This window comes from Boleophthalmus pectinirostris, unplaced genomic scaffold (assembly GCF_026225935.1).
Source record: "Boleophthalmus pectinirostris isolate CB_2022bp ecotype Guang Dong unplaced genomic scaffold, ASM2622593v1 HiC_scaffold_20, whole genome shotgun sequence".
In the NCBI taxonomy this organism is placed as follows: domain Eukaryota; kingdom Metazoa; phylum Chordata; class Actinopteri; order Gobiiformes; family Gobiidae; genus Boleophthalmus; species Boleophthalmus pectinirostris.
Genome location: NW_026571153.1, coordinates 24,479,068 through 24,551,156, shown reverse-complemented (window position 1 = coordinate 24,551,156; position 72,089 = coordinate 24,479,068). Strand labels below are relative to the sequence as shown.

Sequence of the window (72,089 nt, the reverse complement as noted above, 5' to 3'; positions counted from 1 at the left end):
ATAGGGAGCGTGTGTGTTTGTGATGCGCCGCAGAGTCTCCGCGGGTTTCAAATGAGCGCACAGACTGCAGAGAGACGCCCCACACGCTCTCGCTCACCTGTACAATTTTATTGCCAACAGCAGCGGCCGTAATGAAATATGATCGCACTTGTTGAGTGTCAGACCTTGAGTGAGAGACAAGACCGAGTCCAAATGCGATCGAGTCAGAGACGAGTACTAAGACACGGCGATCTACCCACACGACCTTGGCGATCGATTGGTAGATCGGGATCGACGTATTGGGCACCCCTGGTCTAAACAAAAGGTTCTTCCCATAAAATATTGTCGTTTTTACCCTCAGGCGTTCTCGTGTAAACAGGCCCTATATCGTTTGCTCTCGTATGTAGGCGACTGAAGGCAAGGGTGCGATTTGTCCACGTTTTGTAATGCTTCTGTTTACTAGTCATAGCTGTGGAGAGGTGTGTTTCAGCACTACAAACACCCATGATAAAAGGAATGCATGTTAGATAAGTTTAATATCACCATGGAAACACTAAGGACAACGTAAAAACATCTTCATTGTAGCAGACCCCCCACCAGAAAAGTTACACAGTGAACTTTTACTTTTGCACTTTGTTACTTCCATCGCTGATTTTGACTACAGAAAACCTCAGTTGAAATTACAGCAAAAGTTTGTAAGATCATGACTTGTTTCTCTCTCTAGTCTTCAGTGACTGACAGGTGCTGCAGGTGATTTTGGCCTCTTATGCGGCAGGTTCAGCCTTGGTCCATTTCAACAATAAGACTCTGATTTTCTGATGAAATCTTCAGAAACTCCCATCACACGGACAATATCTGAGACATCTTAGTTTGAATGAGGAGAAAAAAGGCGTGATTTGAGTCTGATCAGCCTCTAACTGCTCTCACCAGAAATCTGATCATGATCTGGTTTCTGGAGTTATCTGATTATGTAAATGTCATGTAACAATTCATCTGATTTCTTTCTTACTTCAAGCTTTTTGTCACTTCTTATACCAGTGTTTAAAACTTTGATCTGGTAGTGCGTATGACAAGTTTTGACGATTCTCTAATATCTAATAGCTGTTGTAAATATAAATTATAGTTTTACACAAATCAAGAAGCAATTTGTGAAGAAAAGCTGAAAAATATGTTGAAAATTACAGGAAGTAAATGATGACATCACACTGGGAGAATTCTTTGCAAACGTTCGGCACAATTTACACAAGAAACACATTTTTTCTGATACTTTAAACATGATTTCAACACAGTGAAGGTCTTTTCTTATATTTTATTTGTCAAATTATAATTTCTGTGTAGATTAGAGAAGTTTGGGTCCATTGTACTACATGGTTGCTATTTAACAGTTATGGAATTCCCTTGTGTAATATCATGATTTCCAAACAGGAAGTACAATATTAAACCTGCTTTCTGATTGGATAATTGTCTTTTTTAACATAAACAACTTGACCATCATGTACAGTGTTTTTGTAATTAAGAATAAATCAGAATTGAAGTTGTTATCAGTGAAATCTGTATTTAATTTGATGTTTACCTTGTACTGTCACAGTTAAGTGATGTTTCTGAAATTGAAAATGAAACTCTTCGATAGAGAGTCTTTTAAATCTACCCCACAATCCATATTTTCTCCTCTCCTCGAAATCTCATTAAAATTCCCAGAGAGTTTTGCGAGTGACTCCCAGGCTCCCTCAAACTTTAGGATCAAACTTTTCTGATGTAACTTTGAACCGTTGACGATTCTTTGATGAGTCTGAAATCTGCAGATCAGAGAACGCTTCAGTCACGTTTATTTCAACAAAAACATCTTAAAACTGCTTTTTTCTTTCATACCTCAGATTAAAGAATGGCTCTCCTGCCGTACCTTTCTCCATATGAAAGGAGGTGATTTGACTTTCAAAAAGGTGGACTATGTAACTTTTTGAGGAGGTACCTGCTTGTCACCATGGAGATGTTTCTTTGTAGAGAACTTAAAGGTTTGCAACATTTCATATTGTCCACAGGAGGGCTGCTCGATTATGGAAAAAAATCTTTATCACGATTATTTTGGTCAATATTGAAATCACAATTGTTCAAATGATTATTTTTTAGTTATACGATGCATTTATTCAGCATTTCTCTCTCACAAAAAAGCTACATTTTGTTATTGATAATTTACACACAACTTTCAAACTGAAAATAAATATAGGCTACAAATATGAACCTTAGAGCAGTTTTGTGATGTTTAAAACATAAAATGAATAAAATATTTAAAAAAAAAACAACACATAAATGTATCCAAAATAAACTATATATCCAGCTGTGCTGCAATCTCTATATTTAAAAAATAAAATAAATATTAATATTTATATCAAAAATATCCAAAATAAACTTTGTTAAGCTTTAGGACACACTCACACTAGGACTTCAGAACCGTGCTGTGCTCAAGCACGATTACTGTCTGCACTCACACCTGCACAACTGAACCTGGCCACGGCCGATGACATCATCACATGAAGCTGTTTGTTTACATGTCGTGCAGCAGAGCTAACGCTTTAGCGGAGAAAATAAGTGCTGCGATACACGCTCCTCCATGAGTTTATAGATATTAAAATGCGGAGGTGTCTCTACAGTCCTTACTGAAGATGAGCATGGATTCACTGTGTGTTTTCGAGCAGAGTTTATTCACTGTTTTTATTGTGTGAGTAACAGAAGTGCACCTGACAGGGATCGTATAGTACAGTCTTGTGTGTGTGTACATGAGCCACCTCCTCTAATCAGGCCAAAGTCCCAACCAGGCCGTTCCTGGACACTGTTCGATTGTGCTCACACTGGACAAACGTAGCGCACTTTAGGGGTGATCCGTGCTTGGGCACAGTTCTAAAGTCCTAGTGTGAGTGCACCCTAATAAATAGTTTCAACTTGATTATATGAGTTTAGAGATCGTTTGACACACAACTCAAAATGATGATTAAAATCTGATTAATTGCACAACCTTAGTCCACATAAATATGTGTCACTTGTAGACTTATTCACAGCGGGAAAAAGAAGACATTTTTACTCAAGTAAGAGAAGCTCATGTCATCAATATTCCCTGGGCTGTGATGCTAACTGTGGGCACTGCTCTGTCAGAACACCAACATGAACACTTGTATTGATCACAGGCTGCTGCAAATGTGCTGTTTAAATCCATTTTATATTTTTCTTGAGTTTTCAGATGATCTTCAAACTATTTGGCAGCGTTTGCTAACGTGTGCATTGTATCTCTGTGGTAACCAGTGAACATTCTGTCAATACATATACATGTAGGACACCCCCAGGGCGATGTCACCGCAAAGTATCAGTAAAATGAGACATTTGAAACCCAGCTGAGCCTTGAATACTTGCACTCCATAATTACTGAGAAGTCCTTGTTCAACTTTTGGAGCCAAGTTTGTGACATGAACACAAAATCAACAAATCCTAAAATCAAAGAGTCAGTCGAACAGGAACAAGGTCACACGCCGCCATTTTGAGTACCGCCTCAGCAGGAGGTGCTTGGTTTCCCTCGCAGCTGTTCTCACATTTTTATTATTTTTATATTCCTGTGAATTTTCAGAGACGCCCCGCCGCGAAGCTCCGGGCCCGTCAGCTCTCGTCACATCAGAGGAAACTCAAATAAACCAGAGACTCTGCGCGGTACAGGCAGGTGCAAAAGAGTCTGCACAAAATCCACAAGTTACACAAGGAGATTCACCTGTACAAAGTAGAGAGCCTGACAGGGGCTGACAGGGGCTGACAGGGCGGTTTCCATGACGCACAACAGGCTGCTTTTACTTTCTGGTATTTGATGATGTCATATTTTCAAGAGCCTATATAACTCTGCGGGAGATTCTCAGTTTTTGAAGGAAATAACGAAACTTATGACCCGCAAACGTTGACCCTCATCATTATTTGTTTGGAACTGGCTCCACGAACTTGTCATTTTAATCTTATGTCATAAAGAGGGAGTATTACACTTCTCTGGGGCATTCATTATTATTGTTTTGGAAATTCGCCAAAGATTAAAACAGTTCGGTTTGACTTCCTTCTGAACTTTATCCCAACACAATCGCAAAATAAGCGCCGATCATCCAAATTATTCACCACGATGAGTTTATAAGCTCTTTTCACAACTCTCAGACACCAGAGCGGAGTTTCGCCGTCATGATAAACCTTACAACTAGCATGCTAACACACAATTCCTGATTACCGGACATTAAAAGGCTGTGTAATTAGACGCAGACGGTACAAAATGGGCTTGTTTTGACCTGAAAAGCGCAGTGTGAAACTTCTAAGGTGAAGGTTCCGCTACTTGCTTGTCCATATTTATTTGTCTGGAATGTTCCACAGTAGGGCATTAAACCTATCTCCCTTGCATGTGTTCAATTACAGCTCAAAAATAGCTCTAAAAACGTGATTTCTTACCATGAGCATCTGACTGTTAACCTGTCTCCGTTGTGATTACCAGGTTTATTTTCATGATATCTCCATGGAGACGAGCAGAAAAGTTACACAGTGCACCTTTAAGAGCTGCTTACTAGAGCAAAGGCACATTTTGTTCACACACGAGGGAGAACGGTGTAGAGGGCCTTGAATGTGTCGTGTTGCGGTGCTGGTCAATGGTATCGACAGCTCTGCTCATTCACAACATCTGACTCCTCACACTCTCCTCCTTTTCTCTTTTCTCTTCCCTTTCTCACTGTCTCTCGCTTCGCTGTCTCTTTCTCTCAGAGGAGGGGTGTTCTCTCACTCCCTCCTCACCTCGTTTTCTCTTCCACCCTCCCCCCTCTCTCTCAGTCCCTCTCTCCTTCTCGATCCTCTGAGTCTCTCTTTCCCACACACACACCTTCCCTCTCTGTTCCCTTTCTCTCTGTCTCTCATCTCTCTGTCTCTCTCCTTCTGTCTCCTCTGTCTCTCTCTCACGCCCTCTCTTGTTTCCTCTTTCTGAACCCTCTCCCTTCCGCTTCTCTTTCTCTCTCCTCTCTCTCTCTCTCCTTCTCTCTCCTCTCTGTCTCGCGCCCTCTCTCCTTTCACTGTCTCTCTTTCAACCCGCCCTCACTCCCTCTCTCTCTGTCTCTCTCTGTCACTTCCTCTCTGTCTCCCCCTCCCTCTCCCTCTCTCTACTCCCCCTCTCTCTTTCTCACTGTCTCTCCCATTTTTGTCTCTTTCTTCCCGTTCTCTCTCTCCCTCTCTCTCTCTCATCTTTGTCTCTTTTCCACCCCCCACCCCCCTCCGTTCCTCTCTCTTCTCTCTTTGTCTCTCTCTCTCGCTCCCTCTCTCTGCCTTTCTCTATCCTCTAGGTCTCTCTTTCGCGCCCATTCCTCTCTCCTCCCTCTCCTTTCCCTTTCTGTCTCTCTCGCTCTCGTTTTATCTCCTCTGTCTCTTGCACACACACCCCTTTATCTCTCTCTCATGCCGTCTCTTTTTCCTCTCTCCCTCTCTCCGTCCTCCCCACTTCTCTTTCTCTCTCCTCCCTCTCTGTCTCTCTCTGTCTCTCCCTCCTTCCTCTCTCTCTCTCCTTCTCTCTCCTCTCTCTGTCTCACCCTCTATCTCCTCTATCTCTCTTTTTCACCCCTGTCCTCACTCCCTCTCTGTCTCTCCCTCTCTCTCCCTTTCCTTTGCTCTCTTTTCTCATTCTCTCTCTCTCTCACTCCCTCTCTGTCTCTCCCTCCTACTCGTCTCTCTCTCCTTCCCTCTGCTATCTCTGTCTCTCTTTCACCCCCCTTAACTCCCTCTTTCTCTTCTCTGTCTCTCCCTGTCTCTCCTCTCTCTCACTCCCTCTCTCTCTCTCCTCTCTCTCTCTTTCACCCACTTTAACTCCCTCTCTTTGTCTCCCTCCCTCTCCTCTGTCTCTCCCTCTCTCTCCTCTCTCTCTCCTCCCTCCCCCGCTCTCTCTCTCTCCTCTCTCGATCTCTCTTTGTCTCTCTCTCCTCTCTCTTTCTCTCAGAGATTAATGAACAAAAGGAACAAATGCATCGAACAGAAGATGAGAGGGACTGGATTTTTACAAACATCTTCTGCTTTTAACTCTGTTGTAACTGCGGCTACATTCACACCAAAGAAAAAAAAAAAGAAAAGAATTATGTTAAAATTCACTGTACTTCCTTCATTCACCTAAAAACACAATGATTAAAGGTGCACTGTGTAACTTTTCTGGTGGAGGCTCTGTCACGTGCATGGAGATATTGCCTGGAATGTTTCACAGTATGGCATTACGCTTATGTATCTCAACAGATGACATCACAGGGCTAGGTTAGGTGTCAGATCTGTGAAGAGGCGAGCCCCACTCACAATAAGAATGCAATTTTTAGGTCAATAAAAACCCATGTTATTGAGCATGGATACGTGTAATGCCATACTGGGAACATTCCAAACAAACCCATAACATCTCCATGGAGACAAACAGGTGGCAGACCCTCCACCAGAAAAGTTACACAGTGCACCTTTAAATGACATGTCACAGGATATTATTTAAAAAGTTCGGAACTCAGTTTTTCCCCACGTATTTGAGCAAAATGCAGCAGCTCTTGACGTCAAAATAAGTCCGCTGTGCGCCGTCTGCATCTCAGGAAGTGCGTGTTAGCATGCTAGTCGTCCATTCTGATTTCCGGGAGTTGTGTAAAGCTCTTAGAAACTCATTGCACTGAATAATTAGGATGCCCTGAATGCAGAAGGTAAGTGAGGAATAACTTTGGACCACCGCAAACTGTTGAAAATGATCGAGTTTTTGTTTTTTTCACGTTTTTAAGACAATAAAAATCAGGTACAGCGCCTTTAAGCCTGTGATGTGATACTTAAAAATATCAGCTTTTCATCATAGACCTATTATATTCAAATCCCGGGTTATTGTACAGATGGCAGTGACATGGTGACAGCTCCTTCACACTGTTCTTCTTCACTGTCAAACAAATGTTCTTTTACTTTTCCCAAACTCACGTTATATAATCCTCCAGAGGCAGAAATAGACCTGTCTGCTCCCAACCTCCCAATCTCCTCTCAACTGTTAGAGAAGATTTAAAGATGCACCGTGTAACTTTTTGGTTGGGTCCATCACCTTTGTGTTTCTATGGAGATGTCATTGCTCTGCTTGGAATGTTCCACAGTATGACATTAAACAGCTCCAACCTTACATTTATTCAGTTACAGTTGGTTTTATAGCTGAAATATACCTAAAAAAAACATCAATCTGACTGTGAGCGGGGTCGCCTCTCCACAGATCTGACCTGTAACTTGGTCTGGTTTGGTCTGCATGAAGATAAGTTTTAATGCCATACTGTGAAACTTTCCAGATAAACCAATAACATCTCCACAGATAAAGTATTTGATGGACCTTTCCACCGGAAAAGTTACAAAAGAATGTTTTCAATTTCATCAACTCACCAGTGTCCCCAGATATGAGGTAAACATGTTCAAATCTATTATCATTTTTGCTGATAATAATGCTGGTTTATTTTTAATTACAAAAACATGAGGGACAAGCTGTTTATGTTGTAATTTGGTGTTTTGGTTCAGAGCAGAATGAGCCTCACATGAGTCTTTCATTTTGGTTGCCAGTTCCAAAGCTGAAATCCAGTAAAATGTCTCTCTACACAGCACAAAATGGAGTGTTGAAATTGACTCTCACAAAATAAATTTTAACAGTTTCTCATGGTTTATATGAGACCAATCTGTTCTAGAGTTAATTTAACATTTTTTGGAAATGTTAATTCAGTAACACTGGACCAAAGTTCCTGTTTAACCCTGAAATCAAGAGTTATATTAATGTTTTAAGAATAAACGGATAACACTTTGTAACGTTATCCTGATTTATCTAAACAACACTCAGATGTGTTTTAATTTTACGCTTTATTTTAGTTAATTTAAGATGAAATTTTGTGCAAAACTGATCTTCTCTGGTGGGAGTTTGAAGTTTTGGGTGGGAGGTGCCAAATTAACACTAAAGAAAGTTGAATTAACACTAGCACTAACATAAACTTCAACCATATCAACTCATATAACCCCAACTCGAACCCCCATTTAACCTTCAAATAGTTAAAATAACACTTTTTTAAACCCTGAAATTGTAACCCTTCAGTTTTTGCTGTGGATCTAAATCACAGCATCTGCAGCCATCATGAATCGGTGCTAGTGCAGCGTCTGCAGCTCAGGGAGGGAATTTTGGAGATTCTGAGCTTTCACACACCTGGTCTGTCCATATACTGACAATGAGACAAACTTGGCTGTATAATCTATGTGCAGGTTAAAACTCCGGCAACACAGGCTCAGTTGTGTATCTTTTTTGAACATGTAAAATCGCAGACTACATATACTTCCTTTAGTGTCATTCAAAAATCTAAATAAAAGTTTAAAATGAAATCAGTTACAGTTGCTCACTTCATGTCACTCTTCTGGTTGGTCCATCACATTTTTTTTTCTCCATGGAGATATTTGCCTTGTATGGATTATGGATGAAAACATTCTTACTGAGAGGGGAGGGGGGGTCGCCTCTCCACAGATCTGACCTGTAACGTGCCTTAATGACAGGTGGCAGACACTCAACCAGCAAAGTTACACAGTGCTCCTTTAACACAACACTGCTGATAAGGATCACATTTTCTCATATAATTTCATGATAACTGGATTTAAAATTAGAATAACAAAATAAGTTCTGTAAATGTCAGTGCAGCAATTACAAAAACTTACTAAACAGAACTTGATATTTCCGTGTCACTGAACTTCATTTGTATCTGGTCAAAGTTGAATCTGCAAATCATTTCTTGCGTAACAAAGTGAATTGGATTTTTCAAAATCTGTGTTCATATTTGAATAGTCTCTGTCTCTCTCAACCCTCTGTTAAGCATTATTCTCTCTTTCTCTGTTTGCCTCTCACTCTCTCCTTCTCTTCCTCCCTCTCTCTCTCGGTCTGTCTCTCTTCTCTCTCCTGTTATCCCTACTTGTCTATCTAAATCTGTTTAATATTCCACATGTGTCTGTGCTCCCTCCTCTCCGGTGCGTCGCTCAGATGACTGTCCTGCTCTAATCAGATTAGAGATGGACACGTGCGCTGGGCACAAACCTGACAGGGGGAGGAGCCCGGCCGGTCTGGGGAGCTAATCGCTTTACTACACCCAAGTTCAAGAGCAGAGAGTCCCCCTCTCAAAGTCACTCAGAACAAAGCACAAACTCAGCCGTGAAAATGCTCCATCACAGAAGAGGCTCGGCCATGTTGGAAAGGACAAGAGGTCGAGAGCGTCCTCCATGTTGGAAATGGCCCAGAGTTTCCTTTTCCACACACACTTCCTCCAGCTCTTCTGAGGGAATCCTGAGATGTTCCCAGGCCAGTCCAGACATATGAGAGACACTGGGACTAGACCCCAAAGCTGTTTGTTTTGAGAATAATGGCTGGCTGAGGAAGTTATTGGCTGGTTAGCCAACTCAGCCAAAACCTAAATAACTGCTGCAGCTGCCAAAATATCCATGGCTACAAATGACTGGAGCTGTCATTTCATGCCTATAGACTATGTTCTACTGATTTACAAGATCTCAGTATGCAGTGTGGTCAGACATGCTGTTTCCACAAAATGTGATGCAATGTAGGTTAATGGAAAAAAAACAACAAACAAACATATTTTACTTTAACAAATTATGTATTTATTTTTGTCTGTACTAAACTTTTTGAAATACAGACAATTATGTGTCAACGTGACTTGACTCATGATTGAAGGTGATATTACACCTTGAAGAGCCAGAGATGATTGTTTGAACAGAAGGCAAAGTAGCCTTTTCGAGCACAATGTGACAACTGTGATCAAATATATTTACAGTATTCTCTTATTCACTGGCTCTTATTTTGATTCACACACTGGCTAATGGTGGCTAGCTACGCTACTTTCGCCTAAACCTCCACCTGAGAGAGTGAGGAGAAACTCAGAACAGTGGACAGACCCGCCGCAGGGACCTGCTGCTGCTTCCGGAGCCGAGGTATTCAGACCTCGTGTCATGGACCTGATTGAACAGGGACTTGGACCAGTTTGATCTCATCATATTGGAGTCTGAGGACAGAGCCTCACAGCTGTGTAAATGTGTAAATGAGCTCGTGGGTGTGACAGAGCTGCTCCAGTGTTCTGCCTTGTGCTGTAGGAGCGGCGCTGATGTCATGTGTTTGTGTTGTGACTGTAGCCTCTTATTGTAGTTTTGCTGGTGTTGTTGGGGCTGGTTGTGAGAGGTGTGTTACGTTGTGTTGTTGGGGCTCAGATTGTGCTGCTGCATAAACTTTGCACTTGGCTGTGTGTTGTGGTCTAATAGATATACTTCTGCCAATAGTGACCCAAATGATAAATGATTTTATTGAAAGGCGGCTCAGTTTGGTGTACAAAATTGCTGGCTGGCTTTGGCCGAAGCTCAAATGGTGGAGCTTCGGGGTCTGACTGGGACCCAGAACACTTCTCCAAGGAGGCGTCCAGATACCTGAGCCTCAGCTGCTCCTCTCCTCATGGGGGATGTTCGACACTGGACTTTTGGAAATATGTTTGTAGTGTGTTGCCTCATTTACACAGATCATTCTTTTTTATGAGGGAACAGGACTGTGCCAAATGTTTCTATGGATAACCATTTGCAAAAGCTTTAACCTTTTAAATACTTAATGCCCCCTTGTGGTCACAGTGTCACATGACACCTCCTGGTGAATACATTACCTTTGACCTTCGACCTTTGACCTTCCCCTTGGCTTAAACACATCTCCATTTATACATTCAGGTTTAACACCATCCTGGTTAGCATCACAAATGAGCCTCAAGCTAATGTGAGCGGCAAGTTAACAAGACTAACAGCAGAGGTAAAAAGCAGAGACGTTCTGGCTGCAATCAGAGACCAGTTCTGTGTCTGAATGACCCCGTCAGCTCCTAACCCTTCATCCACAGAGCCGTGCAGTCTTTAGTGGACTTTAGTGTGCTCATTCACAGAGCGGTTCGGGCACTGACTACTTTCGGGTCACACACATCTGGGGAAAAAAAATCTGCTGAACTTCGGTAAAAAATTGTCCTATATTTAAGATTTTACTGAAATTCTTGCCTATTTTTTTCCATTTTTATTTTCATTTTTAAAATTTTGGTGATGTTTAAATTTGTACTTCTTGATTGGACTCGAGGAGAAGACGTGACATACTTTGAGGTAATTCCTGCTTAATTGCTGCTGAAAGTTTTAAATTAGTCCCTAAACTTTGGATAGAATGTTCCCTATTGATGTCAGCCCTACTTTTGTACTTTTTTTCTACAAACTCTGAACTGATGTAAAACCTTATTGCTTATTGTTTAAATATTTACCGCTAATATTATCACAGCAAACCAAGTCATAAGTAAAAAAACATACATTTTAAGGCTAATACAAATCAATCACCTGATCTTCTGTCTTTCTTCTGTCTGATCTCTCCCTCTCGTCTCCTCCGTCTGCTCCTAAAATCATAAAATGATCCTAAAATGATCCAGGATATTGAAGAGAGTATTTTTAGCCCAAACCTGCAGTTTTACAAAGACCTGTACCAAAATGGCGGCTGCAGAGATGGCCTTTCAGAGGCTCATTTGCACGTCCATAATGAGAGTGAGTCACTGCTCTGAAAACCAGATGTTTCAAATGAATCAAACAGACAAGGTTTGGCTTTAAAGATGCACTGTGGAACTTTCCTGCCACCTTTTTATCTCCATAGCGATGTCATTCCATTGCCTAGCATTCTCTAGCATGTGTTCAATTAAAAAAAACATGCACTCTTACTGTGAGCAACGTCACCTGTCCACAGATCTGACCTGTAACGTGGCCTTGTAGCATCACCACTTCAGTCAATACAGTGGGAGATTACAGAAAAAATAATGACATTTCCACGGTTATGTGGTTAAAATTGACGGTAAAAACTATAAATGTTAAAATTATTGCATTAAACTTATCCAACTCCATGGAGACAAGCAGCTGGCAGCACCAGGCCAAGTTACAGCTCAGATCTGTGGAAAGGGGGCCCTGTGATTTGAGCTATAAAATTCCACCTATAATTGGATAAATGCAAATGCACATACAAGTTTAATGCAACACTGAGGAACATTCTGCTCAATGCAATAACATCTCCGTGGAGACAAACATGAAAGGTTACAGAGTGCAGCTTTAAGTGTGCAGTAACAGCTGTTATACTGAACCGGCCTTGGTTCAAATGTTCCATAACATTATTCAAATCACTGGTTCCTGTGTTGTTTTTGTCAGTCCCACGAACATCCAAATCCCCTGTCATTCATCCACCATTTATTACAGAGTATTCAGAACTACTGTGTCAGTATCATTTTGCACTGTAACGGAATACAAGGTTAATGCTGTACTGTGGAACATTCCAGCCAAACAATAAACATCTCCATGAGGCAGGCAGGAGGCAGACACCCCTTAAAAAGTTACAGTACTTTTTAACTTGATTTTCTAACTTTTTGTTGGGTCAACAGTTTTGTGAAGCCACTGCTGCTGTGATTTTGGGCACTACAACATATTTCATTGAATCTGTCTTTAAACACATTTTAATATTTGCTTTATTTCACCAGGATCCACGATCGTTTATGACTTTATCAAAGTTTACATTTTGTCATTTCTCCACTAAACGAGCCCACGTTTTGCATCTCCGCTGTGTTGTGAGCGCTCCATGTGATCTGTCTTCATTAGGCGTGCACCTGTGGGACTGGACATGTCAGAGTGATGTTTGGACCATGCAAAACCTCCCAGTTAAAGCCTCATTCTCAGACTCAGCTCCAGAACAGCCAAACAAGCCAAGACTCTCAACGCTCCCAGTCTTCTGCAAATCCTTAAAGGTAATTCAAAAACAGTCTGTTACTTTTATCTAATGTTCACTGATGGAATTTTAAAGATCTGTATGTAAATTTCATAAGTTTGACCTATTTGAATCTCCCCAGATATGAGATAAATATGTTCAAATCAAATATAGCTTTAACCAATAAGAATAATAATACTGATTTATTCTTAATTACAAAAACATTGGACATAATGCTTCATTTGTTTATGTTCTAGTTTGCTGTTTTCGTTCAAGTCGATTATTTTCAATCAGAAAGCAGAATGAGCCTCACTTGAGTCTCTCATTTGGGTTGCCAGTTTCAAAGATGAAATCCAGTGTGTTTAAACTTAAAATGTCTCTCTCTGATCTGAATGGTCTCTACCTAAACCCCAGAACCTGCACCAATCATGAATCCATGCTAGTGCAGCCTTTGCAGTTCAGGGAGGGAATTGAAGTGTGACCTTAACTTGGTTCACACCAGATTGATATCTGTCGCCTTCTGAATTGAGTTCTGTCTTTTAGTCTGGAATGGCTCTCACTGAAAGAGATCAGGAAAAGACAAGGACCAAGAGGACAAATATCTGAATTGGTTGATCAATCAAACTATAGTTAAATCCAGTTAAGAGAAATACACAGACACTTTTCCCTCCAGAAACACACACAATTGTTGCCATGTTTGTTTTGGTTCTCCTGGGTGATTCAACTTTGGCTCTGCCCAAACCTCAGTGCTGCTCTGTGATTGGTCCACTAACCAGCTGCCCAGTTTAAAGTACAGACCTTCTAGAATGTTGTGAACCTACGTGAACTCAGCCCACTTGAAAAAATGCAAGCTTGATAAATTTAAGGTCATCGTACCATGGAACATTCAAGGAAAAGTAGTAACATCATCTCCATGGAAACTTTCCAAAAGCATCTTTGTAGTGTTTAGTGATCATATTCTTTTCTTTCAGACTTGGCAGCATGAACAGCTCCACAAACTCCTCTGACTCCAACCAGCTGTATCTGTGTCAGTACGTTTACATTTCCTGGAGCATCGTCTGTGTCTTAATTCTTCCCTTATTTGTGTCTGTGATCGTCCTGGTGATTCTGACCTGCAGAGCGCCCAGGTCCTCCTCCCTCAGCCACGCCGACATCTTCACTTTCAATATGGCCACTCTGGAGATCATCGGGGTCATAGGCGCGTGCTTTACACTTCTTCTTTTGGTCCCTTCCACTCTTTCTCTGTATATCGCAGGGGAAAACCTGCTTTACATGGCCACAATTGGACAAACTCTCTTCCATCTTTTGGTTTGTATGGAACGCTACTTCGCTGTGGTTCACCCCGTCACGTATCTGCGTTTGAAGAAGAACGCAAACGTTATCCGTGATTCTTGCGTCGCTGCGGTTTGGCTCTACAGTTTTGGAATGGCATGTATGTATAATTTTAAAGATCAAGTTTTTATTGCACATTCTGTACTGTTTGTGGGACTGGCCACGCTAGTGCTAATCACGTTTTTCTGTGCGAGCGTCCTTCGCGTTCTGATTCGTCCAGGGCCGGGGGAAAGGGGCGGTCACAGGAGGCGCATGGACCAATCAAAGCGCAGGGCTTTCTACACTATGGTGGTGATCACGGTGACGCTGTTGTTGAAGTTCATCACAATTTTTGCTTCGTTCAGAGGCATGAAGAACAACATGACGGAGGAGAACTTATGTCTCCTCATTGTGTCTGCGCAGTGGTTCAATATTCCCAGTAGTCTCGTTCTGCCTGTTCTACTTCTGCATCGTCACATGAAGGAGCGCAAAACAAAAAAATAATACAATTCAACGTTTAAAGGATTTTAAAGCATAGAGAAAAATCCTGCACACTGTCTTACTTGCAAATTGTGAGATTTATTAGGAGAAACCGTGCAGCGTTTCGGCACTAGGCCTTCATCAGGCAAACAGAATGAGTGGCATTGAGCACGTCTCCCCTCCACCCAGAGAAGGGGAACATGACCGTATACTTAAACAAAGGGCTTAGACGCTAAGCATCTTTTTGTAGGCATTTGTTATAGTATTATGTGTCTTGCTTCTGGTGGGCTGTACATGGGTTAGAGTTTAAGATCCATTGTGTATATATAGATGTGTATATGGCACCACAGCCTTATTTCATAGTTGTGTGAATATATACTATGTCTATATGTATCCAGATACTCTCTTATTTTTCTATTATTATTCAATGATTTTTCTACTATGATTAATATTTCATTATTATTATTAGTGCTGTCGTGCGATTAAAAAAATTGAGAGATTAATTAATTATGATCTGTAATTAATTAATCTAATTAATCTCATTTTAATCTCACCTAAAAATTGCTGAGAAAAGCTTCAATTTGAGGTATTTTCATTTAAATTCATTATTACATTATTGTGGCAGATCAAAAGACTGATATAGAACAAAAAAAAGTGACTTTATAAAGTCATTTATTGTTTAACAAATCTCCCCAAATTGAGCCCCCAAGTCTCCATGAATAAGAAACTGTTTGTTGTAAAGTAGCAAAGACGAGGAAATCTGAACATAATAACTTTTGTCTACTTAAAGACAATAAAAAGTCCAGTCTTTCCTTAACCATATTAAAAATATTATTGATAGAGAAATGCTTTATATATGAGATCACTGGTTTTAGTCCTTGTTTTAGTCCTGGTTTAGACCTGCTTTAGTCCTACTTTAGTCCTAGTTTAGTCCTGGAAAGGGTTAGTCCTGGTTTTAGTCTTGGTGTTAGTTCTGGTTTTAGTTCTGGTTTAGTCCTGGTTTAGTCCTGGTTTAGTCCTGGTGTTAGTTCTGGTTTTAGTTCTGGTTTAATCCTGGTTTAGTCCTGGTTTAGACCTGGTTTTAGTTCTGGTTTTAGTTCTGGTTTGTTAGTCTGGTTTAGTCTGGTTTAGTCCTGGTTTAGTTCTGGTTTTAGTTCTGGTTTAATCCTGGTTTAGACCTGGTTTTAGTTCTGGTTTTAGTTTCTGGTTTAGTTCTGGTTTTAGTCCTGGTTTAGTCCTGGTTTAGACCTGGTTTTAGTTCTGTTTTAGTTCTGGTTAGTCCTGGTTTAGTCCTGGTTTAGACCTGGTTTAGTTCTGGTTTTAGTTCTGGTTTAGTCTGGTTTAGACCTGGTTTTAGTTCTGGTTTTAGTTCCTGGTTTTTAGTTCTGGTTTAGTTCTGGTTTAGTCTGGTTTAGTCTGGACTGGATTAGTCCTGGTTTTAGTCTTGGTGTTAGTTCTGGTTTAGAGGCGCACAGGAGGAAGCGCGGGTTTACGCCGCGTACGCGAGAAAACACGGTTCACACGAGGCTCACGGCAGCACGTCGGTGTCCGCGCAGTGTCTACGGAAGGAAACGTGGTCCGCGCGTTCTCAGGTTAATGACGATGATGAAGGTGTGTGTTTGTGTTTGTGTGTGTTTGTGTTTGTGTGTGTTAGTGTTTGTGTGTGTTTGTGTGTGTTTGTGTGTTTGTGTTTTGTTTGTGTGTGTGTTGTGTTGTGTGTGTTGTGTGTGTTGTGTTGTGTTGTGTGTGTGTGTTGTGTGTTTGTGTGTTTGTGTTTGTGTGTGTTTGTGTTTGTGTTGTGTGTGTTGTGTTTGTGTTTGTGTTTGTGTTGTGTTGTTTGTGTTGTGTTTGTGTGCGTGTCCCCTCATGTGGCAGGTCACTATAGGACAGTAGTGCAGACATCATGAGTCCTATGCAGGTTGTTTTCACCAGTGACATTTAAGTTGTAGGCGATTTTATATTTGTTATTTTCTTTTATATTTCACGTCAGGAGAATAATTTCCAAGACACGAATGTGTTTTTACCTGTGCACTGCTGCCTCTGTTCTACTGGCTCTACGACCTCGTCCATTGTGCGACTGACGCCGCCAACGTGACGTTTGCATCGCTCTTACTGCGCGCGTTTTGTGTGGGTTTCCGACAATGAGTGGAATTACCGAAATAAAAAATTTATAAATGTGTTTTTTTGTGTGTGTGTGTGTGTGTGTGTGTTGTCCCAACAACACATAAAAACTGGTTTAATAATAAAGCAACTCACATACAGAAACAGTAAATTTAGAGATTAAAATGAGATTAACGCGATTAAAAAACATAACGCGCTAAATATGACTGTAATTAATTAATCGCAATTAACGCGATAATTTGACACCCCTAATTATTATTACTATTACACTGTATGTTGATTGTCTTTGTTTTTTGAATTATGGTGTTTTGGTACACTGTTCCTTTACCACCTGTCACCCTTGGGTGCTTGCCACACCCTATTTAAGATGGCCACCTGAGCTCTCTCTCATTTTGTTTGCCTGATGAAGGTCTAGTGCTGAAATGTTGCACGGTTTGTCTTACTAAATCTCACAATTTGCAAGTAAGACGGTGTGTGGGGTTTTTCTCTATGTTCTTGGGCTGCTCCCTCTCCTCCAACGCACCCGTCTCAAGATACTGATGTGCGAAGTTCTCATTCTTTTATAAAGGATTTTAAAGCCCCATTAGGCAACCTTTTAGGTATAAACTAGACTACAATAAAAGCATGTTTTTGTGAGTGTTAACTGAACTTAAAAACAAGCTTCCTTACGGTGAGTGGGCTTGCATCTCTACAAACCCTCTTACATGGCCTGGAGGAGAGCTCCTCCTGCTTGTTTGCATGGAAATGTTGTATCATTGACAATAATATTCCACAGTAAGGCATAAAATTTAAAACTTTTTCACTTTTTATTTTCATGGAATCATGCAGATGATATGCCCCCTCCAGAAAACTACATACTGTACCTTTAAGTTAAATGATAGGTGGTTATTAATTAGCATAAAGATTCAAACTGTTTTATTTTATTTTACTTCTGAAAAGTCTATGGGAGAAGTGAAGTGAAACGTTTTCATGCAATAGCCCCAGAAAACCACACGAGGGCGCCACAGAAACACATGTGGATCTTCAAAAATGCAGGCTTATGCAGAGATTTCACAACCTACAACTTCACCTATTGACATTTCTTATATGAATGTCTGTAATTTGTAATCAATAGTTGTGATTAGACTAATAAAAATAAATGACAACACCTTTTTTTGGTTAAATATGTGTATAAACTGCCAGTGTTTAAATTGTCTCTGCGTGTTCTGGATTGAGTTTTCTGTGTTGGGGACATAGGTAGAAAGATTCTGTATAAGAACTCAGCTCTACTTCCTGTATTTTTGTGCTTTTCTTCTCAACTTTTTCCCCACAAACTGCCACTTAAGTGATGTAAAATGATAAATATTGACCAAGTCAGAATTAGAAAAACATGAAAAGCTGTCATATGCACTTTGTATACTTCTCTATCTATAAAAGGCACAACTGCTGCTGTGCTTTGTGTTTTGCATAGTTCGTTAATGATATTTTGGCGCCCTCTTTTGGTGATGTGGTGTTATGGCTGCACACAAACTGAATATGAATTATGCAATCACAAACAATGAAATCCTCCAGAGACGTTAAACAGAGGATGTCACAATGTTCCCTAAGGCAATAATGTTTAATACAGATGGGGGAAGGTAAAGTAAAGTGAATATTGCGAAACAGCAGATTGGTGTTGTAAATGATACTTTGCAGCTGATGTGAAGATAACTGTAAGCACTGTTCTGTCCGAAGCTGTTACTCAATTTGACTAGAAAGAACTGACTTGACTGGAAGTACAAAAGGTGAGCTGATTTGTGCTGTTAAACAAGGCTCTCACACAAAAAATTACAGTCACAAGATAGTTTAGTTTAGTTTAGTTTTTTATTTATTTAATGAGACAGGGACAGTGCAGAATCTACATCAGGGACGTCAAACTCAAATTCACAGAGGGCCAAAATTCAAAACTGGGCTAAGTCGTGGGCCAAACTAAATACTTATTGCAAAATTTCAACAACAGCTGCATGTTTTCTCTTCTTTCAGGATATGTAATGTTAAACCCTTTCTTATTCTAATAAATGTTTAACAATAGTTGTGCTTAAACATTGAATCCAGAACAATCATACAGTTTTTCTCCTTTGGTTTGGCTCATTCCTTGAAACAGAAATGGCATTCTTAAAACTATATTATCATTTGGCCAAACAGTCTGATAGTTCTGCACATCATTGTAGCTCATAAGCAAAAGCTCATATCTCTCCCGAAATTGTTCACACATGCTTTAAAGCTAGATTGCTTTCCTATATAAACAGTCAGTGCCATCAAAATTGCAAAGATCCTTCTCAATTGCTTTAGTTCATTTGCATTCACTTAGTGCTTTTGTCAAAATAATCTGGATGTTTCAGCACAACACCATGAATCACCTGCAAAAGCTCAGATCTCTCCCCAAATAGTTTACCCATGTGTCCAAACTGAACTCCTTTCTCACAGAAATAGTCATTGCCCCCAAAATGCATCACCCCATCGTCACAATACAATTATGGATAAAACTGAAAAAAGGGATTTTACAGTAAGAAACAGCCTCCAAAGTTTGACATCACACACACTGCACTTACACTGCCATTTTATTCACACGCATAAAGTCACTTCCATACATTAGAGTACATACAAAGAAAATGTATACAGTATTCTGTACATGTACGAAATGTAAACACAAACAAACAAACAAAAGAAAAAAATATCTAGCCTACAATGTTGTAAATAAAGCAAATAAAGTTTCTACAGTAACACTTTCACTGGTCGCAGTCGGGAGAAGGTGACGACTGCAAAGAAGTTGTCAGAGGGAGGGAAGAAACGGTGCGAATGTCTCAACCATCCCTCCCCTGTGATGTCCTTGCACACAGCATCCATTCCATTGGAGCAGGGACCTCTGTTCTGGAGCCCGATGTTCATACACTCTCCACCTCCAAGCGGAATAAACTCAATTGGACTGAGGAAAGGAGAGTACGGTGGTAGTAGCTCCATGAGCATCTTTAGATGGAAGTGAACCAGGCCCTGATGAGCCACAATGGAAATTCACTGTCCCACATGATCACATAGTGTGACAGGAAGTTCTAATTTCACGTGACTGTCAATTACTGTCATGAATTTATCAAATGTTCCCAAAAAAATCATATATGGTGTTCATGGTATCATGTTCTTAACTAATTTTGATAATTGAACAGACTATTGTGCATATGATGACTAAAAGAGTTGCTAGCCAAGATCAAATAAATACAATCAATCAAGGAACCTGCTCAGGGACGACAGCTGGAAATGAGCACTAGTGCTACAACCTGGTACAATGCACCTCTCCTGTTAAGGTTCATGTAAAAAATGTGTGCTGTCCCTGTCTAAGTAAATAAATAAATAAATAAATGAAACATTGAAATCATGCTGACATGTTTTGGAGAGAACAACCATCAGACTAAGAATCAACTCATCAGTTCATCACTTTAGATTAGCAGGATCTAGTTATTTGGAAAATGTGCTCATTGTGCTAATTGAAGGCGACTTGTACAGAACCATGTGCAAAGATGCACTGAGACACTTGAGACATGCACTAAGACATTTGCAATTTGATGAAATCAATGAGAAATGCCATTCTATTGTGAACCACTGTAAAATAAATAAATAAATAAATTAATTAATTAATTAATAATGTCCCTATAGTCTATCTGTAGCTGGCGGGCCAGCTCTAATACATATTTGATATGATCTTGCAAGCCAAATATAATTATATCGTGGGCCAAATTTGGGCCCCGGGCCTGAGTCTGACATGTCTGATCTACATTAACCTTAACAGGCTGATGGGCAGGTTGATGTAATAGTCCATAAAATCAAACATACAAAGAAAAGTCATCACTCAGTTCATTCACTCCAGAGCATCAGACTCTCTCCAGACACTCATCAGTCAACATCATGGGCACAGGTTTGGTTTGAAAGGGGCCACTGTTTCACCAGGCGTGAGAATGTGCCACAGTTTGGTCACATGTTCCACTGATGGATGGTCACGCATGAAAAGGCTGAGTTAGTCCTACGTTTGTGGATCCTGCACTCGCCACACACAGTGGATTGAGTGGCTCAGGAAGTGGTTTCAGAGTTCAGAGAAACAAACTGTTTTTGCGGAGGAGCTGCAGTGTCATGAATGATTTTATACAGTATTAGCCAACAGTTTTTCAGTTAGTCACTCTCCCCTGGCTAAATCAACCTTGGCTCCAATTTAATTTCTACTACAAAACTGCCACCCCCTCTCTCTGTAACGGCTGCTTCAGTGAACTGGTGCCAGTGGCTATGGATGACATTACTTCTGTTATAGTGTAGTTATAACGGAAGTGAAGCTTTAGTGGAGCTTTAGTTTTTGTTTCATGTGGTTTGGTCCAGTAAATACAGATATGAACCGTAAACTATAAACTATAAAGCAACAGCAATCTGTGGTTAGTCACACTTGACTCATGACTCATGTCCATTGAATCAGAGTAAAACACACATGCCTGCCAGAAGATAATCATCAAAACAAAACACATCGCCATGACGACCCCCTACAACCGATGTGTCACTCAAATCTACATCCTCATCAAAACATCAACAATGTGCTTCGGACATGAGGCTGAGTTTGAACTAAGATTCTGTGACCATAAAGGGTCTAGAGGGTGGGGGCAGTCCTGATGTAGACCTGGTTTAGTCCCGGTTTAGTCCTGGTACAGTCCTGGTTTAGTCAGTCGGAAACTAAACCAGAACTAAACCAGTACTGAACCTGAATTGAACCCGGACTGAACCAGGACTGAACCAGGACTGTCCCCACTCTCTATTTTAGTTCAAACACATCATTTTAGTTCAAACTCATGTCTGAAGCCTCATGTCTGAAGCACGTTGTTGTTTTGATGATGATGTAGATTTGAGTGACACATCGGTTGTAGGGGGTCGTCATGGCGATGTGTTTTGTTTTGATGATTATTTTCTGGCAGGCATGTGTGTTTTACTCTGATTCAATGGACATGAGTCATGAGTCAAGTGTGACATAACCACAGATTGCTGTTGCTTTATAGTTTATAGTTTATGGTTCATATCTGTATTTACTGGACACTATAACAGAAGACACATCGGTTGTAGTGGGTCGTCATGGTGATGCGTGTTGTTTTGTTAGATCTGCACGTGTATGTGTGTTTTGCTCTCATTCTATAGACAAATACAGTGTGAACCAAAACATACAGGACATTTTATAGGAAACGTCACATAGGTCTGTATTCCCAGATGAAATGGACCTGGTTTATGATTCGTATTTCTGTCATTTCTGGGTCTATCCACATGAAACTAAAACTTCTTTGTCAGAATAAAGAAACAAAAAAACGAGGACTAAACCAGGAGTGAACCAAGACTGAACCATGTCTAAAGCACACTGTTGTTGTTGTTGTCAGTTGTACCAGGTTGTCATGGCGACGTCTATAGTGATTAGTCATACATAAGTGTGAGTCAAACATATTTTACAGGAAATGTAATGAAAGTTTGCATTTCCAAAAGTTTGAAAGGGAACTGGTTTATGGTCAGTATCTCTGTAATCACCTTGTCTATCCATATAAAAAAAAAAAAACTGACACAAAGTTCAACGTCTTCTCTATAGGAAATAACTAAAGAACAAACTCAAGGACTGAACCAGGACTGAACCAGGACTGAACCAGGACTGAACCAGGACGAAACCATGAGTAAATCAGGACTTAACAAGGACTAAACAACAATTGAACCAGGGCTTAAGTTGCATTAAAAGAAATAATTAGAAGTTATAAAAACAAAAAAAGAATCCGTCCTAATAAGATAAGATAAAATAAGATAATCCTTTATTGTCTCCCATGGGAGAAATTTGTCTTGGGACAGGGGGGAACACGCTTTATCAAAAAAACAGGACGACACAACACAAGCACCACATAAACAAACATCATAAAACAAAGTAAATATGAGACCAAGTCTGACCACGAGTGATGCACCAACATGACCTTTACATTATTCTTAACAGGCCAGTCCTGCATTCTTGTATTCTGTTAATAATTGCACATTCCCTAAGCCTATGTGCAGTTGTGATTGCACATTCCCTAAGCCTTTTATAATTATTTTTTAACTGCACTATCTGAGTTTAGCAGATTAACAGCTAGTGGCACAAAAGAATGTTTGAATCTGTTCAGTTTACAGTTTGGGACCCTGTACCTTCTGCCTGATGGCATCAACTCAAACTGACTGTGAAGAACATGGGTTGGGTCATTGATCACCTTCCTGCCGAGCTTCCTCACAGTCTCCTCAAAAATTTGCTGAAGTGAGCTAGGAGCCACACCCATTATTTTACCCGCTCTTTTAGTCAAGGTAAAAATCTGTGATTTAAGTTTGACTGACAGGTTACCAAACCATGTTGACATGCCATAGTGTAAAATAGATTCCATGCTTTCTGTGTAAAACATCAGCATTACATTGGTGTCCACCCCATGTGGTAATGTGCTTTATCAATGCTTCAAAAGCATTTGACTGTGTCTGTCATTGGAAATCATTTCATAAAATGAGTCAGAGAGGGGTGCTTCAGTATATAGTGAGAATCTTAGTCTACAGGTATAGACACCAGGTAATGCAGGTGAAATGGGGCAATGGTGCGTCAGACTTGTTCACTGTCAGTAATGGAGTCAAGCAAGGAGGAATTTTGTTTTATTAATTGATTTGAATTGATTTGAAGAACTAAATGCATGTAGAACAGGCTGTATGATTGGGGCTCCCTGATGTATGCAGACAATCTTGTTGTGTTAAGATAAGATAAGATAAGATAATCCTTTATTGTCTCCCATGGGAGAAATTTGTCTTGGGACAGGGGGTAACATGTTTGATCAAAAAACAGGACGACACAACACAAAGCAGCACATAAACAAACACCATAAAACAAAGTAAATATGAGACCAGTATGACCACGAGTGATGCACCAACACGACCCTTAAATTATCCTTAACAGGCCCTTGCATTCTTCTGTTCTATTAATTATTGCACATTCCCTAAGCCTATGTGCAGTTTTAGTATAATTATTGCACATTCCCTAAGCCTATGTGCAGTATTGCATTCCCTAAGTATGTGCAGTTTTGATTGCACATTCCCTAAGCCTATGTGCAGTTTTAGTTATAATTATTGCACATTCCCAAATATAAGGCCAATAAGAGCGTAATAATTGTGTGGTAATGATCTGACTGTATGTAACAAATACAAATATTTGGGACGTTTTTTTTGGGTTTTTTTAATCACAGATGATCTGTCAAATAATAGTTTGGTGCCTGTAAACTCTACAGTATAGAGTGGAAGTGAAAAAGACACTTTTGAAGGCTTACTGTACTGCATCATACACTGTCGCCTTAATGTCTTTGAGAACAGTGTTATCATGAGCAGGACTAATGGCAAACTCAGAGCCAAGAGGTTCCAGTCTGAACTGTGGAGACTGTGAATGTTGTGAAGTGTGGGTTGTTTTTTTGTTTGTTTGTTTTTTGGACCAAGAGTCTGTAATAAAAGTTTGATGATGATGATGATGATGATGATGATGATGAACTAAAGCAGGACTGAACAAGGTCTGAACTAGGGCTAAATCGCGACTAAACCAGAACCAAACCAGGACTAAATCAGGACTGAACCACATCCAAAACACATTGTTGTTGGTTTAATGAGGAACTGTATTTGAGTGACACAGCAGACCGATGTCTATGGACATGACTCATACATAAGTGTGAGACAAACTTATTTTACAGGAAATGTAATGAAGGTTTGTATTTCCAAATGTTTGAAATGGACCTGGATTACAGTTAATATCTCTGTAAATACTGGGTCTATCCACATGAAACAAAAACTGGCACAAAGTTCAATGTCTTATCTGTCAGAATGAATAAAGAGCAAAAACAGAACTAAACCAGAACTAAACCAATACAAACCAGTACTAAACCAGCACTGAACCAGGACTAAACCAGTACTAAATTAGGACTAAACCAGAACTAAACCAGGACTGATCCTAGATTGAACTAGGACTAAACCAGAACTGACCCAGGAATGACCGAGGACTGAACCATGACTAAACTTGGTCTAACCATACTAATCTAGGACTAAACCAGATCTAAACCAGGTCTAAACCTGGACTAAACACAGACTGAACCAGGATTTAAAAAGGATTTAACCAGGACTAAATGAGGACTGAACCAGGACTGATCCAGGACTTGCACATAGACTACATCAAAAGCAGTGTTAATGTGCACTCTCTTCATTGACTTTTTAAAGAAACAGTAGGCTACTTTCTAGCAGCATACATGTACTCCTACTTGAGTACTATTTTATTGAAGTAGCAATACTCTTACTTGAGTAAAACTTTTGGTTCCTCTTCCCACTGTGAGTAAGTCTGAAGTGACAAAAGCTTTGTGACGATATGATTGGTGTTTCTTGCACTGCTCCTTCAGATACTGTACCTGTAATATTATTATTTTGAAGTAACATTACTGTAATAATGACACAACATTATTGTGACTTGTGAGGCTGATCTCTAATGAGCCTGAATATCTTCTAACTGACTCTATGTTTGTTTATCTTCTCTGTCGTCAAGGGATAGACCAGAAAAACTGGATCATGCACTGCTCCTGATGCAGTGCTGGGTCTTATAAAAACATAATGCTACAACTATCTGCAAACTATCATTGTCATTTTCTAATTTAAATTAAGAGATCAGTTGTTGCAATTACTTTTATTTTTGTGTTTATTTGTAAAACCTTGTTTAAGCCTTTGAGTGTGTGGTGCTGCGTGGAGCGTCTCCTCCTCCTTCTCTGTCCCGCGTGTCTCAGTCAAACCTACTGTTTATCGGCTCACGGGGAAATCTCATTCACAAGTCACTTTGCATGTCCTTTTATGGTAAAGTGGAGTGGTGCAGCTGCAGGTGGATTTATAAAGCACACATTGCACACGAAGGGCTTTATCAGTTTGGAGTGAGCGTGGTGCATGCCTTTGGTGGCCACCAGGAGTATGCACTAGCTCAAGAAAATCCCTATGTCGTCCTTTATAAATAAGGTCCCTGGAGTTGGGTTTGACAAATGTTTGAGGAGGCTTTTATTATTAGTCTGTCTACATCTCCAAAGCTCAAAATGCTCTGTTCCAATTTGTAATGTCATGAAGTGGTAGTTTTCAACAGCTACCTTTTACCTACTTTAGTTGAGATTGGGTTCAAAACTCAGTGGAGGACTTCCTGTATCACCACATGACATCACAATGAAAACAATATGTTATGCAAAATCAACTCCTGTGAGGTTGAAGTCACTGTATAATGTTGTTACCTCCTCCAAAACACACATGGAGTGGAGTTTTGTTTCATTCACAAAAGTTTGAGTAACCCTTTATTATTAGTCAGTTTACATCTGCAAAGGCTAATATACTGTGTTCCACCTTGTGATGTCATGTAGTGGTAGTTTTCTAGTTAACAGCTCCTTTTATCTTTTGGTTCAGTTGGCATGTTTCCAGGGTTAACCCTCTCAGGCTCAAATCAAATTTTAGTAACAGGAAAAATCTGATATTCGGGGAAAATGATCATATGGGGTAGTAATATACAATCCTGACTTTTTGTTTGAGAGAGACCTTCACATGCAGTGCATTCTGGGATGTTACAGATTTGCAGCATTGGTCCGGTGGTAAATTAACACTGAAGACTGAAAATGATATGAACGCTAACTTTATGTGTATACCACTTTTCATAACAATGAAAACATAAAGTGGCAGAACAACATCACTTTTTTGTGTGGTGCTCCAAGAAACAATTTTTATCCTTTGTAAACAACAAAAGCATTTTGCACTTCTGGCAGGTCGTTTGTGTGTAGCCATTCTTGCACAGTCTGCATCGTCCACGTTTATCAGCACGGATGTGAAAAAAGGCTCCTGAGTTTAAAAAAAAGCTCATAAAATATGGATTTGGAGTAAATAGGTAATTGGCATTTAGCTGTTTTAAATCTGCAACGCCTGCCTGGAGAGGGTTAAAATGATCCAAATGATTCTAGTGGAAGTGTATGGAGTTTAAAAACACAGAGGCGCACTTACTGTATTTCCACATGACATCGCAAGGTGGAACTGCGCGTTTTCCTTTTGCAAGAAAAAGGCTTTGTCGTTTCAGCACATTACTATATGACATGGCCCTGACCTGTGGGGTGCCTCAGGGGTCAATCCTGGGCCCCCTGTTGTTCAATCTCTACATGCTGCCATTAGGCCAGTTAATAAGCAGCAATAACGTGTCCTACCACAATTATGCAGACGACACTCAGATCTACGTCTCTCTGGCAGCAGGAGACTATGGACCAGTGGAGTCACTTGGTCACTGCATCCAACAGATCAGTGTGTGGATGCAAAACAACTTTCTCCAGCTAAACTCTGACAAGACTGAAGTCATAGTGTTTGGTCCACAGAAACAAAGGGACAGTGTCAGCAGTCACCTCCAGTCTCTCTCTCTAAAACCTTCAAATCAGGCAAGAAATCTAGGGGTAATAATGGACTCAGACTTGAACTTTAACAGTCACATAAAATCAATAACATCTGCAGCCTTTTACCATCTAAAAAACATAGCAAAAATCAAAGGTTTACTGTCTAAATCAGACTTGGAGAAACTTATCCATGCATTTGTCTCCAGTAGGTTAGACTACTGTAATGGTCTGCTCACTGGTCTCTCCAAACGAGCTGTGAGACGCTGCAGAACATCCAGAATGCTGCAGCTCGGGTCCTTACTCGAACTAGGAAGTACAAGCACATAAGTCCTGTGCTCAGGTCTCTGCACTGGCTCCTGTGCCTCAGAGAATAGACTTTAAAACAGCTCTGCTTGTGTACAAGTCTCTCCATGGCCGAGCACCAAAGTACATCTGTGACATGTTAGTGTCATATGAACCATCTCGCACTCTGAGGAGCTCAGGGACCGGCCTCCTGCTGGTGCCCAGAGTCACAACTAAACAAGAGGAGTCAGCGTTTCAGGTTCATGCAGCTAAAACCTGGAACAGTCTGAACATGTGAGACAGACTCTTCTGTGACGCTGTTTAAATCCAGACTCAAAACATTTCTGTTTAACTGTGCAAATAACTGAAAGGTTTTCATTCCGCACTCTTCTCTCCAATTTATGTCTCTCTTTTTTAATTTTAATCTTCATGATTATTTATGTTTTGATTTGTTTTTATTATGATTTTAATGTATTTCTTATTCTGTAAAGCACTTTGAATTACTTTGTGTACGAATTGTGCTATACAAATAAACTTGCCTTGCCTTGCCTACTATATCACCCGCCCAGCAACAGAAGTTAGTCATGAGGTGAGTGGAGAAAATGGGTGTGTTCAAAGACAGCAGGACAAAAAACAAAACAAAACAGCACTTCCTCAAAGTTTAACACGACACTTAAACCACACTGGGGAAAAAAAAAAAAAAAAAGTTGAATGAACTGTTTTGAAAATCTGAAACATTAACTGAGATAAATTGTACTTTTTTCGTAGCACGTGTTCTGAAATCATAATGTTTAAACTGCCACTTTCCACTCCCTCTGACAGTGAAGACAGCCTGACGCAGAGGAAGTAGGAGGGGCTATAAACCATAAAGGTATTGTGGAAGTTTACTCAGTTCATCTCATTCACAGAACTGGAGAGAAGCATTCCTCACACGCACGACTCAAGCTGCAGAAAATCACGACAAAACCCAAATATGACCGTTGTTCTGCTTCTTCTGCTCCTTTGTTCCACCGGTGAGTCCAGTTTACCCAACATACAGTGCAAAAAAAAAAAAAAAAAAAAAAAAAAAGCATGAAAGAAAGCAAGAAATCTGTTGCAGTCGCCAGTTGGATGCTGGAGGTTTGTTTTGAAAGCTCAGATTGCTTGAAAATTCGTTCTGCATTATTTGCTTTGTTGATGTTGCTGTTTTGAGCCTTTTGTAAATTGTGATACTAGAAACAATAGAAATAGAAAAAAATGAAAAGACATTAGACGTTTTGACTTGATCAGGTTTGAAGTTTGAATGGATTCACAAGGCTAAGTGTAGGTATTGTAATCAAACCAAAAATAGGAACTAAAAGAAGTAATAAGAAGGTTTACGAAGAGAAAATTAGAAAAGAAGCAAAGCTGAGTGTCGTTTCCCTTTTTCTTTTCAAAACCGCAGCGTGACCATGCTTTCCGTAATGCCATATTATGTAATTTTTTTTGCTCGGGAAAAGACTAGTATAAAGCATGTGTTTTTCAGTAAATCAGCAGAGTTTAACAGAACAAAAGGATGGAGAAGTGTTAAAATATTGCAGCTAATTTGTTGTTGTTGCTTAAATTTATACTAAAACATATTTTGTGTTTTGCAGTGTTTAGAAGTTTTAGTTTTTTAGAAATCAAAAAAACATATATATTATTAAAGATACAACCAAAACTTGCTTCTATGGGTGTGTGCATGTGCGTGTGTGTGTGTGTGCGCGTGTGTGTGTGTGTATAAGTATGTAAATAAAAGAAAGAAAGAAGAGGGAGAGGGCAGAATATTAAGAAAAAAAGGGGAAAAAAGCTAAGATTGCCTTTTTTCCTTTCACAGTTGCAGGCCATGTTCCTTGTGTTAAAAAAGTACAAGACATTTTGACATCATTTGGTTAATTAATATTTGTGCATCATAATAATTGCAATTCTAAGAGCTAAAAAAAAAAAAAAAAAAACTATCTGAACTAAATTGTGAGCATTTTAGTAGCAAATTAACTTTCAGTTTACACTCCAAAAAAAGTACATTGTATTTTATGGGTCTGTTTGTGTCACATTAAAGTTCCATTAATTTAGTTGTAAGCAATGTTATTTAATACAGTTTCCTCATCAAAAGCATATCTGGAGTTGTATTTTGCTTCAAAACAGATTCAAAACAAATTCAAAAACAGCTGAGGATCCTTGTATTGTTCATCTGTCTACACCTTCATATTACACCACTGCCTGATTTTATCTATGGTACTTTTTATTTTATTTATTTATTTATTTGAGACAGGAACGGCGCATAATTTTTACATGAACCTTAACAGGAGAGATCCATTGTACATCAGGTTGTAGCACCAGTGCTCATTTCCACCTGTCGTGCCTGGGCAGGTTCATAGATTGATTGTGTTTAACTAACCTTTGCGATCAACTGTTCTTCCTGCAGACCTGTAGCATGTTTTGGGTTTGGCTTTGGTTGACTCTGACTGGCCCATTTGGATTTACAAAATAAACATACTTTTATCATTTTATTGCATTTTTGTTTTTTTTATTTTTTACTTGCTTTTTAATTAAGAAATTAATTTTTTAATGTTCTGCATCTGGGTTTCCCCATGTGTCTCTAGGCAGGCAGATTACCAACCAATAACCAGTGAGTTATTCCTTTGAGGTATTTATTCATGAGTGGTGGTTTGTGGTAAAAAGTCTGTGCTGGCTCAGAACACATCCTCAAGAAACAGCGACAAGCAGCACTGCCTTTGGTCCCCAAAACAGAACACGAATATGTAGGACCTCTTCAGAAACATAAAACATAAAAAAAAAAACATATTTAAAATGTAAAACAACATCTGGACAACTCATAAGGAGCCAGAACAATTGGTATTAAGCAGAATTGAGTTATGCGTTTTGGCTCGTCCCTCCAGTGTTTTCTGTTTCTCATGTGACCCAATGGAAAAAAGGAACTGCCCACCTCCCCCATTCCCCTACAGATCACAGATTACAAACACCAAAATGTAGGTTGTAACAGAATCCATTAAATTACTTAACATGAGTAATGTAATCTGATTACTTTGGATTAATTGATTTGCTGTAGAGAAGCAAACACTTGGATATCATAACATAAGATGTTTTATCTGATAAACGACAATAAAAAGCCCAGACTTTCCTCAACCAGATTAAACATATTATTGATAAAAGAGGAGGAGACACGTCCACACAGCATGGTTTAGTCCTGTTAAATCCTGTTTAAGACCTGGTTTAGATCTAGTTTAGACCTGGTTTTAGTCCTGGTTTAGTTGTGGTTTGGTCCTGGTTTAGACCTGGTTTAGACTTGGTTTAGACCTGGTTTTAGACCTGGTTTAGTTCCTGGTTTAGTCCTGGTTTAGACCTGGTTTAGACCTGGTTTAGACCTGGTTTAGACCTGGTTTAGACCTGGTTTTAGACCTGGTTTAGACCTGGTTTAGGTTTAGACCTGGTTTAGACCTGGTTTAGACCTCCTGGTTTAGACCTGGTTTTAGACCTGGTTTAGACCTGGTTTTAGACCTGGTTTAGACTGGTTTAGACCTGGTTTAGACCTGCTGGTTTAGACCTGGTTTAGAACCTGGTGGTTTAGACTGGTTTAGACCTGGTTTTAGACCTGGTTTAGGGTTTAGACCTGGTTTAGACCTGGTTTAGACCTGGTTTAGACCTGGTTTAGACCTGGTTTAGGTTTAGACCTCCTGCCTGGTTTAGACCTGGTTTACCTGGTTTAGACCTGGTTTAGACTTTAGAGGTTTAGACCTGGTTTAGACCTGGTTTAGACCTGGTTTAGGTTTAGACCTGGTTTAGACCTGGTTTAGACCTGGTTTAGAGACCTGGTTTAGACCTGGTTTAGACTGGTTTAGACCTGGTTAGACCTGGTTTTAGACCTGGTTTTAGACCTGGCTTAGACCTGGTTTAGTGTCGGCAATGGAAAAAAAAAAAAGAAAAGAAAGAAAAGGGGGATTAAGCCCAAAATGTAAAAACAGGAAAATACCTCAGTGTAATCCACTTATTTCAACAAAGTAACTGTAATCCATTTACCACTCACTGAAACAGTAACTGTAACTGAATACAGTTACTCATAATTTGTACTTTGATCATGTAACTCCGGTACAAGTTATCTGTTACTCCCAACACTGTCTATGCGGTTGTCCTATTGTCTAACACACATGTGCATACAGGACTACAATTGTTTTGTGGTAATACAGGAAGTGCTCCAGTGTGGTTTTTTGGATTCCATACGCCTGCACTAGAATCACTTCGATAAATTCAGTCCTGGAATTGCCGATCTCTACTGAACAAACTGTAAAACGTAGCAGTTAACTTCAAACTACCTCTTCATGAGCATTTTGAGTTTTGGAGATGCAGACAGAGAATAATAAAACATGACTCAAACTCGTGCGAATGAAACAAAACACAACTCCAGGTATGTTTTTTCAGGAGATAACATTATAACGCCCATTTTGTCTAATTTATGAAAAGGTCATTACCCTACAAAAAGCTTTAATTTACTACTGAATGACTTTTAGTTGACTCTGACGCAAGTTGAAGTATTATAATTGGATTCATAATTACATTTGAATAAGGACACATTAAAAAGCCTGTTTGATTAAACCAAGTCTAGTTGGGAGCAGTTCTGTGGTCTATGATTGCGTGGGAGTGTGGCAGTGGCAGTTATACGGGCTGTTTTTTGGGGGGTTTTTTGTTTGTTTTTTTAAGGGGGGTTGCTTTTTTGAAACTTGATGGCAAATAATTCCCTTTGGCTTTATTGTTCTTTTGTAAAATGTGGAGATAAAAACACTTCTGGCTGCTTTTCATGTGTATAAGCATTTGTTCTTGTCTTTCTCTGAATTTCTCTCTCTCTTTCCTTGTCTCTTTCTCTCCTTTTCTTTCACTTCCGGTCTCATCTCTCACGCAAACACACTTTCAGCCCTGTCTATCGCTCTTATTCTCTTCCTCTCACGCGAACACCTTCTCAAACCCTCCTCTCTTTCACTCCTGACTTCCCTTCACTTCCTCTTCCTCAAATTCAGCCTTTCACCTTATAAGATCTGATTTCATGAAACTAAACACAACTCTGGGTATGTTTTTGAGGAGGAAACTACATTACAACATTACAACAGACTTAAAAACACAATATGTTTATGATTATAGCAGAATATAGGCTCTTTAAAGGGTCTTATATGACACAAAATTGACTCTCGTGAGCTTTAAGCCATGTTATAATGTTGTTACCTCTGCTGAAATTTTAGTTGTGTTTTGTTTCAGTGACACATGTTTGAGTAATCCTTTATTATTAGTCCGTCTACAACTCCAAAGCTCGAAATGCTCTGTTCCACCTTGTGATGTCATGTAGCTGCTGCAAGTTAACAGCAATTTTTTTTTTTTTTAATCTTTCGTTCAGTAGAGATCGACAATTCCATGTCTGAAATGATCTCAATGATTCTAGTGAAGGTGTATGGAGTTTAAAAACACAGTGGAGCACTTCTTTCATGATCACAAGACATCACAAGGTGCACCAGAGTATTTTCAGTTTAAGAGAAGCACCTAAATATGCAGGGTTTGTGTGGCGTTAAACGTGTGAATGAAACAAAAGGAAACACCAAGTATGTTTCGGATGTTGAGCAGGGGTCATCAAACTACGGCCTCAAAAGTTGTCATGGCCTATTTTTTTTTATTACTTTTTGGCAAATAATAACACGTCTGCATCTTGTATTTTTTTCAATAAAAAAATGATATTTATATGTATATGTATTTATACTTCAATAATTATATGATGTATTTACATTTGCCACGGAATTTGCCGGTGAATTTTTGCTCGAGATCAAACAGTGACAGTCAACGCACGCACAAAGTAGTGTAGTGCAGTTAAGGACAGCAAAATGGGAAGTGTTAAAATAGGAAAAGTTGACAGAGAGTGCAGAGTTTTCATAGAACAGTGGACGAATGATTATTTTGTTACACAGTGTAAGGAGCGTGCAGTTTGTCTGATATGTAAAGAAAGTGTGGTGGTTTTCAAAGAATATAATCAGTGTTGTCAGATTCATACAGTTGTGTTGTACGGCCGACCCGACCCCGGCCCCCTGTCACAGTCAGGAGCGATAATGTGGCCCCCCAGAGGAATGATGTAAAGTGACTACCTGAAAAACTGTTGGATAATCGAGCTTGTGACTGCAATGTTACAAATCATCTCATCTGTAGCTCCAGCTGAATCACTTCTTTCTGGTCAGATTGTGTTCAAATAAAACTCTGATAAAAGTCCAACAAAGCCTCAGACAGAGCAGTGGCTACAGTTTGCATCACCTCCAGGGAATGTTGAATGACATCAGCTGCAAAGTAGGATTATAGGATAACTACAGGATAACTAATGGACACACACATGGACTTTAAAACACTGCGAGAGTGAAGACCTGGAAGCCCTACCACGCTCAGGTCACACCAAAACACGGCACAACACTGATTCTATATTTAAAGTTTATTAATCCCCCCCAAAAAATAAAATAAAATATTGGAAATGAATTTAAGGTTTAAAGTGGTGAATGTTTATTACAATGTTCACATCAGTTACGTGGTTTGTAAAAGTTAAAAATAGTACAAATAAGAGGAAGTAGCGACGAGTTATGAAATGGAGTCAGTAAATATCCACTACAACTTAATTGTATCATTATCTAATTATGGTTAAAGCCACAGTTGTGCTAATGGAAAACACTCTGTTCCACCTTGTGATGCCATGATGTGGTGATACAGGAAGTGTTCCACTGTGTTGTTAAACTGCATACACCTTCAATGGAATCACTTGGTTGATTTCAGCCCTCGAATTGTCAATCTCTACTGAACTAAATGTAAAAGGTAGCTGTGAACTTGAAACTTCATGACATCACAAGGTGGAACAGAACATTTTGAGCGTTTAGAAATGTAGACAGACATAAAATAAAGAGTTACTCAAACATGTATGAATGAAACAGAACACAACTCTAAGTATGTTTTTGAGGAGGTAACAGAATTATAACTTAAAGCCCACAAGAATCCATTTTGTGTAATACAGGATTATTAATAAAAAGTCACTACCCAACAAAACTATTCCACTTTTGGCTGATACTTTTTGTGAATAAAAGGAGGAAGTAGAGTTCTTAAATGGAGCCAATAAACAGCTACTATGATTTATTATTATCTAATTATAGTTGACAGATGTTCTAGTTTGGTATGTAGGTTGAAAGGTGTTCTGTTTCATTCTATTTTTATTCCAATAATTATTTTTAGTACTCACTGTTTAACACTATTCAAAAGTTTGGGCACACCCTCTATTCTTTTTTTTTTTCTTCTTTGTTTACTACTTTCTACATTTTATATGCGTACAAAAGATTATATGATGCAAGAAATATGGAAGTATGAAGCAAAGTCAAAGTTAAATAACTCAACTATGTTTGTATATATATATTTTTTGCTTTTTTAAACTTTGCTTTGTGGACAGCTCTGCAAACCAGCTCTATAATTTGCAATAAAGTCTCCTGAACCCGGTTTTCATTTCAAGATGTGCCATGTCAGCATCAATTAACGCCAACCATCGAAAGCAGCGATCACAGCAAAGGGTGGATATCTTTCAAAGGCTAAAATCTGAAACAAGTTTGAAGTTTGAGCTTTTATTTATTTCTTTATTGATTTATTTTGTTGTAGTGTTAGAAGTTTGGAGAGGCTTTTTGTTTCTAAATTAAGAAATGATGTTGATGCAAAGAAGGTACGGATGCCGGGAGGGCTCATAACAAACGCAAACGCTACAACAAATGCAAACGCTACAACACAACAAAAAGCCACAACAAACCAAAAAAAAAAAAAAAAAAAAGCCTCAACAAACCAAAAAGCCACAAGGGAAGTGACTCTATTTTCCAACAGACCAAGCAAAGCCTTAAAGGATCAAGCAGGAAGTGAATGGGAAAAGTAAAGAAACTGAGAAGCAGTGTTGGGAAGATGACTTTTAAAATGTATTCCCTACAAATTACAGATTACATACACCAAAATGTAGGTTGTAACGTAATCCAATAAATTACTTAAAGTGAGTAATGTAATCTGAATACTTTGGATTACTTGATATTGTCATGCTTTTTAAAACTACATGAACGTAGCAACCACATCCTGAAAATTCTTTGTTTGTTCTTTTCAAATTGTCTGTTGAGCCCAAGTCTGAACATGAACATGAACAGGTAACTGTTTGCTGTAGAGAAGCAAAGACAAGGATATGTTAACGTAAGATGTTTTGTCTGCTAAAAGAAAATAAAAAGCTCAGTCTTTCCTTAACCAGATTAAAAATATTATTGATAGAGAAATGCTTTCTATATGAGATCACTTGTTTAGTCCTGGTTTTAGTCCTGGTTTAGTCCTGGACTGTTTTAGTACTGGTTTAGTCTTGGTTTAGTCCTGGTTTTTAGTCCTGGTTTAGTCCTGGACTGTTTAGTCCTGGTTTAGTCCTGGTTTTAGTCCTGGTGTTAGTTCTGGTTTAGAGGTGCACAGGAGAAAGCACAGTCCTTCTCTTCTTTAAATGCAAAGTGATGTCTGAATTTCTGAATTACAAAGCTGTGTGTTTATTTCATTTATTTCAGCAAAGTAACTGTAATCCAATTACCTCTCATTGGAACAGTAACTGTAACCGAATACAGTTACTCATAATTTGTATTCTGATTACGTAACACCAGTACATGTAATCCGTTACTCCCCAACACTGCGGAGGAGTGAACAAAGTTGGAAACGTAAGTAAAAGTAATTTATTGTTTTGTGGCCAGGATCGATGTCACTGTCTGACCGTCACTTGGTCCGTCTGAAAACAGAGTCCCCCGGTCACTTCTGTTGTGGCTTTTTGGTTCGTTGTCTCTTTTTGTTGTGTTGTGGCATTTGCATTTGTATTGTCGCATTTATATTTGTTGCAGTGTTTGTGTTTGTTGAGCCCTCCCAGCTTCTGTAAAAAAGTCATTCAAGAACTATTTTTAGTACTAACCCTTTTGGACTGACACAGTTCAAAAGTCTGGACACACCCTCTCATTCATGTTTTTATGTCTTTGTTTACTATTTTCTACATTTTATATGTATACTAAAGATTCCAACTCTAAGATAGAAGATATAGTTGTAATTGTGTAGCAAAGAAAAATGGTTGTAAATGTAAATAGTTCTGTAAACCCTCGACTCTCTTGATGGGTTTACAATAAAGTCTCCTGAAATGGTTTTCAATTCAAGGTGTGCCATGTCAGGATCAATGAATGCCAATTGTCAAAAGCAGTGATCAAAGCAAAAGGTGGATATGTTTCAAAATCTAAAAGCTGAAACAAGTTTGGATTTAATTTGAGGTTGTTTTTTTTTTACATTCCATATGGGTCATTCATAGCTTTGACGCTTTCACTGAGAATCTACTGTGGAGACAAACAAAAAATATACATGAAAACATCTGTCCAAACTTTTGTGTACGTGTCTTTGTTGGGTTCATAGATCGGTTACATTTGTATTTGTCTTAGATAAAAATAGGAGTGTTTTCTGTTCTGTTGTTATTTTTAGGTTCATATCTATTGTACTATCTATTACAACAACTACTTCAACTACTGCACCTACAATTACTACTACTACTACTGTAACTAGGGCTGGGAATCATTAAGAAGTTGCCAGTACTATAAAGACCTCAGTACATAGGCCACGATACAATAAGTTTTTCGATACAGTGCACTTTTGATTCAATACGATATATTTCAAAACTGTTCGATAACAAAGGCTAAATTAGACTTAGACTTAGACAGATGTTATTGATCCACAAGGGAAATTACTTAGGATATGATGACATTATATTACAAAAACACAGAGTAAAAAATATTTATTATATATTTGGTATCAATAAGACATAAATTACAAAAATATATGTACTGTAAGTAAAAAAAACAGATAATATAACAGATCATCATAAATTGTTTATTACACCACTAAGCTAATATGAAAAATGCCCATTTTACTCATCAAAACTGTGAAAATGTACTGCATAAACAAGTAATACAACTGTAGCTCCTTCACAAAATAATTTTGTAAAATATACTAAAAAATGCAGTGTTTTCCGTAATATAGGGAGCGCTCTTAAGCATCGAACCCCATCAAAAAACGACTGCCCCACAATCCAGATACACAAATATACACAAATCCACTCAGGTGTCCCAGCACGACTTCAGTAAACTACAAAATCGCACCACCCGCAGTGCACCCAAACACACACGGAGCAGACAGCGACCGCAGAGCGAAACACACCCGCAGACACACTCATCACTCCACGCAGACGAGGAACGGAACAGAGGAAGGAACCGAAAAAGCGAGTGCAATGTGCCACTTCTAGACACGACTGAACAACTGAGTCACTGCGAACACGCCGACAATCTGTTGGTCCCAGACAGCACCCTCCCTACACGCCACAACTGAACAAAGCCCAGAGTCACTGTGAACGCCCCAAACAAAGTCCCACTGACCCATCCAACTGTTGTGTTTTGTTTAAAGTCCGGTGCGGTTTATTTGTGAAAAAAGTTTGAAAATAGACCATTCAGTGACAGTGCGCCTTATAATCCTCCTAATAGTGTGGAAAATACGGTACTCTGCTATCAATATCAATACTGTATGATCAAATGTAGCAATGCAATATATTACTTCCACTTCTACAACAACAACAACAACTACTACCGCACCCTGCTGTCTTGGTTTCATCTGTAATCTGTGTTTTCCCTTGTTGCTTTGACGTCAATGAGCGTCGATTTACTTACGCCAGAGTTTTCACCCTCATCAACAAATATTTCCTTCATCATCATCAAAAACTATAATTTGAACTTTAAATGCCCCCTATTACACAATATTATTTATTTTTACCTCCGCCAAGGAGGTTATGTTTTTGTTTTATGTTTTGTTTGTTTGTCTGTTAGCAACATAACTCAAAAAGTTATGGACCGATTTTGATGAAATTTTCAGGATTTGTTGGAAATGTGAAAAGGAAGAACTGATTTCATTTTGGGGTTGATCCGGAAGAAATCCTGGATTCTGGATCACTTTGAAATTTTAGTTAACATTGTGGTAAATGGGGCCAAACATTTTGTTTCTCAGTATCTCGGTTAATTATTGACCAAACCCCATGAAATTTGACTCAGGGATGGACAATGGGATCTTCTTTCATATTCCAAATTGAAAGATACGAGACAAATATTTATGGAAAACACAATTAATATGAGGGGGACTGTAGTCCTTGGCGGAGGTCTGCGCTCTCTGAGTGCTTTTCTAGTTTATGTTTATGTTTCCGCATCAGAAACAGACCTGGAGTTGTGTTTTGTTTCATACACACACCCTTAACACACAAACCCTGCAGATTTAGGCTGAGTTTTTCCTCTAAAACAAACAAACAAAAAACAACACTCTGTTCCACCTTGTGATGTCGTGGTAATACAGGACGTGCTCCACTGTGTTTTTAAACTCCATACACCTTTACTAGAATAATGTGGATCATTTCAGCCCTGAAATTGCCATCCTTTACCCAACTAAAGTTAAAAGTAGCTTGAAAACTAATACTACATGACATCACAAGGTGGAACAGAGCATTTTAAGCTTTAGAGATGTGGACATTATAATCATAAAGGATTGTGAATAAAACTAAATATAAAAGTAGTAGCAGCAGCAGTTGTAGTTGTTTAAAGCAGCAGTAGTAGTAGTAGTTATAGTAGCAGTAGCAGTATGGTAATTTTCCACAATACAAAGAAAGTGCAGTAGCATGTGTTGTAATTTGAAATATTCTGTCTAAGAGTCAAAGTACACTACATGGAAAACTACTGCTACGCTGGGGTTAAACCTGGTTAAACAGAATAAACATACTTTTGCAGCGGAACCTACCAGATGACTCAAGAGCTTACACAGTCACTTGTAGTATTAGTAATAGTACTTTCCTTGTCCAACCAGAACCACACGCTTAGACAAAACTTCATGCAAATATGTCACAGATTTCAGATGAGTGTGATTGACAGGTGGATTAACCAATCAGAAAGGCGTGCTCTGTTCGTGTTGAAGCAAACACAACTGCTTACATGTAAAAATAAGAAAGGAAAAAAGAATGAGAAGAGAGGATTTTTACAGAATCAACAACTGAAGCACCAAACTTTAAGATTACTTGAAATAAGAAAGTTTCATCATGATTTTGAGTAAATTTTAGCCTGATTCATCAGCCGGTTTCATTTCGTGGAAACCATTAAGAGTATCATTAGATTTCGTTCGCCCGATGGTAGGTGGATACTTTTTTTATTTAACCAGTCGCTGCTATTTGGTTGTGATGCGCCGCTAACGGGGCTAACTGGTATATTAAGCTTTTCCCAAATCCTGTCGGAAGAAGGGCAATAACGTCTTTCCCCTTGATAAAATTCACCAAACATTCTCTTTGTTCTGGCTTTAAATCCTCAATCTTGGAAATCGCTGCCAACACAGAATGTACGGCTCTTCGCTGATTGGCTTAAAATATGAAAATATCTATACTCAAAGGTGCAGTATGTAACTTTTTGGTTGGGGGTCCATCACCTGCTTGTTTCCATGGATATGTCATTGCTCTATCTAGAATGTTCCACAGTGTGACATTAAACAGCTCTACCTTACATTTATTCAATTACAGGTGGTTTTGTAGCTCAAAAATACCAAGAAAAACAGGCATTCTGACTGTGCGCCGGGTTTCCTCTCCACAGATCTGACCTGTAACTTGGCCTGGTTTGATCTCCATTAAGACAGAAAGGGTTACAAAGGCCATACTGTGAAACATTCCAGGCAAAGCAATAACATCCCCACAGAGAAAAGCGTTTGACGGACTCTCCACCAGAAAAGTTGCACAATGCACCTTTATGATAAGAAACACAACAACTCTTTGCACTTAAAATAAGAAACAAAACCAAATGTTGCTTGAATTAAGTAAAACACACTTATTCCATTGGTAGATCATTTTACTTGTCAAGGTGCTCTCAATTGAAGTCATTTGAACTTGTGTAGATATTGTTTTTAGCGTGTAAAAGTTTTATATTTTGTTTCAAATTAGCAGCTGTGGTTGGATCATCTCAAGTTCGGACAGAGGTTTTTTACGCTCTATGGTCCGATTTAAACAGAATGTAGAAGTATTGCAGAATAGTAGTAGTGGTAGTAGTAGCAGTGCATGTTGTAGTATTAGTAATAGTAACAGTTGTAGTATGGATAATAGCACCAGCAGCTCTGATAGTAAATGTGTGTGAATAATGTGTTCTCAGAATACTCTAATGTTACCACAGAAGCTTTTGTGGTGAAAATGGGACTTGTTTTTGTCCTAGTGAAACATAAACCCCTCACATGATGACACACCCAACCCAAAACACTGCACGCTTCAGCATTTAAAGTGATGTAAGTACTACTACTACTACTAACTACTACTAACTTCTACTAACTACTACTGACTACTACTACCACCTAGTACTAGTACCACGCCTAATGCAGATACTAGTACTACTTCTGTAGAGGAAATAGGGCATGGAATGTAGATAGAATAGACAAAAGACTTGAAGTGGGTGGAAGAGGAAGAGAGAATAAGTGAGGGAGTGTCTGAGAGAGGAAGACAGAGAGTGACAGAGGGACGGAGGGATTGTCTGGGAGAAGTTGAAAGTGGGTGGAGAAAGGAAAGGGAATGACTACACTACTGACCGTTGGACTGTGATTCTTGTTTGTGTGGGTCTGTCACTCGAGCGTATGAGCATGAACTCAATTTTCCATTCATTTTTCTCGTAGACGATCTAAAAAAATAAATAAAAAATAAAAAATCAACATTCCAAGTTTGAAAGCTCAGGGCTAATCAGTTACTAATGACCACAAGATTTATCTAAAACAGAGGTCACCAACCTTTTAGAAAGTGAGAGCTACTTCATGGGTGCTGAGTCATACGAAGCTTGATACACTCTTGTGAAATACCAAATGTGCTCAGTTTGCCTTTAGTTCTACATTATTAATAATGATTAATGATAATCATCTCTGTGAAGACAATGATCACTTTAATGCTTTCTCACAATAATTATCAACAATGACAGCAGAGCAAAGACAGATATCAATATTCAGCACTTTAACTTTATTAACCTCAGTAATTGTTACATTTTTAAGTACAGCGTTACAATTACCATCATTGTCTCTCTGAGTGTGTTTACATGCACATCAGTATCCTGGTTATAAATGCAGTATCGCGGTTTCTTGACATAATATTACAAATGCGCAAGTGCAAAAATTACATATTTAATAAACCAGGAAAAATACAAACAACCATCCAGCTCCTTTAGCACAGGAAGCTCAGGAGGTTCCTAACCAGTGGTAAGGAGTTGTGAGGTATCCCACAATCCACTGCACAGATCCACGTTTCCACACATTATTGTACAAGTTCTACACTGCAGCAGATTATTCATTCAAATCTTCTGCATAAATAAATTCAACTTTACAACATATAAACCATCACTACTACAGAGCCACATCAGTCCATTTGAGATTATAATGTATTTAATGCAGTTTTGCCACATTTGTTTACGTTTTACAGAAATGAAACTTAAATCCGCATGGCTCATTTGCATAAACTGTAAGTCTCTAAGCTTCATGTATAATGAACATGTTTTTAAGATATTATCATTTTTAAATCAATATAAATACAAAGGTGATTAAAAAAAGAATAGTAACAGAATTAAAATAAAATTTTAGATGCAGCTCACTTTGTGCTATTTTTAGAACCGGCCTGCAGGTGACTTGTAGTCCTTGGGGGTGACCTGGTGCCCGCGGGGACTTTATTAACCATCATTAAATAATTTCACAGAATGTTAAAACCATCATGTTATGGATGGTAGATAGCACATAGCTGCTTAGCCTCCTTGATGTCTTTGAACTCTTAATATAATTTTTTTTTCTTAAAGGAAAATATAGAAAATATGAATTGAAATTTAACTTCTGGAACCAGAGATGACTTTGAAGTGAGCGAGATTGTTGAGCTCCATAAAGTTTACAGGTTGAGATAAAAGGCCTTTTATGCAGTGTATTGTAAATTCAGATAATGGAGGAAAAATGAGACTGAAAATATGATGTATTTTACTAAATATTTTGTTGGGCAACACCCAATACAGAAGCTCCTAACTTTTGTCACTCAGGAACATGATTCCAGACACATGATTCCTTGGTGCATTTTCAACAGTGAAGACACTATGAGGGGAGAGAGTGAGGACAACTGCGTGGGAACAACTATATGAAACTATCCTTTCTATATCTAAAGAGGGAGAAAGGACAAAGATGGCGGAGCTGCAGTTCACACCCAAACATGTTCCATGCATATGGGTAAAGCAGAGTAAAGCTTTACAGTTGTATTTGTGGACAGAGCAGTGAGATGGTGCACTGCCACTGCTCTGTCCCAGTGGAATTTTTTAATTTATTTAGTTGTTTTAAATGTCCAAATGATAAAATAATAATCCAATGGGTTTAAAAATCACATTTACTGTTTCTTATTTTCCAGTTCTTGGAGGATTGGCGATGGATGAACCTCCAGAGCAGGTGACTGCCTTCACTGGTCTGCCCGTGGTCTTGCCCTGTACTCAGACTCTGACCGAAGGCTCTGAGGTCCCCACGATTGAATGGTCCAAACTCAACCTCTCACCTACGCCCTACGTCTACGTGTACCGCCAGAACTTTGAGGTTTACGCAGAAAAGCACAGAGATTTTGAGTTCCGTACGCACCTTTTCATAACAAAGTTGCAACACGGGAACTTCTCCATGAGGCTGTCCAACGTGAGGCTGGAAGACGCCGGGATATATCTCTGTAAAACCATTTGGGACAAAAACAAACAAGATATCAAACGGGTGGAGCTCGTCGTAGGTAAATAATCTTCTAAATGTTTGGATATTTTATAAAAGGGGATTACACTTGTATGGGGCAGTGTCAAAGGGCCCATATTACACTATTTTTGGATTTATGTCATAATGTGACCTCATCAAAAACATACTACCATAGTTGTGTTTTGTTTCTTGTTTAACACACAAGCCCTGTATATTTAGGTTCTTCTCTCAAAAGTAAAACATAAAAGGAGCTGTTAACTTGAAAACTACTACTTCTAGACATCACAAGGTAGAACAGAGCATTTTGAGCTTTGGAGAAGTAAATAGACTAAAAAAAAAAGATTACTGAAATGCACATCGCAACAGGTTTGTGAAGTTGTAGTGTATTTAGTTGTATCCCGGTTTTATGAACTACTCTACCGGTCAAAAGTTTTAGAACGCCACACTTTTTCCAGTTTTTGACTGTTTAGAATATGTTTTGGTCAACAATAAACAGTAGGGATGTAACGATATCCAAATCTCTCAGTACGATATTATCACGATATGCATCTCACAGAACGATATTTATTGCGATATTTTGAAGAGGCTGATATAAGTGTAGATAGGACACTTTTTTGCTTTTACAATACCTTGACAAGATTTTGGTGTGAATTATTTCCATCCATAATCCCAAGAATTCAAGTAAAAAACAGATTTCTTCATGTTGTCTGCACTGAAATGAATCATGGGAAATGTAGTTCCCTATGTTTATAAGCTGTTGCTACTATAAAACCATGCATTTAAGCAAAGGAACTTGTGATTCGATGTATTGTGACAGCCCACGATATTATTGTGAGACTTTCGACGATACGATATCACAATATTTCAGTTATTTTTATGTCCCTAGTAAACAGTAAACTTTTGATTCATGAAAGTGTCCTCCTTTGACAGATACAACAGCTGAACACACTCGTGGCTCGTTCTTTTTACAACAGAAATCAAATATTCTTCAGAAAGTTCTTCCCAAATCAGTTGCAAAAGTTCTCATAAATGTGTGGCACTTGTAGGTTGCTTTTCTTTCACTCTTCTGTCCACTTCATCCCAAACCAGCTCGATGTCTGGAGACTCTGCTGGACACTCCATATTTTCAAGCTTTACCATCTTGTTTTTGTTTTGTTTTTTTCCCTGAGGTAGATTTGGCAAAGCTTGGACTTGTGTTTTGTTATCTTTTATCTTTTTATTTAACCTCTGGCTCTTTAGTTCTTACCTTTGTACCATTTCAAGCTCCTCATTGGACTTGCACGACAATAAAAAACTGGAAAAATTAGGGTGTTCTAAAACTTATGACCGGTAGTGTATTTCCGGGCGGGTGCGTGGGTGATAGGCGTGTGTGCTCCAACTTGTGAATGAAGCAATACTGACCAGGCCTTTTTGTTCAGTCAATGACAGTTACTCTCATTAAGAACAATTTAATAACCTTTCACCTACATAAAAACGTCACACCGGCACATTCCTCTACAAGGAAACTCGGTGAGCTACATGTGTCGTATTCAACCTACACTCTGTTTAAGAAACTGAACATGGGTTGGACTTTAACCTCCAGACAGAGGACACATACAAGCACGTGCTGGGGTTTAGGTAGAGACCATTCAGATCAGAGTGAGTCATTTTACGGTTAAACCAACTGGATTCAGAATTGCAGAATAATTTACGTTAAGGAAATTACAGTTATATAACGCTTTTCTGTTTCCGGTTTGACTCATAAGGCCCTAAAACTGTACCAGCTTTTCCACTTCCAAGAATCATTTTAGTCTGATCACATTGTATTACGCTGCAAATAGTTTATCTCTGTAATATGTAGGTATGTTAAAATGACCTTAATTCGAGAACATTTGACTTATTTGAGTAGATTTAACTTGACAAGTAAAGTGATCTACCAATGGAACAAGCATGGTTTTTCTCAAGTCAAGCAACATTAAATTTTGTTTCTTATTTTAAGTGCAAAGAGTTGTTTTTCTTATCTTAAGTGTAGCAAGATGTATTTTCATATTTTAAATGCAAAAAGTCTTGTTCCATTGGTAGATCACTTTACTTGTCAAGGGAAATTTACTGAAATCAGGATCAAACTTTCTTAATTCAAGTCATCTTTGGTTGTTAGTCCATCCGTCACCTTCTTGTTTCTATGGATATGTCATTGCTTTGCCTGGAATGTTCCACAGTATGGCATTAAACAGCTCTACTTTACTTTTTTTTTTCAATTACAGGTGGTTTTATAGCTTAAATATACCTAGAAAAACAGGTGTTCTGACTGTGAGCGGGGTTTCCTCTCCACAGATCTGACCTGTAACTTGGTCTGGTTTGGTCTCCATCAAGAAAGAAAAGTTTAATACTGTGGAACATTCCAGACAAAGCAATAACATCTTCATGAAGAAAAGCATTTGTCGGACCCTCCACCGGAAAAGCTGCACAATGTACTTTTAACTTGGCTAGAGTTTAGTTTCTGCAGTGTAAACATTTTATTATTGGGCGAAAACCACTGGAGGAAAATGGCGTTCATACCTTTTTGGACCTACCTTTTGTTTTGGAAATCCCATACTCCCATGTTCTGCCTTTATAATCCAGGATCACATGCACTAAATAGTTTCTGTTGTGGTGTGGCTTTGTTTGAACTTTTGAGGTGGAGAAATGCGGCTTTACAAACTCCGATTAGTAAGGACGAGAGAATTTTGTTTCATTCAGTAATCCTTTATAATGACGTCTGTTTATGTCTTCAAAGCTGAAAATTCTCAGTTCCACCTTGTGATGTCATGCACACTACCGGTCAAAAGTTTTAGAACACCCTAATTTTTCCAGTTCTTTATTGCGATTCAAGTCATGCAAATCCAAAGAAGAAGATAAAAGTTAACAAAACACAAGTCCAAACTCTGCCAAAACTACCTCAGGAAAAAAGAACAAGATGGTAAAGCTTGAAAACATGGAGTGTCCGGCACAGTGTCCAAACTTAAACCCCATCGTGCTAGTTTTGGATGAAGTGGACAGAAGAGTGAAAGAAAAGCAACCTACAAGTGCCACACATTTATGAGAACTTCTGCAACAGAATTGGGAAGAACTTTCTGAAGAATATTTGATTTCTATTGTAAAGCTGTTCTATCTGCCAAAGGAGGACACTTTCATGAATCAAAAGTTTACTGTTTACTAGGGATGTAAAAATAACCAAAATATCATGATATCGTATCGTCGAAAGTCTCACAATAATATCGTGGGCTGTCACAATACATCGAATCACAAGTTCCTTTGCTTAAATGCATGGTTTTATAGTAGCAACAGCTTATGAACATCGGGAACTACATATCCCATGATTCATTTCAGTGCAGACAACATGAAGAAATCTGTTTTTTACTTGAATTCTTGGGATTATGGATGGAAATAATTCACACCAAAATCTTGTCAAGTATTTTAAAAGCAAAAAAGTGTCCTATCTACACTTATATCAGCCTCTTCAAAATATCGCAATAAATATCGTTCTGTGATAATATCGTACTGAGAGATTTGGATATCGTTACATCCCTACTGTTTATTGTTGACCAAAACATATTCTAAACAGTCAAAAACTGGAAAAAGTGTGACGTTCTAAAACTTTTGACCAGTAGAGTAGTGGTGATTTTCTAGGTAACAGCGACCTTTTACCTTTTAATTCAGTGGAGATTGCCAATTCCAGAGCTGAAATTATCCAGATGACTCTAGTGAAGATGTATGGAGTTTAAAAACACAGTGGAGCACTCAAAATATGCAGGGTTTGTGTGTTAAACATGTATGAATGAAACAAAACACAACTCCAGGTCCATAACATAGATCAGAAAATAGCGTAATATGGGCCCTTTAAAGGTGCATTGCGCAACTTTTCTGGTGGAGGGTCTGTCACCTGCTTGTGTCCATGGAGATGTTGCTGCTTTTCTTGAAATGTTCCATAGTATAACATTAAACACGTCTCTTTCTATATATATACTATATTTATTGCTCTATTGCTCAAAAATGCAATGATTCTGTCTGTGAATAGGGTTGCCGCTCCGCAGATCTGACCTGTAGTATAGCCTGTAGTTGTCTGTCTTGATTCTTGTTTAATCTCTACTGACAAAGCAACAACATCTCCGTGGAGACAAGCAGGTGACAGACCCTCCACCGGAAAAGCTGCGCAATGCACCTTTAAGTTATGAATGCTGATTGTGGGAAGTACCATAAAACCCCTGCATATCCTGACGGGACTTTAAAGCGGCTGAGGCGAGCTGCTGCTGTTTGAGGTGTGGCAGTTTCAGAGGAACACAAAGAGTTTCCAAGAGGTCGAGGAATGTACGGGACCAGGGCAAGTTTGTGCAGACTCATGGTGAAAAGGCAAACTTAGAGAACATAGCTGACATACCTTGACGTAGTTTTACATACATCAAATGCCCTCCCAGGTGCATTTTTAGAATTGTTTCAGATGACATTCCAACATTTTATCACAGATACTTTGCAGCAAGTCATCAATATTCCCTGAGGGTGTGAAGCTAACTGCAGGCACTGCTCAGTCTGACGCTCTGTTACTCGAATTAGACTTTAATATTTTTAGTTTTATTTTAGCACATTCTGACCAGAAAGAACTGACTTTTTAGAGTACTTTTCTAGCATATACTACCAGTCAAAAGTTTCGACACAATTTTTCATTTCTTCTTTGTTTCCATGAATATTTACATTGTAGATTCTCACTGAAGCCATCACAACTATAAAACTATGAAAATAAACTCAAAGCGCATTTTTTGTATTTATTTTTTTATTTTTATTACCGGTGCTTTGGAAACAACTCATCGTTTAAAAGAAGCTCTTACAGTATAATGTATTTCAGATCATAATCAAACACCAAACAGTGTATTTTTCAGACAACAAACCGCTCCGGAGTATAAGTCGCACCAGCCAAAAAATGTGTAATGAAGAAGAAAAAACACACTGGTCACAGGTCACACTGGACTGTAAGTTGCACATTTGCATTATAAAATCAGAGACCAGGAACCGACATTTCATCTTGAAAGTCAAGTTCTAGTAAAAACAATAGAACAGAGAACAACAGACTGTTAACGTCACACATGAACAGTTCTTCAGATAAATAAACATAAACAACAGAACAAGTTTAACAAACTCTCCATCTCACTCCAAATCACTAAATCCATTCAATTCTTCTTCCTCTGTGTCACTTCTGAGCAACTCCACGACCTCCGGAGGTAAACAGAGCACCGCTTCCTCTTCTGTGTCGCTGTCGTCAGACTCAGCATCAGTTCCAGTTAGAATTACTCCAGCCTTTCTGAATCCCGACAGGATGGTTTTGGTGTCACTGAAGTCCAGGCTTTGTTCATCCATCCAGTGACTTCCAGAAAAGTTGCACGGCGTACCTTCCCGGTGTCACAAGTTTCTCGCTCACTCCAAACTTTCTTTCTGCTGCTCGATTACTGTTTTCAGCTGCAAATTTCACCACTTGCAGCAGGACAGCGCCTCTTTCTGTAGGAGACATGCGCAGTAGACAGTGAAGAAACAGTGCCACAGGAGTAATAGTAGTAGCAGATACTGACAACACAAGCCTGGAGCGTCTTCTCGAGGCTGTCAGTGTGAAAATTTTAACATATAAGTCGCACCGGAGTATAAGTCGCAGAACCACCCAAATCATGAAAAAAGTGTGACTTACAGTCTGAAAAATATAGTACTACAAAAAGCAGCAGTTTGTCACATCTGCAGCCCTCACTTAGCCTCCATTTTACCTGTCTCAAATGTATGCAATAGGCCAGACCATGTAAAAGCATACAGTATGATGAAAATGACTAAAAAGTGAAACACAGTGAACTTTCCGCACAGGCCATTCCTGCTACTCTCAGATCAAAGGTGTCCTCATCCCACGCTTGTATTTGTGTTTTTCTTTGTTCTCATTTCCCCAGGTGTGAGAATCCGTACACGCCCTACGGCCTGCCATGGTGGCGTGTGTGAATGAAACAGTTGGGACATGCGTGGGAGACTTGTTTAACAGCACGAATCATCTCACCAGTTGTAGTTAGTGCTAAATCAGCGCTTTCTGGTCTGATTGTGTTAAAACAAAGGTCAGATTACAGTTTCACTTGAGTAACAGAGCTTCAAATGGAACAGTTAGCATCACACACCCTCAGTGTTGGGGAGTAACAGATTACATGTACCAGAGTTACGTAATCAGAGTACAAATTATGAGTAACTGTATTCAGTTACAGTTACTGTTTCAGTGAGTGGTAATTGGATTACAGTTACTTTGTTGAAATAAATGGATTACACGGAGGTATTTTCCTGTTTTCACATTTTGGGCTATATCCCTTTTTTTTTTTTTTTTTTTTTTTTTTTTTTTTTTGTAATTCCACTCATTGCTTGAAACTAAACCAGGTCTAAACTAGATCTAAACCAGGTCTAAACCAGGACTAAACCAGGACAAAACCAGGTCTAAACTAGATCTAAACTAGATCTAAACTAGGACTAAACCAGGACTAAAACCAGGTCTAAACTAGATCTAAACTAGGTCTAAACCAGGACTAAACCAGGTCTAAACTAGATCTAAACCAGGTCTAAACCAGGACTAAACCAGGACTAAAACCAGGTCTAAACTAGATCTAAACCAGGTCTAAACCAGGACTAAACCAGGACTAAAGCCAGGTCTAAACTAGATCTAAACTAGGTCTAAACCAGGACTAAAACCAGGTCTAAACTGAATCTAAACTAGATCTAAACCAGGACTGAACCAGGTCTAAACTAGATCTAAACTAGATCTAAACCAGGACTAAACCAGGACTAAAACCAGGTCTAAACTGAATCTAAGATAGATCTAAACCAGGACTAAACCAGGACTAAAACCAGGTCTAAACTGAATCTAAGATAGATTTAAACCAGGACTAAATCAGGACTGAAACCAGGTCTAAACTAGATCTAAACTAGATCTAAACCAGGTCTAAAACCAGGTCTAAACCAGGACTAAAACAGGGTTTAACAGGATTTAAAAGGACTAACAGTTGTTGCTGTGTGGACTGTGTCTCCTCCTCTTCTATCAATAATATTTTTAATTTGGTTAAGGAAAGTCTGGGCTCTTTTATTTTCTTTTAGCAAACAAAACATCTTATGTTACAATATCCTCGTCTTTGCTTCTCTACAGAAAATCAAGTAATCCAAAGTATTCAGATTACGTTACTCACCTTAAGTAATTTAATGGATTCCGTTATAAACTACATTTTGGGGTATGTAATCTGTAATCTGTAGGGGAATACATTTTAAAAGTCAACCTTCCCAACACTGCACACCCTCACGTTGCTGTAAAGTAACGAGATATGAGATTTGGTCCACAGGCACGAGACAAGACCAGACGAGATTTTAATATGATTCCTAATATATAAATTTCACGGCTCAGTTTCCACTTTTGGCATCACATTCTTTGATTTCATTTTTATGTTTCCGTTGTAATATTTTTTTGGAACTGCAAAGAATGTAACTCACCCTTTTTATACCCAATCCTAACGTAAATGTGTGTGATTTCGTCTCACGAGATCTTGTACCGTTCCATCCCAACCTCTCCTCTTCTGTCTCCCCCAGAGGACCTGCCTGACCCACAGTTGTCGGTGGTTGGGTCCGACGACGGCGAAGTGAAGGCGAGCTGTGTGGTGCACTCCTGTTCAACGGTCATGCTTCGCGTCACGCTTCGCGATGCAGACGGAGGGGTTTCAGTGATGGAAAATATGGACCCAAGTCAAAAGTCTAAAAATGCCAGTGGATGTTACAGAGTGGAGCAGAGTATCATCGCAAAGCTCACGGCGAAGAGGTGAGCGCTCCTACGCAGTCACTCTTTGCTCTTGTAATAAAAAAGATGTTTTAAATAGAACTAAAGGCTGCCTGTCTTAAACAAATTTTAAATGTGTGACAAACAGCGCGCACCACATACACGAGGAGAATCTGATGAGACTTAAAATCTACGATAGCAAAGACTGCAGCGAAAGTCTGTGAGTGTGATCGCGTAGGCTGTTTCCTGTCTACAGTTTTGCTTTGAGACTCTGAAGTGTTTAAAAAGATCAAAGCACTGCACTTCTAGTTTAGATACAAGTCGAAACCGTGTTATTATTATGTGTGAAATGTGGGGCAGTACTTCAGATATATGATTTCTAAAGCATAAAAGGGCGATAAAGTACACAGAAAGTAGAGTCAGTATCGCTACTCTGCAGCTTCACCTCGATCCGTGCGCCGTGTGGATGTAAACAGGCACACGTGAGGAACTACTCTTGCCTTTTTACTTTCAAAGAACGCCTCAAGCTGGATTAGTAGCACTGTTTTGTGGACTGGATGTCATTATTTGCGGCGGATAATTTCAATGCAAAGGTTGTATAGAGGATTTTTTAAAGGGAAAAGAAATACAGTGACAGAACTTGACACCACCTTCCTCCTCCACAGTTCCCTCAGTAGAAACATCTCCTCCCGAATCCTTACTCTAAAAATCACGCTTGTTTACAGTCAGTGCGTGTTCAGAATTACTGCTGAAGTGACCTGTCTAGAAATAATATAGCGACCGGTGCGTCAGTTTTTAGACCCTTTGTCTGCTTCATTCGTGCAATCGCTGGAAGAGATCTCCAAGAATCACGTGTTTGGCTTTGCTCCTTTTCTCCTTCTCTCTTCTTTCAGTGACCTCAAAAACGGACTTTCTTTTGTGGCAAACTGGTCGTGGATTCTCGTCCACCATCTCAACAAACAAACAAACGAACTGCGAGGAAGCTACAGTTTGAAAAAGCCTCTAAGAAAAGCTGCATAAACCACATAATCCCTGTGTGCCTGCGAGTCAGTTACACTAGAAACACAGGGAGTTTGATTGACACCCTAACAGCCAATAGAAAATGAGGTAGCCTTGTTATCTATTGGTTGATGTTCATCTGCCCTCATTACGTCCACAGTTGATAGATTTTCATTCTTTTTTTTTTTTTAGTCAACATAATTACAAGGCTGCTGCATCTCTGTAAGGGTATTTTAAACTTTCATTGACAATTTGAAACTAAAAAAAAATCCTCCATACAACCTTTAATGTGGATGAGATGCTGCACTTTAAATTGACCACTTTATGAGAGGTAAATAAAGTCTTCTGATTATTTTCACTACATCCCAAGTTTGTATCTTGCTCCTCTGTGTACGTCAGTCCATCTGTCCCTGATACTCAGTTTTATTGGCTGTTACCGAGGTTTGGTGGTTACTATCTGACAGAGCAGCTCAGAGTAGAGGTAAGATCTTAAGACCGAGCCCAAGCCCGATTGACATTTTAGACCCGACCCGACCGGGTCTAAAATGTCAATCATTACTTCGGGTCGGGTCGGGCTCGGGCTTCAAAAAAATATATGTTTATAAAATGTATGCTAAAACGATGTGTGGATACTAAACTAAGGAATACTTGTTATAAAATAAATAATATGGATAAAACAGAGAAGTAATGTAATGTAATTGCTATTTAGCTACTAAACAGGATCCGCAGAGCCAGAGCTCTGCGCACGTGAACGCCCCCTCTTAATTTAATAATCTTCCCCTCCGCAAGTCTGCATCTATTTTGACCTGGTGTCCCCAATATGGAGGAGCAAGAAGTTAAACTAAAGGCAGGAGAACTGAAAAGACAAACACGCACCGGTAAGAGTGAGGTGTGGAAAAGCTTCAAATTGATTGTTGAAAATGCTACAGAAACTTGCGTTGGCTTCGCTGAATGTCGTCAATGTGGCGCTTTGCTTTCATACGAGAGCAAAAAGACTGGCACCTCGACGCTGAGCACTGCTCCTCCTCCCGAGTCACAAATAAAATATGACATTTCGGGTTTGCTTCGGGCTCGGGCCTGCAAATCAAGTTAATTGGTCGGGCTCGGGCCGGGTCGGGTTTTAATACCCGCGGGCCGGGTCGGGTCGGGCTGGATTTTTTAGGCCCGATCTCACCTCTAGCTCAGAGTCACACTGACACTGCACATGACTCAGGTAACGCCTCCCCAAATTCAGGGAGAAGCAAATCACAGCCAAAATCGGGCGTGTGTGACGGCCTTTAGTGACTTTATTAAACACCTTATATTACGCATGACTGACTCTTGTGAGCTTTTAGTCACGTTATAATGCTGCTACTTCCACAAAACATACCTGGAGTTTGGTTCCTTGATGGTGTGGATGAAACAAAACCCCTTCAGTCATTCACACACACTTTCATACACTGTTCATACATACATTTACTGGTGGTGAAGTGGGTTAAGCGTCTTACCCATGGACACAGCTCCAGCATTCATCTGTGGGCGCTGGAATCCGACCACTCAACCAGTGATGTTTTACGTCAACAGCGGGATTCGAATGTCAACCTTCAGATCAGTGGACAAACACACTACCAACTGAGTTACTGTACACAATAAATGGAACTCAAAGCTGCTTTCAAAAAAAAAATCTGTACCTACCTGTATCTAGTGTTTGTTTTGCCACAAGCACAGCACGAAATGTTGTCATGATGTCAAAACTTCATTCCAATTAGTCCCTTATTTAAAGACACTGTATGTGATTTTTATTGTCTTTGAAACGTGAAAAAAACTGAAACTTTTTTTTTTAAACAGTTTGCAGTGGTCTAAAGTTATTCCTCGCTCACCTTATGCATTCAGAGCAATCTAATTATTTGCCATGATGAGTTTACAAGAGCTTTTCACAACTCTCAGAGGCCAGAACAGAGTTTTGCTGTGACGGTAAAGCTTACAACAACGAGAAAGTTCACGTGCTTCCTGATTATTGGACAATAAACGCTTTATAATTAGTTGCAGATGGTACACAGTGGATTTATTCTGAACTCAAGATATGCACACTTGGGTTCTAAGACTTCCACTTCACTTGATAAGATTAACAGTGTTGGCATTCTTGACTCATACTAGACCTCTGAGAACTTAAGTGAGTTTAGATAAAGGACTGACCCGTTTGCAACACAAAATACGGTTAGGGCTAAAGGTTAGGACTAAAATAGGAAGAATAAATGACTAAACCAGGACTAAATCAGAACTAAACAAACCAAGACTAAGACAGGAATAAACCAGGATTAAACCACTATGAAACCAGGACTAAACAAGGATTTAAGTAGCATTAAACAAGATATAACCAGGACTAAATCAGTACTAATCCAGGACTAAGACTAAAACGATACTAAACTAAGTCAGGATTTAACCAGGGCTAGGATTAAATCAAAACCAAACAAAATGTGATAAATCCTGAATGTGTCCAGGAGAGACGCGGGTAAAACTGAAATACACCTACAAATAAAGTTTTGGCGAGCTAATAGCCATTTTTGGTCTACCAGAAATGAAATGAATGAAAGGTTCTGTCTTGATACAGTAAAGTCCCATTAAAAACGGACTGTTTCTCCATGTTTATCTTCTGTGTGTCTATAAAGGACTGGTACAAAATCATTCACAGAGTTGCGGTAATCAGCAAAATAGACTGCTTGGGTATTTTTCCACAGACTGATCAGAGACGTGACGCGGTCAATCCATTTTCACATGTTGACATGACACACCCAATGGTTGGTTTAGCTACTGCTAAATCAACTTCCTCTAAGCTAAAAGTAGAAAATCCATACTAGAACTAGTATCGAACCTAGATACTCATTTGAGCAGATACTGATACTAAAACAGTCACATTCACAGGACAGAAATGAACCTTAAGCCAATGATGTTCATTATGTCTTCTTATATACTTTAACTTCTTAGGTTCTTTTTAAAGACAATGCAGTAAAGTGTATTTACCTTGTTGACATGTTTTGGCTGCTAGCTGCAAGCCATCTTCAGAACTGTCACCGGTGTTGGTGGTGACAAGGTAAATACACTTTACTGCATTGTCTTTAAAAAGAACCTAAGAAGTTAAAGAAATGAACCTTTCCTAAATAGCTTTAAAATGATCTTAATGTTACGGGAGACGCACGGGTCCTGGATCGGAGATGATACAATTTGCTGTAAATGAGGCATTACTATAAACTGGCATGAAACCAGGTCTAAACTAAGACACTGAACTTTGAGTCCATGTAGACCCATCAATTACAGCAATATGAACCATAAACCAGATCAACAAATCTGACAGTTACCAGCATAAACACCAGTAACACATACTGTAAGTACAAAATATAAAAATGAAACTTTCTCAAAGCATCTTAAAAGTGCACTGTGTAGCTTTTCTGCTGGAGGGTCCACCAATGTTACCATGGAGATGTTATTGCTTTTCTGGAATGTTTCACAGTATTAAGCGTTTCTATCTTCCTGCAGACCAGTTACGCAGAGCACCTTTAAATCAACAGTGAGAGCGATCAGTTGAAGTGGTTTGTTTTTGGTTGACTTGTACGTACTTCAGATGGCTTATCATGAAAATACATATTCATCAGACGTCTGTAAAGGTCAAATCGGCATCACATGTTTTTTTTTTTTTTTTTATCTTATTGATTTTGTTCTTCAGTGGATTCCAAAGCCATGAGTCACTAACAGTTTATGTTTTCTTTTGTGCTCAGTGTCGTGTGCAGAGTGGAGTTTGCTGAGGTTGGCCAAAGCAAAGAAAAGTGCATGCTAATCCCAGGTAAGACACACCCAATGAGCTACTGACTAACTAAAACTAACTTCATCTAAGATAAAAGTAGAAAATCAGCTGTGAATCGATATTAAAATTAGTATCCACTGGACCACTGAGGGATTACACAGATATAAGACCACACGGGAATAGAAAAAAAAGTTCTGAAAATCAGTCTATTGTCTAAAGAAAGAGTGTTTATTTAATTATCATCGTGGGATCAGTGTTGTGTATCAAGTCTAATCTTCGGTATTGAAATCGAGTTTGAAATTTTAATATCATGTCAACACTACAGATGTTGCAGTGCTCAGTTATTCCTCACTTCCCTTATGCAAAGCACCTAGTTACTCACCATGATGAGTTTATAAGAGCTTTTCACAACCTTCAGAGGTCAGAGCGGAGTTTACCGGCAAAGCTCACAACAAACAGCATACTAACAGCACACTACCTGCTTTTGGAATAATAAAAACGGTTTACAATAGACGCAGACTGTACACAACGGACTTATTTTGACGTTAAGAGCTGCTTATACAATATATCTGTACTGGGGCAAGTCACATTTTACTCAAATACATGAAAAAAGATTCTGTTCTGTAGACCTATACTATAATATAATATACTACACAATAATATTTTAATTTTGTACTAAGAAACCTCCATCCAGCCAAGACTGTAGACTATTAATTGACGAATTCTTCAAAACTAGTTGAGCAGAGTAGAATATGTTTTACTTTAGCATTTATGGATTAAATTTACAGCAACTTAAAGACGCACTATGTAACTTTTTAGTCAGGAGGTCCATTACCTGCTTGTTTCTATGGATATGTCATTGCTCTGCCTGGAATGTTCCACAATATGACATAAAAACAGCTCTACCTTACATTTATTCAATTAGAGGTGGTTTTATGACTCAAAAATACAAAGAAAAACAGGCATTCTGACTGTGAGCGGGGTCGCCTCTCCACAGATCTGACCTGTGACTTGATTTGATTTGGTCAACATGAAGAAAGGTTTAATGCCATACTGCAGGGATGTAACGATATCCAAATCTCACTTTACGATATTATCACAATATGCATCTCATTGTACGATATTTATTGCGATATTTTGAAGAGGCTGATATAAAGTGTAGATAGGACACTTCTTTGCTTTTAAAATACCTTGACAAGATTTTGGTGTGAATTATTACCGTCAAAATCCCAAGAATTCAACTAAAAAACATATTTCTTCATGTTGTTTGCACAGAAATGAATCATGGGATATGTAGTTCCCGATGTTCATAAGCTGTTGCTCTTATAAAACCATGCATTTAAGCAAAGGAACTTGTAATTCGATATATTGTGACGACCCATGATATTATTAGGGCTGGGTATCATCAAGAAGTTTGCGATACGATACATACATCGATACATAGGCCATGATACGATACATATCTCGATACAGTGCACTTTCAATTCAATATCTTATATCTGAAATTGATTTGATACGGTTCAATAAAAAATAAAGGCTAAATGATGGCTGTGATACTGAAAGTCTTTGTTAAGCCACTTCTTGTGCAAAGTTCACATGAAACAGTAATATTTTAATCATCAAAACAGTGAAAATGTCAAATGTGTCGAATAAATGAGTTTCCTTTTCCTTTCAAACAACAAAACTGTAGCTGTAACAAAATAATTCATTAAAATTGACCAAAAAATACTCTTGGTGATATGTCAATACAGCAGCCCACGATATCGATACTGTATCATCACATTAAACAAAGCGATATATCGATATTTCAGTATTTTTGCACACTCCTAGATATTACTGTGAGACTTTTGACGATACGATGTCACGATACTTCAGTTATTGTTACATCCCTACCATACTGCGAAACATTTCACACAAAGCATTAACATCCCCATGGAGAAAAGCGCTTGACAGGTCCTCTGACAGAAAATGACACAATGCACCTTTGACTTGAGTTTATTTAAGTACTTACAATTGCTCCTCATTGAATAAACCTCTGATATCTACACTGTAATTTTAAACCAGAGTGCACGCGCAAACAGCTATTATACCTGAATACTTGTTTTCTGTTCTCATGTTCTACTTTAGCTCATCTCCTTTATTTAATGCAACAATAAACAACAAAACAAAAGTGAAGTTGTTGTCAGATAACACCTGTAGCTTACATAAGTGTGCTTTTATTTTGCAGAGCTTGTTAAAGAGTCGTGCTTGCTTCCCATAATCTACGCTGCATCAGGAACTGGAGGGACCGTCTTTCTTTTGATGGCGGGACTTGTTTTTCTGATACACAAACGCCCCAGAAAATCAAGTAAGTTTACAAATCTGGAAGATAAATTGTAATTAAATCAAAAGTCATTTACTTAGTACTCAGTTGCATTTACTTGAGTAAGTTTTTAATAAAATCGTACTTCTCAGAGTAGTTTTCAGACCCCAACTTTGACTCCTTTTTGACTAATAATTGTACAGTGTAACAGTACTCTTATTTGAGTTATATATTTGAGTAACATCTGTGTTTCTTGCACTGCTCCTATAGATACGATTTGGTTTATTTGTCCTTTAAAAATACCATTGTGCATTATTTATTTAATGTTATTGTCCTTATAATTAACTTTTGTTATTTTTGCTATTTATTTTGCATATATTATTACCATTACCAGCTTTGTTATGTGGCAAAGACAACATTTAGTCTAAAAATCCACTGATTAACTGATTTCTTTTGTGCATTTTAAGATTGTGCAGGATTACTCTATTACTCTATTATCTGATATTTGCTGCCCAGATAAACAGTCCGTGTATCAGTTGTTCATTCGTTTTTCAATATAAAACCCAAAATAAGAAAACGAAAAAAAATATTGTTTTCTTCATTATTTGTCTCCAAAACCAAAATGAAAAAAACTGATAACCATTTGTTTTTTTGTTTTTTTCATTTTTCATTTTGTGTTTAAATGAATAATGGAAAAAATGGATAATGGCCGTTTCCCGGTTACGTGACTTAAACTGTGATGCCGGACTGAACCAGGACTGAACCAGGACTGAACCAGGACTGAACCAGGACTAAACCAGGACTGAACCAGGACTGAACCAGGACTAAACCAGGACTGAACCAGGACTGAACCAGGACTAAACCATTTTCAGTCCTGATCTGGTCTCGGTGTCAGTCCCGGTCTCAGTCTCAGTCTGGTCCTGGTCTGGTCCCAGCCTCAGTCCTGGCCTCAGTCCCTGTCTCAGTCCCGGTCTCAGTCCTGGTCCTGGTTCCGGTCTGGTCTCGGTCTCAGTCCCGGTCTCAATCACAGTCTGGTCCCGGTCTGGTGCCAGCCTCGGTCCTGGTCTCAGTTCCAGTCTGGTCCTGGTCTCAGTCACAGTCTCAGTCCTGGTCCTGTTCCCGGTCTCAGTCCTGGTCCTGGTCTGGTCCCGGTCTCAGTCCTGGTCTGGTTCCGGTCTGGTCCCGGACTTGTTTCAGTCCTGGTTTAGTCCAGCATCACAGTTTAAGTCATGTAAACTGGAAACGGCCGTTATCTGTTTTTTCCATTATTCATTTAAACACAAAATTGAAAAATGAAAAAGAGAATCATTATCTGCTTTTTCATTTTGGTTTTGGAGACAAATAATGAAGACAAACATTTTTTTTTTGTTTTTTTTTCTTATTTTTGGTTTGATATTGAAAAACGAATAAATGAATGATACAGGGATTGTAAACTTACCCAGTGTGTCATGGCAGCAGAGACATGAGCAGGAGCCTAGCCTCAAATTCTTGACCCTGGGTAGAGCTCATCTTGGTGGGCCCACACTACATGTTATCTAATGAAAAATGTATATTCCAGACTGTGAAGGGCCCCTCCTTGCAGTGGGCCCTGGGTAAACTGTACCTTTTACCCCCACAGTCTGCCACCCCTGGACACAAGATTCATACTTTAATATATATGTTTGGTTTTTTTCAGGTGAAAATTCAAGTCTTGTTCGTCAGTCTACAACTGAAAGTTCCGCAAGCAGCTCATCTGAAAATCGCAGTTTATTAAGAGCACAAGACTCGTGCCTGATCGCAATCCCAGAAGAAGGGGTCCCAGAACAAAATCAGTCCACTCTGACCGAAGCGCCGGACCTGATCTGCTCCGCCACTACCTCCGTTAACTCAAACCAGGATGGCAGAACCTACAACCTGATAGATCTGTTTGGTTCCACTGATGACGGCGAGGCAAATGAAGCAGCTTGCGAAATAAAGAATGATTCGATCAAATTTGAACAAGGAAAAAAGGCAAAGCTAACACGACAGGATGCTTATGCCAGTGACCTCGTTTTGGCTAAAGAAGCTCCCCCAAACGTCACTCAAAATCAGGTTAACGCCATCAGCAAACCTCATGCCCCGAAGTACCCACTGAAGAGGTCCAAAAGTGCGTCAGATTCCATTTCGGTGACACTGGAAGCACTAAAAAAAACCTGTCCACGACGTTCGTTTGGGTCTTTAAAATTTGGAAAACTGTCTGAAGAAGACCCTGAACAGGACCTCTTGTAACCCTTCGTTGACAAACCTGGCAACCAAGGGAATAACTGAGCTGACCAAAAACTTTGATACAAGTTATAGCATCATTTTTTGGCACTTCTTGCTTCCTTTTATTTTTTTTAGTTCAGAAATGAAATTGACTCTTGTGAGCTCATATAAGGTGGACCAGAGAATTTTGAACTTTGTAGATGTAGACGGACTAATGAAGGATTACTCAAACATGTGTGAGTGAAACAAAACACAACTCCAGGTCTGTTTTTGAGTTTTGTTTCATTTACACATGTTTGAGGAGCCATTTATTATTAGTCTGTCTGCATCTCCAAAACTCAAAATGCAAAGATCTCAAAATTTTTATAAAAAAGTCTCATTTTTTCATATATATATTTTTTGTTTTTATTTTAATATCTCCTGAAGTTTCACGCCATGGCTTTAATTGTGACGTGTACCAAGGAGTTTCAAGACTTAAAACTTTATTCTTGCCATTTTCTTTTTTACTTTCTTAGCACTTTAAACAAGCTGTATATAAGATTCTGATTGTAAACTTCTCAAATGTGACGAAAACATTGTAATTGCTTATTTATTCTGATGATGGCCAAGTTATACGTTTATGTTATAATTTTGTGTTTTGGTTGTCCAATCAGAAAGCAGAATGGTTGCCAGATTCAAAGCTAAAAATTTGAATTCATCTTAATCTACTCCGATTCTTTAGCCCAGGGGTGGCCAAACTTTTTTCATCAAGGGCCACATATCTAAACACAGACAGAGCAGAGGGCTGATCGAGGGCCGTAGACTGGTGCTCAATACAGTGAATAATTGAAATATGTGTGTGTTCAACACATTAGATTGAACCATCAGTCTTTATTCATGCTAAAATCCTTAAAACCACACACGATATATTAAATATTGGCTTTATCAAGGGAGATTTTCTAAAACTTGCAGTAAAAAGTTAATGTTTAATTGATGCAAGGTAAATTGGGCCAACTCACCTGGAAGACTAAGGGCCAAGAACAATTTGTCTGAGGGCTGCGTTTGGCCCACGGGCCATAGTTTGGACATGCCTGCTCTAGCCTGATTGAAGTGAAGTGACCTCGCAGCTTTAGGATTCGTTCGTTTGATGGTAGATGGGTATTTTTTTATTTTTTTTTTTAACCAATTGCTGCTATTTGGTCATGACATATGTAATATATATTAAGCTTTTCCCAAATCCCGTAGGAAGAAGTTCAATAACGTCTTTCCCCTTGATAAAATTCACCATTCTCTTCCGGCTTTAAATCCTCGATCTCAGGAATCATTGCCAACACAGAATATATGATTCTTCTCTGATTGGCTGATGCCCGAACTCGCACTTCTGGGGTTTTTGCGAACCGTCTAGTGCAGGGGTCTCAAACTCAAATTACCTGGGGGCCACATTAGATAAAGTCTGAGTGAGGCTGGGCCGCATTGAGTATTCGATAAATAGCAGTTGCATGAAAAAAAATGCCGTATGTGCACGTGTACTTGTATTAACAGATCCACTTAGACTCGTTGCTTCACAGCTGCTGTAAATTGAGTTTTGGGACGTAAGCTGCGTTAATAATCTGTTGTTGTGAATCTGCATGGGCACCGATTGCAGCTTCATCTGTCAGTGCGGCCCGCGGTCGGGGGTGGGATTGTGCGAACATCTACCGCGGGCCGCACTGACATTATTCTTTGGAATTAAGTGTAGGGCCGCAAAAAATCCTTCCGAGGGCCACAGTTGGCCCCTGGGCCGCGGTCTGAGACCCCTGGTCTAGTGTATTCTGATTCCTGACTTAGTTGCTGGAGAGAAATGAAGAGAATTGAGTGGAGGCACTAGGTGGCGCCAAGCTGGATACCGATTTTCCCACTTCAAACCAAAACATGCACAATAGCTAAGTCAGTCCTGACCTGACTCCTACCTCAAGATCTGGAGTTGGGTTCAGGATGGGTCAAATGTAGCATAGCATTAAACTCGGACTGTTTTTTTGTTTTTTTTTCCCTAGAATGTTCTACAGTATGGTGTTTCATTTAACTATCTCCATGGAAACAACTTACAGGTCAGTTCTGTAGAGAAGTGTGGTTTTTACTTCACAAAACTACCACAAATGAATAAATACAACAAGATATAGGCCTACTTGATTAATGCCGTACTGTGGAACTTGAGTGACCATGAGATAAGCTAGCGATGGGACTTTCGGCTCCTTTGTGGGATCCGAATCTTTTGGATCCGTCCAGGTCAAAGAGCCGTTCAAAAGCCTGGCACTTTTTATATTTATTGACATAACAGAAGCCAATGTGGAAACTCCTTTTGTCTACGAATTAATCACAGAGAAATGACTCCGATTTGTTGATGATGATTCAAACTGGGAGAGGAAGTGAAACTGAAATGATGAAATTCAAGATCAAATAATAATAATTTAAAACTGACGCTAATTATACTTTCTATGCACTCCTGTTTCCTTCAGTGCTTCTGTGCTGCTTCTTGAAAAGTCACACAATGCACCTTTAACTTTATAAAAATGTTTGCTGCTTGAAATCAAAAATGCTGACTTTGTATTTATGTGTTTCTGTCTGTAAATATGCTGTATATTTGTAATATTTGTACATAATGTAAAGTTTGTCTACAAGGAGACGACTGTTTCCGTTCTACAAAAATTGTCAGAAGATTAAATTAAAGATTTAAAGTGATCTGATGCTTTGTTGCTTCAGTTTGTTTTAATATAATAGTACTAAAATATGTGCTCAGTATTAAACACTGTTCTTATGAAGTAACTGCAGATCAGAGGCGCCCCCTTGTGATGGAAACACGTATGACTTTTCTGTCAATCCACCCTCTCACTTTTCTCTCCTCTCCTTTCTTCTTCCTTCTCCTCCTTCTTTTCTCTTTCTTCTTTCTCCCTTCTCTCTCCCTCTGGCTCTCTCTCCCTCTCTTTTCTGCCTCTTTCTCTTTACCTTTTCCTCTCTCTCTCCTCTATTTGTCTTCTCTCTCTCTCCCTCTCTCTTTCTCCTCTCTGTCTCTTCTCTTCTCTCTCTCTGTTTCCTCTCTCTCTCTGTCTCCTCTCTTGTTCCTCTCTCTCCCTCTTTCTCCTCTCTGTCTCCTCTCTCTCTCCCTCTCTCTCTTGCTCCTCTCTCTCTCCCTCTCTCTCTTGCTCCTCTCTCCTCGCTCTCTCTCTCTGTTTCCTCTCTCTTTCTTTCTCCTCTCTCTCTCTTGCTCCTCTCTCTCCTCTCTCTCTCTCTTTCTCTCTCTCTCTCTCTCTCTCTCTCTTCTCTCTTTCTCTCTCTCTCTTTCTCCTCTCTCTCTCCTCTCTCTCTCTTTCTCTCTCTCTCTCTTTCTCCTCTCTTTCTCCTCTCTCTCTCTTTCTCCTCTCTCTCTCCTCTCTCTCTCTCTCTTTCTCTCTCTTCTCTCTTTCTCCTCTCTCTCTCTTTCTCCTCTCTCTCTCTCCTCTCTCTCTCTCTCTCTCTTTCTCCTTTCTCTCCTCTCTTTCTCTTCTCTCTCTCCCCTATCTCTCCTCTCTCTGTCTCCTCTCTTGCTCCTCTCTCTCTCCCCCTTTCTCTCTCTCCCCCCTCTTCTCTTTCTCTTTTCTGCCAACCCGCCCTCTAACTTTTTTCTCTCCCCCCTCCCGTTCTTCCTCCTCCTCCTCTTTGTCTAACCCTTTTGTGTCTGATTTCGCTTTCTCTCTCTCTCTCCTCCCTTTCTTTCTCTCTTCTCTACCAACCTCGCCTCTCTCCCCTTCCTCTCCTCCTTTCCCTCCTCCCTTTCTCCCTCCACCTCTTTGTCCACCTCTCTCCTCCTCCTCTCTTCTCTCGTTTTCTCCTCCTCCTCTCTCACCAACCCATCTTTCTCCACCTCATCTCTCCTCACCCTTGTCTCTCTCTCTCTCTCTCTTCTCTTCCCCTCCCTCTCTCTTTTCCTCCCCCTCCGCTCTCTCTTCTTTCTCTCTTTGTGTCTAAAATCATCAGTTTGGTTTCAGAGGGTCGACAGGATGCAGCCGTCTCCTCTCTCGCTCATGCTCGGTGAGTAAACACAGAAACAGACTTTTATTTTCATATATTTAGATGATATTATAAAAATGTTTATTCAGACTCCCAACTTCACTGAAACTTTGTTAACGTTATTATTAAAATTTATTAAAATTAAGCTTTTATTTAAAGTTTTGCCTATTTATTTTTAGTTTGACCATTTTGGTGAAGTTTAGAATTTCAGCTAAATTACAGCTTTTATTTTGTTAAATGAAGGTTTAAAGATGCGTTGTGTAACTTTTCTGGTGGAGGGTCCATCCGTCACCTGCTTGTTGCTATGGAGATGTCATTGCTTTGTCTGGAATGTCCCACAGTATGACATTAAACAGCTCTACCTTACATTTATTCAATTACAGGTGGTTTTAAAAGCTCAGAAATACCTAAAAACAAGCATTCTGACAGTGAGCGGGGTCGCCTCTCCACAGATCTGACCTGTAGCTTGGTCTGGTTTGGTCTCCATGGAGATAAAAATGTTTAATGCCATACTGTGACACATTACGGACAAAGCAATAACGTCTCTATGGCGAAAAGTATTTGAAAGATTGTTCCACAAACCACCAAACCAAGTCATAATTAGAATAATAACACACTTTCATTTTGTTTGACAATATTATAAAAACAAAACAAAAAAAATATTTATGCCAATTTGTGAGAAATGTGTTAAAATGTTTGTGTAAATGTCTCAAGTTCAAGTATTACAAAGAAAGCAAATGGACGTTTAAATTGACAACGACAACTTAGCATTATTTTGAGCTTTTTAATAGTTTATTTTATTTTAATTTTTATTATTGGGGGTTTCCAGGTTCCAGAATGTGATGATGTCATACTCCCAGATTTCCTATTGATCACATTGTTCTTTGACATGAAATATCCAAATGTAAATGCACAAATGTTGAACCTGATCATTTCTATTACTGTATTTCTAGTTATATTTCTGACTATACCCAAGACCTCACTGTATTACCAGGAAAATTGTCATTTTAACAATATTAATTTTAGTGTCCCCGCACCTGTATTAGAAAATGTTAACCTTTAGAATGTGGCAATGTCATCTGAAATCCACCAGTTAGTGACTAGACCCAAGAACTCAGTTTATTACCATAAAAATCAGCACTTTGACCTGCTCTCATCTGTATTTAATATCATTGATCTATAGAATGTTGTGATGACATCTGAAACCCAGTATAAAAAATGATCTTGAATAAATAAATGCAACACGTAAAGAGTAAATGGCATATTAAGGAACATTTTAAACTCAGTAACATTTCCACAGAGACATGCGGTGGACCTCCCTCCAGAAAAGTTACACAGTGCACCTTTATATATTGGAATGCCCCTGAGGTGTGACATCTCATATTCAATGGGTCCAAAAAACACTAAACATTAGTAATACACAGTACAATAAGTAAGTACATTTTTATTTATATCGTGCGTTTCACAGACTTTTGTCACAAAGACACTTTACAGAGCATTATTCATTCACTTCTTACCCGGTGGTGGTAAACTACTATTGTAGTCACAGTTGCCCTGGGGCAGACTGACTGAAGCGCAGCTGCCAATCTGCACCATCGGCCCCTCTGACCACCACCATCACTCACGCGCACACCACTTTCTTACTAGGCAATGTGGGTGAAGTGTCTTGCTTTAGGGCACAATGGCAGTTTTTTGTGACTGGCGCCCGACTGTGGCACCTGGTTTTCCCAGTGACCTCATCTGAGTCCTGCTGAGCTTCTGACATCTGACAGGATCAGGCTTTAACAAGTCAGTATGGCCACATTTTACAATACAACTGACACAATACAAAACTCACAGGTTTACATTACAAAACATTCACACACACACGTACACACACACACACACACACATACACACACACACACATACATACACACACACACATACACACACACACACACACATACACACACACACACACACACACACGTACATACACACACTACATACACACACACACACACACATACACACACACACATCACACACACTACACACACACACACACACACATACACACACACACACGTACACACACACATACATACATACACACACACACACACATCACACACACTACACACACACATCACACACACTACACACACACATACACACACACACACATACATACACACACACACACTACACACACACACACATACATACACATACATACACACACACACACACACATACACACACACACACATACACATACACACACACACACACACACACACTACACACACACACACTACATACACACACACACACACACACATACATACACACACACACTACACACACATACACACACATACATACATACACACACACACACACACACACATACATACACACACACACACACTACATACACACACACACATACACACACACACTACATACACACACACACACACACACGTACACACACATACATACAGTTAGCGTGTCCTATCAGAGAAAATAACGACTGGAATTGATCGATTAAAATCACAAAGAATTTATTCCCTATTCAATACAATTCAAACACAGAGCTCTGGGTCAAATCATTGCCCCTGATGGCCTACAGCTACACAGGACTTACATCAGGCGAGCTGAACGCCTGTGTTTGCCTCAACCTAGAAATATAAAACATCAGCATGAATATTCAAATATATATTGAGCAGGTACACGCCTTGGATCCTCCCTGAAGCTTCTCCCTTTTCCTTTACTGTGAGGGATGACAGCCACGATTAACTTACAGCTAAGTCTATTTTGGCTTGGTACGAGTCAAGACGACTCCACTTCAGATGCTCTGTAAAGAATTTCCTTAAAGTACACAACCTTCATCTCTGCAAAGGGATTACCTTAAAAATATACATGTTTTCACACAGTGGTACCTCTAAACATATCATATATCACATTTCAGTGGTTAAGCATTAACTCATTGTGTAATATTCAAATAAATATATAATTTCAGTGTTTAATATACACGTGTGCTGCATTCACAATACTTTATTACTTGATATAGTCTTCAATACACACACATATACATACATACATACATACATACACACACACACACATACACACATACATACACACTGTTACGTGTGGGCGTATTGATTTGGGTCATCAATAATTTTCCTTTTTGTAGTAAGTTTTGCAGTTAGTATTTTTTGCTTAACTCTTTTTTTATGGTTTATTTTACGTGGCTGTGTGGAGTCTATAAACACGGCTGTCTGTCCATGGGACTCTCTCTGTCTGCTCTGCTTCTCTGCTCCGTTCGCCCTCCTCCGTTCAGCTCTGCTCACCTTGCGCGCTCCAGATTCCGTGCGCCCTGAGGGTGGCCTCGCCCCTGTCAGCCATCGTGCAGGGTGGGCTGCCATGTAGCTTTTGTTAGCCATTAGCCTTTTGTTTTGACCTGGTCGGACCGGCTGTCTTGTTTTCGCTTTTCTTTTGGGTTCAGGTTTGTTGGGTTTTTTCATCTTTAGTCATGGGTGCTGGCACCGGCTTCTTCAACCCTTTTTGTTTTGTTTGGCTGGCTCATCAGGTCCACCTTTCTGTTTATTACTTTTCATTATTTTTCTGGGGCACTGGAGGATTTTATTTTATTTTTTTTTTTAATCGTAAAAAAAATTAATAAATAAGAACCAACTAGAAAATAAGATAAAAAATAAAGGAAAAAAAAATGTAACTTTTGACAGTACGTACAGACACACACACACTTGTTCCCTCACGCCCTCCTCCCAACTCCTACAACAGCACCTGATTTATATAAAAAAAAGGGAGTATATATAATTAAATAATCATATAAACAAATGGAAAAATAATAGTAGAACAAACTGAAAAATAAAAAAGACAAACTAAAGACTAAAAACATCGACAGGAAGTTTCGAGGTATGAAAACAAATAGGTTGTAAATGAATTGAAAGATGTGTGATTGTGTTTATCTCTGAAAGTTCATCTGTGCTGACATTGTTTTTTGTTTTGAGCTGACCTCTTGTTTGCATGATTCTGCTGACAGGACATTACCACGAAGCTTTGTGATTTCACACTTCAACAACTCAACATCCTGTGTGACACTTACACTGTGAATGTGACCTTTAAAACGCACGTTAACTTTGCTTTTTACTGTACCCAAATGTTTCTTTTCTTTTAATCTAGTTGTTATGGCTATCGAGTGTTTTTAATGGAGTCACAAACTAACACTAACACTACACACTAAGGCAAGGCTAGTTTATTTGTATAGCACATTTTGTACACACAGTAATCCAATGTACTCTACAGAATAAGAAAGATGTTAAAATTGCAGTACAAATACATCAAAACATGAAGTAGTTGTAAAAAGTAGTAAAAAGTAAAAGATGATGAAAGGAAATAATGATGATGATGAAATTAAGTTTAGTGATTAGAAGTGTTTATTAAAAATTGTGTGTGTGTTGTGTGAGGAGTTACAAGAATATTTTATTAGGATCCTCAAGTGAGTAACACGTAAAGCCCGAAAACCCATGGTAAAGCCCCACAGAGGCGCCTGCAGGTGTACGCCACAGTGTGTGAACCTTGAGTGTCTCTATTGAATCTAATTGGATGTTAATTACTGTGGCATGTGTAATTAACCCACGGTGCGCTGGTTTGGACACAGTAGATCAGTAAAATTGTGCATGGAGCCACATTAAAATGCAAAATGCTGTTGCTGCGGTATGTTGAACCCTCAGGCGGTGTGACTGATCATACTGCAATTTTGTGGTTACTGTGACAGCCCTACCTCTAACTTGGTCTGGTTTGTTCTCCATGATAATAGAAAGGTTTAATACAATACTGTGAAACATTCCAGACAAAACAATCACATCTCCATGGAGAAAAGCTTTTTGACGCACCCTCTACCAGAAAAGTTACACAATGCAGATTTAAGTAATGTACAGATGAGTCCGGTCAAGAGGTAACGGAGGGAAACGGGCAGATTTTTTACATTCAAATAGCTCCTATTCAGAAACTAGAGGGACTATTGAAGTAAGTAAGGTATTAGAATGTAGGAAAGAGTTAACACTCCAACAGGGTAAAGTTAAACCTGTGATATTCTTTCAAGTTGTTGACAAAAAATTTGAAAACTCAAGTCGGTAACAGAGGGATAAATACAAACAGTGATAACTCTTGGTTCTCACTTACATATCCTTAACAAACTGGTTTGAATATTTGCTTCATATAGTTTTCTACCATATGGTACAAGATTAGGTTGAAAAACCTCTTACTTTTTGAGTCATGAGATTTTTTATTAAGAAAGGTCATGGTAACGGAGGGAAAAGTAATGGAGGGAAAACTGTTCAAGCAAGTAGAAGGTGCATGATTTTACATAATTTGTCACTTTTTTCTTCCGAATACTTTAATATTACTTCAAAATGAAAGGAAACTATTTCTATAAAATATGTCAGTCCTGCATACATGGTATGTTTAAAACGTATGTAACTTTAGAACCAAAAATGGTACAGAAAAAGGTCAACAGTTTCATAAACTAGAGTACATATGTATCTGTTGAATACATTTTTATATCAGATGCATTAACTTGAATTTTTGGCCTTGCTGTTTACTTCTGCTTGACCGGGCCCAGATGCCTCAAATGTATACTCAAGTAGGCCTACAGTACTTTACTACTTTTAACTTCTGGGTATTTCATGGTAAAGTATAATGTAATTAAGATCATCATCTGAGAGCAGGCCCGTCGACAGAAATTTGGAGGACCTGGGGCAAGAATCGTCACACGGGCCCCTCTCTAATATAAATGAATAAATAGAACATGACATCATCACAAACTACTATCTGAAAACCACCAATTGCAATACAAATATTGCTTTTATTATCTTGCCTTGTTCTGAATATAATTTTATCTTCCATTTTCCATCCTTCAGCTCTGTCCTTCCTCTCCTCCTCTCTGCTCCCTCTCTCCTGTATCCGAGTCATCCCGGACAAACCCGCGTTCCAGCTGTACGACTCAGTGTCCTTGCGCTGTGACGACCAGGACAGCGCCACCGTCTGGAGGGTGAAGAGGAGCACGGGGTCCATGGGGGTGCTCCCGTGTCTGTCCGGGTGGGGCTCGGCAAAACCAGGCTCCCCCTGCTTCATTAAGAACATCTACCCCTCGGACATCGGGACGTACTGGTGTGAGAACGAAGAGGGCCAACGCAGCGCTAGCGTCAACATCATCATCAACGGTCTGTTTTTTGTTTTGTTTTGTTTTTTTTCCAAAAGGTACTGTAGCTTATAGAAGGGGTAAACTTGATCTAATATTGACAACCTCCTAGTATAACGTGAATTTTTTAATTTACAGGTACTCAATAAATTAGAAAAAAGAGTCTATATAATGTGGATTTGACTTTCTGAAATGTGTGACAAAAAATCTAAAAGTTTTTCAATGTATTCTAATTTTTTGAGGCCTTTTTTGCACCTGTATTCTTGCAAATCTATTCTCCACAGAGTGCTGCATTCATAGAGTGTGTATAAATATATATATATAAATATATATATATATATATATATATATATATATATATATATATATATAAATGGACATAGCTTGTAGTATAAAGTGTTTTTATTGTGTTTGGACACTTTGGTGGTTTAAGTGACAATTTCAGTCACTCGTATCACTGCAATATCTTACTGTGTCCGTATCACTGCTTGTGTGGTAGCTGGTGTTGTGGTGAGGCCAATATTGAACAAAAGCTACATTCAGACTGCAGGGCTTAACACTCAATTCGGATTTTTTTTGTGAAATCCGATGTTTTTGCGAGGTTAAATGCGTCTTGTATGTGACTCCAGTGTGAACATGAAACGGCCCAAAAGTGTCCCACATGTGCACTGGAGACATGATGACGTCAACTGCAGTGAGCGTGCTCTGTGTTTACAGAAGTTGTCCAAACATGGACGCGAGCATTGAGCACATGGCGATTTTAAAGTTCTTCTCGTACCGGAGCCAGAACATGAACAACTTACTTGTTTTAAGGAGGAGATTGAGAAGGAGAAGGACGAGGTTTTTGGCAAGTGTTTTGTGGGACAGCGGCAGCGACGTCCGTTGAAAGGAACGTGTGGATGTGGAGACGTACCCAAGAGTGGTGAGTGGTGATGTGCTTCACTTCAGTGACATGGAGTTCATTAACAATTTTCGCCTACTTCAGTGCAGAATAGTGACGTTTGTGGCTTGTTGATAACGTGTAGGTCGGATGAATGCACTTTGGCCGTTCAGACTGAAGTCACATGTCAAAAGATCGGACATGTATCAGTTTTAGGAGCACATATCCAAGTGGCCTGGGTCACATTTGAAAAAAACAGATCTGTGTCGTTCAGACTGTCATTAAAAGATCAGATACAGGTCACATAGGGTCAAAAAATCAGATTTGGGTCACTTCAGGCTGGAGTCTGAACGTAGCCTAAGAGTCATTTTAAACAGGTATTGCTAACTCCGTAGGGTTGCTAACAGAACATGCTAATAGCTGCTAACAAAAATAACAGCTTTCTGGTTGGCGTCCACGTTTTTCTTCAAGTCAGACATGCAAAACCGTAATGGTGTTAGATCCATGATTCATATATACAGTCCATGTGCAAAACATAATAAAACATTAAAACACTTGAAGCGTGGACGTGACATCATATTAGAGATCCGAGTGGGAGACGGGTGGATAATCGAACGAAACACTAGCTGGTTTACATGC

At 39.1% G+C, this 72,089-nt stretch overlaps 1 protein-coding gene across 1 annotated transcript; it reads left to right on the top strand.

Annotated features, from left to right (window-relative positions):
- Positions 1–28,329: 28,329 nt before the first annotated feature.
- LOC110162512 (butyrophilin subfamily 1 member A1-like) lies at positions 28,330–63,036 on the top strand. Its single transcript, XM_020927411.2, has 6 exons — positions 28,330–28,439; positions 42,947–43,306; positions 50,866–51,091; positions 55,801–55,865; positions 58,054–58,173; positions 59,804–63,036. The coding sequence occupies exons 1-6, from the start codon at positions 28,400–28,402 to the stop codon at positions 60,373–60,375; spliced, it is 1,383 nt and encodes a 460-aa protein (XP_020783070.2). The 5' UTR covers positions 28,330–28,399; the 3' UTR covers positions 60,376–63,036.
- Positions 63,037–72,089: the final 9,053 nt, after the last annotated feature.

Excerpts from the sequence above, each read along its gene's own strand:
- LOC110162512 (XM_020927411.2), top strand. The coding sequence starts at position 28,400 with ATGACCGTTGTTCTGCTTCTTCTGCTCCTTTGTTCCACCG. Across the intron at positions 43,307-50,865 it reads ACGGGTGGAGCTCGTCGTAG|AGGACCTGCCTGACCCACAG; the intron begins GTAAATAATCTT and ends TGTCTCCCCCAG. Across the intron at positions 51,092-55,800 it reads GCAAAGCTCACGGCGAAGAG|TGTCGTGTGCAGAGTGGAGT; the intron begins GTGAGCGCTCCT and ends TTTTGTGCTCAG.